The following is a 72,089-nucleotide window of genomic DNA, read 5'->3' as shown; positions in this document are numbered from 1 at the left end:
AAGAGAGGGAGGAGACTACTGAAAGGAATAAGGACAATCAAAACTTAAATGGACCGGAATGAGATGGACCCAAAGAAAACGATATAAGAGATGGAGGAATAGAGGAGGACGGAGAGGAGGAAGGAGAAGAGAGAGAGGAACCAGAAGAAGAGGAAGAAGAAAGAGAAGAAGGAGCTAGAGAGGAAGTGAATAAGTAATGAAGGAATTAAAAATATACTCCAATAATATTAATGGCTATAAAAGGAATAAAGTTTTTTACAGTTTAAAAAAGAAAAAGTGTCATATTATAGCATTACAAGAAACACACATAAAGAAAGAACATATAAAACACTTGGAAAATAAAGGTTTAGGTCAGTCTTTCATTGCCTCGGCACAAGAGAAAAAGAGAGGGGTGGTAACCTATGTTAATAAGGATATCCCAGCAGAATTAGCTTTTAAAGACGAACAGGGAAGATTTCTAGGAATAAATATAAAAGTTCCAGATCAGAAAATATTAATTTGTAACATATACGAGCCGAATGATTCTAAGATAAAATTTACAGAAAAATTAAGTAAAAAGATAGAAGACGAGGATTATGATCATTTAATAATTACGGGAGACTTCAATGGAGTCCTAGATAGAGACCTAGATAGGAGCAAAATAGATTATACTATAAAGAAAAATAAAGACAAAGGAAACCTTCCAAACGCAATGAGAAGGTGGATGGAAAAATTGCATTTGAGGGACATATGGAGGACAAAAAATGGGAAGAAAAAAGATTACACCTATTACTCTCCTAGATTCCAAAATTGGTCTAGGATTGACATGATGTGGCCATTCTCAATAATGATAGGAAAAGTAAAGAGCTTTAAGATTTTACCGAGGACTGATTCAGATCACTGTCCTTTGGAACTAAAGGTTGAGATAGGAGACAAAATAAGAAGATAGCGATTAGACAAAAATCTAATAAAAAGAGAAGAAGATATTGAGAGAAATAGAAAAAATCTAAAAGAATATTTCGAATTCAACGATAACAGGGAAATAATTACATCAAACCTATGGGAAGCAAGCAAGGCAGTAATGCGGGGCCACTTTATACAACAAAAATAACTAAAAATAAACAAAAAACAAAAAAGATGAATGAGATCATGGGAGAATTAGAAAAAGAGGAAGAAAAGCTTTAAAAAGGAAATTAGAATATCTACGTAAACAACTAGAATCCTTGGAATTGGAGGAGAAAGAAAAGCAATTAAAATATATAAGGCAAAATTATTTCATGTATGCAAATAAATCGGGGAAATGGCTATCATATAAATTGCGAAAGAAAAGAGAGAAATCCCACATAACTAGGATAAGAGATAGAAACAAGATATACACCCAGGAAAGAGATATTAGAAACCAATTTCATAATTTTTATAAGAAATTATATCAAGATGAGAAAATAGATAGGGAAAATATATATCAATACCTAGGGAAACAAAAAATACAAAAGATCACAGATACACAAAGAGAAATTTTAAACAAAGAAATATCAGAGCAAGAAATAAAAACGGCAATAAAAAATTTAAAACCAAATAAAGCACCAGGGCCAGATGGGTTGTCATCAGGCTATTTTAAAATATTTCAGCAGGAACCTACACCGTACTTGAAGAAAATAATGAATAATGTAAGAATAAATAAAGAAATCCCAAATTCCTGGAGACAGGCCAATATATCAGTAATTCACAAAGAAAATCTGGACCCAGATGAGGTAAAGAATTACCGACTGATTTTGCTACTTAATGTAGATTACAGAATTTTTAGTAGTATATTAGCAGAAAGATTAAAAAAATTCTTGAAATATATATAGAGGAAGACCAAGCGGGCTTCCTGCCCAATAGAAAACAAAAAGATAACGTTAGGACAGTAATAGACCTCATTGAGTATTATGAAATATATCGTCAAAAGAAAGTTATGTTCATGGCCGTCGATGCCGAGAAGGCATTCGATAATGTCAATTGGGATTTTTAAAAAATTTTGATGAGGGAGATTGATATGGGGTATTACTTTCAAAACGCGGTGGAGGCAATTTATGAAAAACAGGAGGCCAAAATTATAATGGATATGAAACAGAGATGATACAAATAGAAAAAGGCACTAGACAGGGATGCCCCCTTTCGCCCCTAATATTTATCCTATCATTGGAAGTGCTTCTAAAAAGAATAAGAGAAGAAAAAGCTCTGGAGGGAGCCAAAATACAAGGATTAGATTACAAATATAAGGCCTTTGCCGATGATATAATCTGCATTATAGAAAACCCAAAAGAAAAAACAGGATTATGGTTGGAGGAAATAAAAAAATATGGGGAAGTAGCAGGATTCAAAATAAACTTGGAAAAAACAAAAGCAATAATAAAAAATATTGGAGAAGAAGAAAAGAGCTAAATACAGGAAAAATGGAATATACAAATTGTCCCAAAAATAAAATATCTAGGGATCCAGGTAACAGCAAAAAATCTTCACCTTCTACAAAATAACTATATAAATAAATGGAAAGAAATTAAGAGAGATCTGGAAAGTTGGAAAAATGCAAATTTGTCACTATTAGGGAGGATTGCATCCATCAAGATGAAAATTTTGCCAAAGTTGATATTTCTATTTCAGAATTTGCCGATAATTAGGAATATGGAATTGATAAAAAGATGGAACAGAGATATCTCAAAATTCATTTGGAATAATAAAAAACCAAGAATACATTATAAAAATTTAATAGAGCAAAAAGAAAAAGGGGGTCTAGCAGCCCCGGACTTAAAAACATACTTTGAAGCTTGTGCCCTTATTTGGGCCAGAGATTGGACCATTCTAAAGAAAAAGAAACTATTAACTCTAGAGGGGATAGATCTGAGGGTGGGGTGGCATCAATATTTTGGTATAAAGGAAAAGAGAAGGAAAAGAACTTTGGCAATCATTTCACGAGATCTGCGATCCTAAAAGTTTGGGAAAAATACAAAACGAAAATGTATAGTAAAACACCGCTCTGGGTATCGCCCTTGGAAGCGACACAGAGGAGATGCTTAGGGTGGAACAAGTGGCCAGTATATAAAGAAATTTTAAAAGATAAATGAGGAGAGGTAATTGATAAAAAAATATCCTGGTTACAATACTGGCAAATCAAAGAGAAATTTAAATTGGATAAAAAATTAGGCTTTACACAAGGCAACGAATTCTGGGATAATATAATGGAAACAGACAAGAAATTGATAACCAAAATATACAAAAAATTGCTAGATTGGTATCTGGAACAAAGGGAAGAGAAAAACTATATGAGGAGATGGAATGAAAATATACAAAGAAACATTAGAAAAGAAGAATGGAAAGAAATTTGGATGAAAAGATTAAAATACTCTTATGCTGTAGATCTTAGAGAAAATTGGGTCAAGATATCACAAAGATGGTACATGACCCCTAAAAAATTAGGTAAAATCTATAACAACACGTCCACCACATGTTGGAAATGTAGGAGTAAAGAAGGGTCATTCTTCCACATGTGGTGGACGTGTGACAAAGCCAAAAAAATTTGGAGGATAATTCATAAAGAAACCCAAAACATGTTAAAAATACAGTTACCCCTGAAACCAGAGATATTTTTGCTAGGAATGTATGACAGAAACATAGATAAAGACAAAGACAAATTATTATTCCTGGCGCTCACAGCAGCAAGAATGTGTTACGCCAAGATGTGGAAACAAGAAGAGATCCCAGAGGAAGATGATTGGATTATAAAAATATTAGACATCAGGAATCTGGATAAATTAACCTTCCTGCTGTTGAAAAATAAAGAAATCAAAAGAAATGAAATGGACTGGAGTGAAGTCACGGAATACCTAAAAAAGAGAATATGAGTAAAAGAAATTAAGACTGGAGCACGATAAAAAGAGGGAAGGACGAAGAACAAGGAACCAGTATGAAATGATTCTTCCAAGAAGGTCTCTGGAAGATACCAGGAAGCATCCTTTTTAATTTTTTTAAAAAATTTTATTTCTCTTTATTATTGTTTCTATTTTGTGACTTGTTTTTGACTTTTCTTTCTTTCTTTCTTTCTTTTTCTCCACTGGTGAAGCTGGTGTCTTTGTATTCCTCTTTCTTTCTTTTCGCTTGTTTGTTTTTATGAAAACTTTAATAAAGATATTTATAAAAAAATAATAAAATAAAATCTAATGCAAATATACAGAAAAATAAGGTTCTAATAAAAGTTTTTTTAACTGAACAACACAGAAGAAACAGCCATTTCGACTATTTGGGACACCAGTAAGGTGGTGATCAGAGGCTTACCAATGCAACAAAAAGCATATAAGAATAAAATTAGAACTGAAAAATAAAATAAAATAATAGAAGTAACAGAGGATACTGAAAAACTATTTGAAAGAACCCCAGAAAATACAGAATGAAAACAAAGATTAAAATCACTAAGAAGCCAAAGAGATTTTCTAGAGACAAAAGAATCATTAAAAGAGTATTATTTCCAAAATGCTAATAAATCCAAGAAATGGCTTACCAGGAGACTAAGAAAGAAAATACAACAACAAAACGTTACAAGATTAGAAGAAAATGGGAAAAGTTATACATCAGATCAGGATATTTGCGCAGGAGCAGGGGAGCCTAGGGATGATTATTGTTGCTACCAATTTGAAAGGAACCAAATTTACCATCAAGTTAGAAGGGAGGCTGTTCAATCGCACCTCTTCCTTTATTAAGATAGTAATAACTTAGTAGTAATTATACTGTATGTATTGTAACGTGACTGGAGATTTATTATTTATTTATTTATTTATTTATTTATTTCTTGCATTTATTGACCGCCCCTCTCAGCCCGAGGGCGACTCGGGGCGGTGAACAGCAACAAAAAGACAGTGTACAATAAATCACGACAATACAAACCAGACAAATACAACATAACATATACTTATACTAAAAATCCGCTTCGTCAAGTCCTGGGGTCATAGCCAAAATTCATAGTTATAAGAATTCATAGAGATAAGAATGTAGATCTATTTGGTCACTTTACCCTGCGTTTCTGCCACCACATGAGGTAAGTTATAATATTGTGAGAAATGGCACACTGGACGCAAAATGGATGGAGATGAGGCAGTCTTCAAACAAAAGTTAACAAGTTTATTGAGCACAAAGCGTGTGGTTGCAAGTTGTAACTTTTCTTATAGAACTCAGAATAATGCTTGGTTAGTTGAATGTTACACTCTTTCAGGTTATACAGTATCTTCCTGAGGTGAAGCACTTATTACAAAACAAAGTTCCAATACAGGGATGTCTCCCTTATCTGATCCTCCCCTGATCAGATACTTAATAAGCTTATTCTTTAGCCTTTCTTTAGACTAACGGAATACTGGTTATGTTTCCCTTATCAGCCTCTCTAGCCTAAGAAACTTCCAGTAACTTAATCTGGCTTTCCAAAGCCTCGAAACTTTGCTTTACAATTCACTCTCTTTTAGCTATAACCTCCTAATCTTTCCTCTATCAATTCCTCACCCTCAAATCTTTACTCCTGACTGCTCACTCCTCTAAACCTAAAATCTAACTCCTGACTGCTCACTCCTCTAAACCTAAACCCTAACTCATGACTGTTCACTCCTCTAAACCTAAACCCTAACTGAACATTAACTGTCATTTTTCAAACTATCCCCTCTAAGCTCCTCCCACTTCTCTCTCTAGCCTACATCGTCTCCATGGCAACACACTCCTCTGACTTAGGCCGCTCCAGCATTACTGCAGCCAATCTAAACACAAATACAGTTAAAATCATACAATTTATAATCAACTTCTGTACACCTTCCCCCCCAGAAAAAGTAATTTTTGGGCCATTCTCATATTATTTTCATATTTTTATATTTATAATCAATTCAATAAATTTTACATGAAACTTTATACTAAAGAACAAACAAACAAGAGGACATAATAGGTTATTTGAGCAAGCAAAAATTAAATAAATTATCAGATGCACAAAGAGAATGATTAAATAAAGATATTACTGATGTGGAGATTAAAAGTGCTATTAAGAATTTGAACAATAGCAAGGCCCCAGGCCCCAATGGGTTTTCAGCTATTTATATAAAGAGTTAATGCATGAACTAACACAATATTTAAAAAGAATTATGGACCATATTCTGTTAACACAAAAAATCCCAAATAGTTGGATATCCGCAAATATCACTATGATACATAAGGAGAATTTGGACTCAACAGATGTTAAAAATCATAGGCCTATATCCCTCTTAAATCTGGGTTATAAAATATATACTAACATAGCAAATAGATTGAAGAATTTACTTAAGGACTGGATCTATGAAAACTAGGCGGGGTTCCTACCGAAAAGATCTATTAAAGATAATGTAAGAACAGTTTTAAATATAATCAAATATTATGAGAGAAATAATAATAAAAAGAATTGGCGCTTACTACCCTAGATGCAGAAAAATTCTAAATTGGGACTTTCTTCTTTCATTAATTATGGAATTAGACATGGGTTTCCTATTTACCAACAGAATTAAATTGATTTATAATAAACAGGAGGCAAAGATTACTGTAAATGGACAAACAACAAGATAAACAGAGGTACAAAACCAGGATGCCCACTCTCCCTGCTTTTATTAATTTTAGTGTTGGAAATATTGTTTAGGTCAATAAGGGAAGATGAAAACCTGAAGAAAACTAAGGTGGAAAAAAAAGCACTACAAGGTCAGGGCTTTTACATAATTGAGGATCCTTTGGGAAATATTTAAAAAATGGCTAGAAAAAAATGAGGAATGTGATAAACATTTGGGCTTTAAAATAAATAAGACCAAGACGATGATATTAACTAAAATTATGACAAAACTTAAACAAGAAATTTCAAAGGAAATTACAGTCTTACAAATTGTTAAGAAGATCCAATATTTAGGAATCCGTATTACGGCAACAAATATGCAACTCCTTAAAAATAATTATGAGAAGAAATGGAAAAATATTTTAAAAAATCTGGAGAATTAGAAATATTTACATTTATCGCTCTTAGGGAGAATAGCAACAATTAAAATGAATGTATTACCAAAACAACTTTACTTTTTCCAAAATCTTGTGATAATAAGAAATATGGCACTATTTTAAAAATGGAACATGAAACTAATAAAATTCATTTGGAGGGGGAAGAAAGCAAGAATAAAATTTACCAATTTGATAAATGATAAAAGCAGACGGGGGTTGTGGCTACCAGACTTTAAATTATATTATGAGGCCACTGCTATGGACTGGCTTAAAGTCTGGAAATACTTAAACAAAACCAGAATATTAACACTGGAAGGCATTGATCTCAGACTAGGGTGGTACGCGTATCTTTGGCATAATAAAAAGGAATCAGAGAAAAACTTCTGAAAACATTTTATTAGGGCTGCCCTAATTAAAATCTGGAAAAAAATATAAATAATTTTACACAACACCCCCCCCCCCCCCGGATTTCCCCTATGGAGGCCTGTCAAATAAGAGAATTGGAAGGAGAGAAGTGGCCCACCTATAAAGAAATTTTAACAAAAAAGATGGAAGTTATAATGAAAATACAAGAAGAATTGCATCACATAAATAATATCTCGTGGTACCAATACTTACAAATAAGGGAACAATTTAGAAAAGACAAAGAGTTGGGCTTTATGGGGAAAGATGCCTCTTAGGATAAATCTTTACAATTACAAAATAAATGTATTACAAGAATATGTAAGGAATTGTCCTCTAAAACTTTTATCTTTAAGTTTCTTTTCGTAGTCATAGAAAAAGGTCCAGTCTGTTCTCTTTAGCGATTTTCCAGTATTTCTTCTCATCAAAAAAGTTAGTTCGTCCATATCTCTTATTTCTTTAACTTTCTCCAACCATTCTTCAATGGTCGGTGTTTGGTCATTCTTCCAATATTTGGCAAAAACAATCCTTGCCGCTGTAGTGTAGTATGTAAATAATTTGTCTTCATTCTCATCCAGTTTAAAATCCAAATCTGTAAATCCCAATAAATAATACTCAGGTTTGTTTTTGAACTTCTTCTTCAACATCTTTTGTGTTTCCTCATGGACAGAGGCCCAAAACTTAGTTGTATCCTTACAGGTCCACCACATATGGTAGAATGTGCCTGTAGAGGACAAGAATAGATAAGTAAGTTGGAGAAGTAGAGTGAGAAGATCCTGAGGTTGGAGTGGAAGTCATTTTAGATTAGTTTAGGTGTTTTTTTGTTTTGTTGTGTTTTTGTTCTACCCTTCCTTCTTTTCTATCCTCTTGTTATTGTTCCCCCTCTTTCCCTGTGTTGATTTATAAAATGTTTAATAAAAATTATTTGAAAAAAAAAAGAATATGTAAGGAATTATTAGAATGGGAAACAGAATGGTAGGTTATATACCTGTGACCATCTTTCTTCGAGTGATGCTCTGTGAATTCACACATGTGGAGTGTCTGCGCCTGCAACGGAAACTTCTCTAGTTTAAACTTTTCAAGTTTTGGCGGTAACCCTGCCCAGTCCCCGGCAGGGCATAAAAGGCGCCCCACGTGCATGCTCCACAGTTCCTACGCCGCAAGGCAGCGAGAAAGGCGGAGGTTTGTTAGAGGCGAGGCTGGGTGGGTTTGTGTGAATTCACAGATTACCACTCGAAGAAAGATGGTCACAGGTATGTAACCTACCATTTTTCTTCGTGGTCTCTGTGAATGCACACATGTGGAAACTAGTAAGCTGAGGTCCCGGAGGCGGGAAGAACAAACCGACCCCTTTATGAAGGACCAAACAATTTTATTGAGGTATCAAAAAACAGTAGCACATGGGAAAGGACAGAACGTCTATAACACAGGAGTGCATGATTCTCCTTGGCCAAAGAAAGGCCGTTAACACAGTATAAACACACTCATTCAGGGCACAGATATAATGGTTGCATGAAAATGAAATGTTACAGTCAATTCATGGTAACAAGGCCACAATATGCCACAAGAGCAGCAACAATTCAGAGCGTAAAAAAAGCGAAAACACTGGGTATGCATATGAACACAAAGAGACACCATCCTGGTGTCAAAACCACATGTATTCCCCTGTGTCAGGAACCGGTTTCCAGGCCTTGAGTCTTGGCGCAAAAAACCAGGATCCTGACATGTGATGCTGATAAGAATGTGCAGCTGGTGGCCTTGGGGGGAAGCAGTTGGCATTTGGCGGGGAATATTGTGCGGGTCTCTCGGTTGGCGGGAAAGGGGAATTCAATTGTGAGGGAGGGTATATAAGGGTTGAACCGCGGCTGCCAGTCAATCCTGGCTTTCTTTGTGTATGAATGTCCAGCAGTAAAAGTTCCTGATTGATTACGGATTGGAGTCCTGTGTCGTTATTGGGAGCGGCTGCTGTGAGCTTACATTAAGCCAGGATTGCCCGGTACCCTCCCGCAGCTGCAGTGAGGTACCCTTATGGAACGAGAGGAAAATCCAGTGGCAGAGGGAGAGCCAGATTCCCCTTTCGAGAATGCGGAGGAGGAGCTGGAGAGAGTGGCTGCTTTGGCTTCATCAACTGCTTATGCCCGGCCCAACGGGGTGACCCAGAGGGGAGTGAAGGGGGCAGAGGTGGCAGCGAGAGAAAGCAGTGGGCTAGACTTTCCCTCTCCGCAGAGGATGGAGTATTTGGAGGAAAAGGTGGCAGCCATGGAAACCACCCTCGCAGTGATGTTGAGGGTGATGGAGCGGCTGGCCACCTTGGTAGAGGAACCACAACCCCGGGGGGAATCGGTGTGGAGTGCAGAGGAGAGGAGCGACCGGGGACCCGGAGCATGGCCTAAAACGCAGGCGAGTTGGAGAGCCGGGGCAGAGAGTGATGAGGAGGAAAGACAGCCGCGGGGCCTAACGCTAACGTCCCAGCAGACGCTTCTGGTGCCCCCGGCCGGAGCCGGGCGCAGCACAGGGCGATACGGATTGCCCCCGGAGCAGCATGGGCTCCAGGGAGGGCCACCGCGAGCAGAGAGCCGGGAGATGCAGCCCCTTCTTCACTACCAAAGAAGGGAGGAGCTGAGAGTCGAATTTGGAGGTGAAGCCGGGAGCCTCGATTATTTCCTAACCATGGTGAGGGGCTATCTAGAGGATAACGCACTCACCTTCAGATCGGAGGCAAGCAGAGCGCGGGCAGTGGGCGCAGTACTGAGGAGAGGAGCGGCAGAGTGGTATATCCAGCTCCATGCCAGGCATGACCCATGCTTGGGATCCACGAGGCGACTCCTAGCAGCGATGGAAGGACACTTCAGGGACCCACTTGAGAGAGTCCGAGCGAGAGAGAAGTTGCAGACAATAACCCAAGGCCAGCGTTCTGTGTCCGAATATGTGGAAGAATTCCAGTTGCGGGCAGAAAAGGTGCCTGAGTGGTCCGGTACCACTAAGGTCCAGATATTTAAGGAAGGCCTGCGGAAGGAAATCTTAGCTTGGGCACTTCATCGCGATGATCCGGAGGAGATAGGCGGATGGATTGAGCTGGCTGGCCGCATTGAGACGACCCTGGCTCAGGTCAGGAGACATCGAGGGGCGGTGCCGCAGCAGACGAGAGCCAAGGAGGAGAGTCGGAGGATGGAGAGAGGCTCGATCGGGAAAGGCCCAGCCGGAGGACCCAGAGCAGAAAGGCGGCTGTTTTGTGTGCGGCTGTTTGGGGCATCGGGCCGCCAATTGTTGGCAGAGAAAAGGGGGGGAATCCCCCTCAGCCAAAGTTTAAACCGGCCGCTGGGAAGAGAGCGGAAGAGAGCCTCCTTCACAGGGCCCCAGTGGGGGATCTGGTGAGTCACAACCCAGGAATGCTAGTGTTCCCGATAAGGCTAGAAGGGGAGGGGAAGTGGGCCAGTTGCAAAGCCCTCATGGATTGTGGCTGCTCCAGAAACATTATAACCCCTGAATTGGTAGACGAACTGAAAGGTGAGAAAGCCATCTTGCCAGCCCCTATAGCATTTTCACAGCTGGATGGATCAGTGGCAGCTGGAGCCCCAGCGTGATTCGAGGTGGGCGAAGTGCAGTGCAAGATAGGGAATTGGGAAGGCGGCATCACATTTGTGGTATCCCCTATGGCAACTTATAATGTGATATTGGGGATGCCGTGGTTGAGGGAGGCAAACCCACAGATTAATTGGAGGAAGGGCAGCCTGAGCTTCCAAGACGAAGAAAAGGGAGAGTGTTTTAAGGGGGAGGGATGCACAACAGACGGGGTGCAGGAGATCCCTCCTGAATATAGAGACTTTGAGGACGTGTTTGATGAGAAGGAAGCAGATCAGCTTTGTCCCCCAAGAAGGGTCGAAGTGAAAATCGAACTCAATAAAGATGCTAAGCTTCCTAGGAGTAGGCTATACCCCATGTCGGCGAAGGAGATGAACTGAGGAAGTACATTGATAAGAACTAAGCCCGAGGGTTCACAGTACCATCTGAATCCCCATTGGGGGCCCCAGTGCTATTTAGGCACAAAAAGGATGGCTCGTTGAGGTTGTGTGTGGACTATAGGGGGCTGAACGCAGTGAGCACGTCCAACAATTACCCATTGCCTCTAACTAAGGACTTACTGTCGAGATTGTCAGAGGCACGGGTGTTTACGAAAATCGACTTGATTGAGGCCTATCATAAGTTGCGGATACGGCCTGAAGACAGATGGAAAATGGCCTTCTCATATGCATTAGGGCATTTTGAATATTCCATGTGTCCCTTCGGACTAAAAGGCTCGGGAGGGGCATTTTTGCAGATGATTAATGAGGCGCTGCACCCGTTACTGTACCGGGGAGTGTACTGTTTTGTGGATGATGTAATAATATTCAGCCGTGATAGGCAATCCCATATTCAGTTGGTGAGGGAGGTGCTCCAGAAATTGAGGGAAGCAAAGCTGTTTGCAAAGCTGCCAAAGTGTGAATTTAATAAGGAACAAATAGATTTCCTCGGATACAGAATCTCCCAGGGAGGGGTGGCAATGGATCCTTCAAAAGTGGAGGATGTCAGGGAATGGGGACATCCTAAAACACGCAAGCAGTTACAGTCATTCTTAGGGTTTGCGAACTTTTATCGAGTGTTCATAAAGGACTTTGCTCAGGTGGCGCTGCCCCTCACTGAATTGCTGAAGACAAAGGGGAGGGGGAGACGGTAAAGGTGCAGTCCCCGGGGGCACAATTGAATTGGTCAGCAGAATGCCAGAGGGCTTTCGAGGAACTGAAATGCAGGTTCACAGAAGAACCTGTCCTAATCCACCCCGATCTGACTAAGCCGTTTGTAATCCATTGTGACGCATTGGATTGGGCCTATGGGGCAGCGTTGATGCAAAGGGATCCAGAGGGGAGGTTGAAGCCATGTGGGTTCATATCAAAAAAGTTCAGCGAAGCTGAGCAAAACTGGCCGGTGTGGGAGAAGGAAGCCCTATCAATCCTAAGAGCTCTTGAGACATGGAGGCATTTGTTAGAGGGAAGCGGCATACCCTTTGAGGTATGGACCGACCATAAAAACCTACAATATATCACTTCGCCCAGGAAATTGTCAGCGAAACAAATAAGATGGGGGCAGTTCTTCAGCAGATTCAATTTCCAGCTGAAGTTCCACAAGGGGAGACAAAATGTGGTGGCAGACACGTTGTCATGTATGCCGGAGGATGAAGGGAGGGGGCAAGACCAAAAGGGGAGTATTTTCTTGGAGTGGCAGTGGGGCATGGCGGTGCAGACCAGGGCACAAGCGGAACGCAGTCAAAGACTTGTGGGGGTAGAGAGCAAGGACGGGGGATGGGAGGAGGAGATAAGACAGGCATGCAAGGAGGATGAGTGGCTGGAGAGGAACAAGGAAAAGGTGGAATGGAAGGGTGGATTGGGGTTTGTAAACAAGAAGGTATACATCCCAGTCAGCCTGCGGGAAAAAATGATGATCAGATGCCATGACAATAAGGGGGCAGGACACTTGGGAGTTACAAAAACTCTGAAATTACTGGCACACCAATGTTGGTGGCCCGGGATGAGGGGTGACACAAAATCATATGTATCCCGATGTAACACATGTGCAAAGAACAAAGTACCCACACAAAAGCCAACAGGGTTGTTGCAGAGGGTAGCAGAGCCATCAAAGCCATGGAGTGTGATTGCTATGGATTTTGTAGGCGAACTCCCGAATAGCCGGGGTCAGCGCTACATATGGACAGTGATGGACTTATTCTCAAAACAGGCACATTTCATGGCGCTGCCTAAATTGCCATCTGCGGAAAGTTGGCTGAGCTGTTTATCAAACACATATATCGGACCAATTGCGATGGTTGACTGGGAAATAATATGGAAGAAAAAATTAAAGTACACCTATGCGATGGATCTAAAGGAAAATTGGTTAAAGATGTTTCATAGGTGGTACATAACTCCAGTAAAATTAAATTGCATGTATAAGAATGTATCAAAGAATTGTTGGAAATGTAATGAACATGAAGGGACCTTCTTTCACCTATGGTGGAGTTGCAAAAAATCTCAAAAATATTGGAGAGTTATACACGACGAAATTCAAAAAAATTTTAAAAAGAATTTTCCAAGAAAAGCAGAATATTATTTGCTGGGAATAGTAGATGAGGAGATTAAATTGGATTCTAATGAGGATATTCTGTTTGTATATTTAACAACAGCTGCAAGAATGGTTTTCGCCAAGATGTGGAAACAGGAAGACATTCCAGGAAAATCCCAATGGCAAAACAAAATAAATGAAATAAAAGATATGGACATACTGACTTTTCTTTTGAAAAAGAACACAGGAAAAGTAATAAAGGAGACGAATTGGTCAACGGTGGAAGAATATTTGGATAAATTAGTATAAAAGAACACGAGGTGTAACGGAGGACAGGAAGGGGAACCCCACTCTTTTCTTTTTTTTATGAGTGGGATTCCTGTAACCTATTTTTCTTTTAAATATACACATAAATATGACTAAAAGTTGACATCTGAGCAGAATCAGAAGGGAGTCCTCCTCCCTCTTTTTTTTTCGGACTTTTTTTGGACTTTTTTGGATTTTACTCGGGTTTTTTTTGTTGGTTTTTTTTTTGATATTATTCGGTTCCACTCCCCCCCTCTTTTTTTATCTCTTAATTCTTTACTTTCCTACTTTTCTATCTTCTTTTATTATTCCCCCACTTTCGATGTACTCTATAAAACTTAATAAAGATTTTTTTAAAAAACACATATATCGGTTGCATGGGTGTCCCGATCAGGTGATTAGCGATCGAGGGGTGCAGTTTACGGCACATTTCTGGGAAAGGTTCATGCAACTGATGGGGGTGGAAAGGACCCTGAGTTCAGCGTTCCCTCCCATGACCAATGGGGGGGGGGGGTCGAGCGCACTCAGCAGATGTTGGGATTATTCCTAAGGACATACACAAATCATTGCCAGAACGACTGGGCAAATCTCATCCCATATGCAGAAGTCACATATAATGGAGCCTGTCACGCATCCACAGGGAAATCCCCCTTTGAAATAGTCAACGGTATGGAGGTAGCCCCTTTGCCGAAACTGCCGAGTTGGGAGGAGGAGGAACCGTGGGGAAAGGAGGGGTGGCCAGACAAGGTGAGGGCGAGTTGGGAGGAGGTAGTGAAATCACTCAGAGAAGCCCAACTGAGGTATAAGTTATTTGCAGATAGAAAAAGGAGGGAAGGAGACAGATTGGAGGAAGGGGATTTGGTATGGTTGAGCACCAAAAATCTCAAGCTTAATACCCTGTCCAGGAAGTTATCTCCCAAATACATCAGACTGTTTAGAATCTCCAGTAAAATCAATGATGTCACATATACATTGCAACTACCGAAGGTTTTGGGGAAGATACATCCAACGTTTCACTTTAGCTTGTTGAAAAAGTATCAAGGTTCGCTGGATGAAGAAGGAATATAGTAGTGACATGTATTTCCATTCCAGGAAGAAGAGGAGGAGGAGGACATCATGTCAGGAACCGGTTTCCAGGCCTTGAGTCTTGGCGCAAAAAACCAGGATCCTGACATGTGATGCTGATAAGAATGTGCAGCTGGTGGCCTTGGGGGGAAGCAGTTGGCATTTGGCGGGGAATATTGCGCGGGTCTCTCGGTTGGCGGGAAAGGGGAATTCAATTGTGAGGGAGGGTATATAAGGGTTGAACCGCGGCTGCCAGCCAATCCTGGCTTTCTTCTTGTATGAATGTCCAGCAGTAAAAGTTCCTGATTGATTACGGATTGGCGTCCTGTGTCGTTATTGGGAGCGGCTGCTGTGAGCTTACACCCTGCTCAGCAGAGCAGCTTGCCGTCGTAATAAAACAATAAAGCATAACAGTAAAAAACAACACATAAGAATCGAAAACAGTTACAATATTGTTTTAGGCATTTGGAACCGACATCGGTATGGAGGTGCTTGGTATCGAGTTTAGGGGGGGCAAGAAGTTAAGATTGCCCTACCGAAAGCCATTTCAGACCTAAACCTAGTCTCCAATCTGTAATGCGAAACAAAAGTCAAAGGGTTCGCCCAAATGGCCGCTTTGCAAATCAAGTCCAAGGGAATCCCCTTTAAGAAGGTGGTCAATGTGGCCATTGCCCTGGCCGATCAAGCCCGAATGACCGGAGGGGGCTGACAGTGGGCCAGTTGGTAACACAGTTCAATGGTCAATGCAATCCAGCGGGACAAGCGCTGCAAGGGCACTGGTTGGCCCATCTTATCCTGGGCATAAGAAACAAAAAGTCTTTGAGTCTTTCAGGACTGAGAAGTTCTGTCCCTGTAAAATAACAAGGTCCTTCGCACATCGAGGAGGTATAGGCTTTTCTCCGTCAAAGTGGAGGGGGACTGAAAAAAGGAAGGCAAGACAATGTTCTCGTTAACATGGAGGGGGAAAACAATTTTTGGCAGAAACGAAATGTCCATGCGGAGAACCACCCTATCTGCATGGAAAAGCAAATACGGTTTGTCGACCCTCAATGCCGCCAACTCAGACAGTCTGCGGGCAGAGGTGATCGCCACCAGGAACGCCACTTTCCAGGAGAGCAGGCAAAGGTTGACTGTCACTAAGGGCTCGAACGGTGGTAACACCAGCCTGGAGAGCACAAGATCGAGATTCCAGCCAGGAGTCAGAGGGCGAACTGGGGGGTGAAGGTTGTTGTACCCTTTCAGGAAGGACCTCACGAAGGCGTCACGGAAAAGAGATGTGCCTCCTGTCTGCTGGACATACCACGAAATAGCAGTAAGGTGTGATTTCAACGATGAGAGCGATAGGCCCCACTCAGTTAGGGGAAAAAATTAAGGAATGCTGGTATTGAGGGTGGGAACTCTCGAATTCCCTTCTCCCAAAGAAAACGCTCGAATCGGGAGAAACAAGCTGCATACGATCTCATTGTAGACGGTTTGTGGGCAGCAGTGAGAATGGATCGCACTTCTGGACACAGTAATCTCAGAACTGGATCCTCCATGCTGAGAGATGGAGGGACGGCAGGTCAGGATGGAAATGTAGGCCTTCTTCCCTCGACAGAAGGTTTTGGCGGGGCAGGAGCTGCCGATAACAACTGCCGGAGAGCTGCAGGAGAACCAGGTACCAAGCCTGTCGCAGCCATGCAGGAGCTATCACGATGCAATTGGTCTATGCCACCTGAATCTTCTTGATCACCCTGGAGATGAGTGGAAAGGGTGAGAAGATGTAGAGGAGACCCTTCGACCAGTCGAGAATGAATGCATCACCGAGGCACCCCAGGACTGCATCCGGTGGGAAACGAGCACCAAAAAGAGGAAGTTGAGCATTTACAGGAGACGCAAAGAGATCGACGTGTGGCCATCCCCAGTTCTTGAAGAGGAGGGCCAACTCTTTCGGGTCTAGCCTCCATTTGTGGGACGATGATTGTGTGTGGCTAAGACAGTCCGCCTTTACATTTAGAGAGCCTGGGAGATGCAGAGCTGAGAGTGATATCAACCGGGCTACGCACCAGTCCCAGTGAGAGGGCCAGCAGCTTCCGGGACCCCGTTCCGCTCTGTTCGTGCACATAGTACATGACTACCATGTTGTCCGTGAGGATCTGAACATTCTTGCCCGTAACTAGAGGGACAAAGGTTTTCAGGGATTTGAAGATCACCAGGAGCTCCAGATAGTTGATGTGGCATAACCTCTCCTCGGCCGACCAAAAGTCCTGAACGGAGAGTTCTCCTGTATGGCATCTCGAGGTGAACATCAATGCATCCATTGTGAGGGTGATCGATGGAGGATCGGGATGGAAGGGAATACCCTTGCAGACATGCTGTCGAGTTGTCCACCATCTCAGGGACTTCCTTACAGCCAACGGGACGGTGAGACGCTTCGCACTGTGATCTGTAATTGGGTCGAGGAACCATCTTTGTAGAGGCCAAAACTGCAGCCTTGCCAGCAGAGTTACCATCACCGTCAACACCATGTGGCCCAGCAGGACCTGAACATGCTTGGCCGTTACTGTGCGGGCTTGTATGCAATGGAGCGATTCAAGACGAAGCACTCAAAATCTTGCTTCAGGAAGGTCACCGACTGGGTCTGCGAATCGAACATAGCACCGATGAATTTTATGCATGTCGTTGGAGTCAAGTGTGACTTTTGTTTGTTCAGTTGAAGACTGAGGTCCTCGAGGAGAGAAAGAGTCTTTTGGATCTGAGTACTTAGAAGTACTGGCGAGTGGGCCATCAGCAATCCAAACATCTAAATATGGAAAGATTCAGATCTTTTTCCTTCTGGGGTATGCAGCCACTACCGACATACATTTTGTGAAGGTTCTTGGAGCTGTAACCGGACTGAAAGGAGAGCTCGTTATCGATGATTCGTCCCGTTGGGAGAAGCTTGTCAAACTCTAATGCTTAGCCTTCCTCTACAATCTTTAGCACCCACGCATCTGAGGTGATGAGTCGCCATGCGTTGATGAAATGCACGAGCCAGTTGCCGAAAGGTGGCTGTCGAGCCCGTGCTGGAAGGCAGGAGCTGTGGGAATGGGCATGGTAGTGACATCTGTAATGAACGACAAGACGGTATCGTCCAGAGAGGCGTCAAACTCGGCGTCTGGGGTGGTTGCCGCCTCAAGCTTGGCAAGCTCTGGGGCGCTGCTGTTGTTGTTCGGACTGTCGATGCTGGGGCTGTTGATGTTGTTGGGTCTGCTGCTGCGGGCCTGGTAATGGACGAAGAGTGTGACGGTACAGGTACTGTCGATATGGGACATCATTTCAACATCTGGTGTACTGGAACCACCTTGTTCTCTGAGCTTGGGACTGACTTTCAATCCCACACTTGGCTGCCAGGATCTTGAAATCTTGGTTGGCTTTCAGTTTGTCATCGGTGCCTGTGTTGAAGAGGCCCAGGGCATCAAAGGGAAGGTCTTTGATAACTTGCCTCGAAGAGATTGATAGGCCTCAAAGAGATTGATAGGCATGTCTCCTGATGGCGACCGCATGGGCGATCATCTTTCCCGCTGTATCACGCATATGCTTGGCCATCTGCATCTGGTGATATGCCAGTGAGTTTGCTTCTTGAGCGAGGGTGGTCAGTACTGTACGATCTTCTTCTGACATAAGTTTGGAAGAAGGGATGGGCTTTCTCCCAGATGATTTGTTGGTATGCACCCATGCAAGCGCTGTAGTTTGCCATCCTGGCCAGGAGGAGGGCACCCGAGTATAATTTTCGACCGACGGCATCAAATCATTTTCCCTCTCGGTCAGATAGGGTTGAGGATTGCCTTCTGAACGATTGTGCCACTTTCGCCACCACCGAGTTCGGATCAGGGTGGTGCTTGAGCCATTCCAAGCCCTCATCGTCTGTATGGTACCAGGCCTCGATTTTCTTGGAAGTGGGGGAAAAAGATATGGAGTCTTCCACGAAGCCTGAATGACGTCGAGGAGGTATGGCAGAAAAGGCAGCAGTAGGGGTTGGTGGCGTTTCGGCTTGGACCCGCTTGAAGACTGAGTCAGTTACCGCCTTGGAGGTGTGTTTAATCTCCAGGCCTAGAGTGTCAGCCATGCGAGCCATCTGGTTTGCGAAGGCCCTGATGTTATCCAACGGTGACAGAGGATCTGCCTCGTAGGCATCGTGTGTTGGGGATCTGTCAATACCCAGACAGTACCAAACCGGAATGCACCGAGCCGGCGAGTTTTCCATCTTCTTCCTCTTCAGCCTCAGATGGTGGAGGTGAGGAGGAGGAGGGACGTTGCAGCGGAGGTGGCGGGAGTCAAGGAAAGGATGGAGTTGGGGGTTGATTGGAGGACGAGGACTGAGCTGCACAGGCCAGCCTGGCAGTTTGTCTCCCTCTCTCCGGCGTAGCAGTGCGTGGAAAGTGCTCTTGTCTGGCAGTAAGTCCAGTTGGTGGAGGTGGGTTTGGCACCTCGATCACGGTGTCTACCGATATCACCGGTGACTCCGGACATTCCTCCACAGTTTCAGGCGGCAGCTGTTCCTCCAATGGGGATTGAGGAGGAGGGGAAGACTGAGCCAACTGGATCGGCGAAGACCTTGCTGACAAGGTGGCCAATGAGGCAGTCATTGTTCTCTTCGATGATGAAGAATAAGGAGGTTGGGGCACTGTCTTTTTCTTTTTCGCCTGCAGCTGAGACGCAAGTCCTTTTGACATCGTGTTCCCAGGAGTAGGGGGAACAGATGAGGAGGAGGTAGCAGCTCAACGCGACTCATGTGCCCGTAGTAGAAGATGGCAGTGTTACAGTTGTCGACCTCGTGGAGCGGTCTGACTGTACCGAAGCCACGGAATTTGTCGACAAATGGTGAATTCATATGGTTTTGGTGGTCACTGTACATGTCTTTTTAGCCTGAATGGCTGACCTCAAAGCCTTCGACGTGGTGGACATCGTCGAGCCAGGCTTCTTCTGTGGGGCCTTGGCCGCCTTAGTTGAGTGGGCCGAGGGCTGGGCCGCCGAAGTGGATGAAACCACCGGTGCCGATGTCGATGCCGCTGTTTAAGTCGATGGTCAAGAAGTCGATGTCACCGGTGCTGGTGCCAATGATTACTGGTATAACATATACCGCTGTCAATGCACTCGGTTCTTCCGAGACTGGGCCATCAAGGCCTGGCAATGTCGGCAAGAAGCAGCAATGTGGGCCTCACCGAGGCAGAGGAGACACAGAGAGTGCTTGTCGGAGTCCAGTATCTTTCTCTAACACTGTGTACAGTGTTTAAATCGAGTTATGGACATCGCTAGAAGTTCCGAAATGAGCCTTGCGGCAGAAAAACAGGAACTGCGGAGCATGCGCGCAGGGCATCTTTTGGTGGGGTTACTGCCAAAACTTGAAAAGTTGAAACTAGAGAAGTTTCCGTTGGTGCCCGTGCAGGCGCAGATACTCCGCATGTGTGCATTCACAGAAACCACGAAGAAGAAGAAAAAATTATGAAAGATTATATGGCAAAATGGGCAGCAAATATAGGCCACACTATTAGATTGGAGAATTGCGAAACAACATGGACCAGAAAAATTAAATTTACATGCCCATATGATATCCAGGAAAATTGGTATAAGATCTTCTATCAATGGTATATTACCCCGGTAAAACTTTCAAAATGCTATAAAGACCTTAATGTTAAATATTGTAAGTGTGATAAAAAAGAGGCACATTCCACCACAAGTGGTTGAGCTGTGAGAAAGCCAGTAAATATTTGAAAGAAATATATAGAGCAACCCAAGAGATTCTTCAAATTAAATTTAAATTTAAACCAGAGTACTTCTTACTAAGAATTATAGATTTTAATTTGGATAGAAGTAAGGATACATTATTTAACTATATAATTTCCGCAGCTAGAATAGTCTTTGCCTGACATTAAAGGGGAAAAGAAACCCCAAATTTAAGAGAATGGTTAATTAAGATATTGGAAGTTAGAAGCATGGACAACTTGACACAACAATTTAGATATAAACAAAATAAATCAACAACCGACTGGAGTTTACTAATGAAGTTTATGGAACAAGAAAAAATGGAAATACTGATAAAAACATTATGAGGGAAAGGGAGAGAGAAAAAAAAGACAGATCTCAGAAATGAGAAGATGTGAAGTCAGCCAAGCTAATTGAAAAATCAATCAAGATATCTTAAAAAGAAAAAAAAGATGGATGGATGGATGGGAGGGTAGATGGATGAATAGATGGATAGATAGATAGGCAGACAGATGGACAGAAAGATGAGAGAGAAGCCTCCAGAGCGCAATGGGTTATATCCTTGTGCCCTGCAGGACTATTGACTGAAAGGTTGGTGGTTTGAACACGGGTGAACTCCTGTCTGTCAGACTCAGCTTCCCATGTGGGGACATGAGCGTAGCCCTCCATAAGATGGTAACATATCCGGGCAATGTTCACTGGGCATTGTCCCTGTAGACGACTAATTCTCTCACACCAGAAGTGACTTGCAGTTTCTCAAGTTGCTCCTGACATGGAAAAGAAATGAAAGCACTCCCTCCACTGACATTGCAGGTTATAGTGAGCACAACATCCCAGTGCTCCTTTCTCTCTCCATTTGTGTGTAATTTGCATGACCCCACCCACTGCCTACCCTGAACCCTTTCCTACCCTTTTCTATGGTGCAAAGCAACCAGAGTGGAACAGATCATTAACTAAACATACTGGAGGATTGACTCAACAGGAACAAAGTTGTAGTTCACCCCGCATCAAGACACAGCACTGTGACCCCCACCGACAATGTCAGATGTCGACCAAGTTTGGCACACAGACAGAACATGGCCCACTGTGCATACAGGCAGGGTTTGGAGTGATTGAGCTTGGAATTTGGGAGTTGTAGTTCACCCTTATCCAGACAGCACTGAACTCAGCCGACGTTGGATCTGGACCAAACTTGGCACACAGATCCAACATGGCCTACTTTGAATACCAGTGGGGTTTGGGTTGATCAGCCAAAGATTTTGGGAATTGCAGTTCACCCACATCCTTATGCATTTACTAATGGGAGCATTAAAATGACAGGAAAGACTGCCTTTTTTCTAATATGTAGCATTACACATTACTAAACGGATATCACCAAACTTTGCAAAACAAACAGTGCCTTTCTCAGATAACCCAGGCACTGCCGGGTCTCCAAGCTAGTAAATAAATCAATGTAAATCAACAAAAAAGAGGCTAATCCTCAGGCTGGGCCAGTGGTGGTTTCGCGGGTGGAGGTGTGTAATGAACCCTTACCTTTAGCAGTTAGGATGTGGGCCTAACAAAGCCCTGGTAGCCATTTTAGATTAGGAAAACAGGGAGATGCCATCTTAGAATAGGTTTTCCTAGAGGGGGCGTGTCCTAGTCCAGGAAGCCAAGAGTGGATGGTCAGGATTGGTTAAGAATAGGGGGCAGAGCCTAACATTCAGATAAGGGAAAAAGGAGACTTTTTGAATTCAAGGCTTGAGTTTGGCAGTTGAGAATTGGCAGTTAGGTAGTCAGTTGGTTTAACAGTTTGGTTGGAGTTAGGAGAACTGGGTTGATCTTTTGTGGTATTCAAGAGCTATAGAAATAGATAGCAAGAATACAGAGAGTGGAACAGGACCCTGTGTGTGTGGTCTGTTCCTTATCCCTGAGGAAGGCTAGAACAAAAAGTTATTGGCTAGATTCCAGAAAAGGGGAGAATTTTGTTTGGAATTATTATCAGCGATTAATTTCCTGAGATAATCTGTTTTGTTAACATCAAGATTTGAACCCAGAACCCATCTAAGAATTCTACATCCAACGTAACCAGAAGCTTATGTACCAGTAACTTATGGAAACCACTACGCATTTGTACCAGAAGAAGTTTAAGCTTGTTAAATAAACCTTTTATTATAATTAACACTTTACAACAGCCTGTGTGTGAACGTCATTGGTAATTTAAACCCTCTGAAGGAAAAAACACTATTGTAACACAAAAGGTTGTTACTAAGTATCCTCTCCACATACAACTCAGCTGGGATATTAATAAGGTGGCAGAGTACCCAATTGAAGAGGCCTTTTAAAAACCTCTCAGTTCAGACATAATTCAAACATATATATACACAATTATATCTTTCCTATTCTTATCAACCTCCCTCATGTGACATTCATTATAATTGTTGGCAGCTTGTGGGATTCACTATTTCAGAATTCCCTGTTCTTTCTCCCTGCAAAAAGTAGTTCCTTGGTGTGAGGGTTCCTAAGGTGCAACTTGCCTGTTAATCCCATGGATCCATCGCTGAAACGCCTTCATTCATCTTTTGCAACAAAATGATCAGTACAATCCTATGTATTGTGGATTAAAACGATAGGTTGCCCTAGAGAGAATAATGTTAAGCCATCAATAGGTTTCTGCTGTATCGATAGCACAGTGAAAGACTGATATGTATGCCATGAACATGGATATACCGTAAATTATATATATATATGAGAGATAAATATAATCGACAAGGCCATCTGGTCCAGCCCTGTTCTTAAGTGTGAGTCATTTGTAAGTAGGATGTGTGTAACCCAGGGATGACCTGTGTATGTGTGTGTGTGTGTGTGTATGAATGAGATAGGTATAGTATCACAGATTTGGAAAGGGCCCCTAAAGGCCATCCAGTCCAGCCCCATTTTTCACTTGGAGTTGTTTGCAAGTTAGGTGTTTGTAACCAAGGGGTGGGTTGTGTATGTATATGTGTGTGTATATATGTGATAGATAGTATCCTAGATTTGGAAGGAGCCCCCAAAGGCCATCCAGTCCAGCCCCCTTCTTAACTGTGAGCTGTTTGCAAGTCAGATGTTTCTACCTCAGGGACGGCCTGTATATATACATATACAGATATACATTAGGGCTGGGCGGTTTCGTTTCGTTAATTCGTAATTCGTTAATAATTCGTTAATTACAAAACGATAACGAACTATTCTGGAGCAATTATTAAAAATAACGAATTTTCAAAAACGTTTTGTAAATGCTTCGTATTTCGATATTGTATTCGTTTCGTTATTGTTTTGAGGTCGTTTCGTTATTATTTCCGCATGTCTGGGCCAGTTTTATGGTTTAATTAGTGAAAAAAATTTATAATATCACACCAACAGTCAACAACAGAGGGAGAGGGAAGCTTCAGAAGGTTTTGGAGGTTTTTTAGCGTATTTCGCGGTCGCGTCCGCCATTAACTAATCGATTCGTTATTGTTTCGGAAATCGATTCGTTAATTTTTTATCATTTACGAAATTTCGTAAATATCGAACTTTTTAAAAGGAAAATTTTGTAATTATTTTAAATATCGAAACAAAAAAACCCCCCAAATACAAATCGATTTTAGAAACAAATTTTTCCGTTGTTACCCAGGCCTAATATACATATGTATATCTGTATATGGTGGTGGGGAAGGGGAGATGCGGGAAAAGGAGACAATTAATTCGGCCTAGGGATCATGTAAGTAGTAATTCCAAACCGGTCTCCTGATATGGTAAACTGGTGTAACCAGGATGGCGGTCCCTCTGGATTGAAGGTGGTGCTGTTGAATGCCAGATCTGTCAATGGAAAAACAACTTTCATCCAGGACTTAATCCTGGATGAGCAGGCAGATCTGGTGTGCATTACGGAGACCTGGTTGGACAAAGCGGGAGGCGTGAATTTGACCCAGCTTTGCCCACCAGGTTTTTCCGTGCAGCACCAGCCAAGATCCGAAGGGCGGGGAGGCGGGGTCACAGTGGTCTATAGAGATTCCATCCCTCTGACCAGGGTTCCCATCCCACAGTCAACAAATTTTGAATGCGTCCACTTGAAGTTGGATGACCGGGACAGAATAAGGATTCTGTTAATGTACCGTCCACCTCGCTGCACTACAGTCTCCTTATCTGAGCTAGCGGGGGTGGTCTCGAGCCTGGCATTGGAGTCCCAGCGGCTCCTTGTGCTGGGGGACTTCAATGTCCATGCCGAGGCGGCCCTTTCAGGAGCAGCTCAGGACTTCATGTCTGCCATGGCAACCATGAGGCTGTTCCAGCAAGTATCTGGCCCCACTCATAGTGCAGGACATACATTGGACTTGGTTTTTTGCCAGGGATGGGAGGAAGATGGCGGGGTCGAGGAGCTGACCATCTCTCCGTTGCCATGGACTGACCACTACCTGGTCAGATTTAGGCTCACTGCGCCCCCTAACCTCTGCAGAGGTGGAGGACCCATTAAGTTGGTCTGCCCCAGGAGGCTTATGGATCCGGATGGATTCCTGATGGCACTTGGGGAGTTTCCCGCCGCCTCGGTAGGTGATCCTGTCGAGGCCCTGGTCGCTCCCTGGAATGGGGAGATGACTAGGGCAATTGACATGATTGCTCCGGAATGTCCCCTCTCAAGTAGCCGAGCTAAACCAGCTCCCTGGTTCACCGAGGAGCTGGCAGCGATGAAGCGAAGGAAGAGGGAACTAGAGAGTGTGTGGCGTTCGGATCTGAGTGAGCCAAATCGAACACAGTTTGTGTCCTTTTTAAGCCACAAAGAAGGCCTTCTTTGCGGCCACTATTGCATCTGCAAAGAACCGTCCGGCTGAGCGGTTCCAAATTATCAGAGGCCTTTTAAATCCCACCGGTCAAGGTGGGAAACGACTTCTCGCTGTGAAGCTTTTGCTCAGTTCTTTGCAGACAAAGTTACTTTGATCCGTTCTGGTCTGGATACCATGTTAATGGCAATCTCTGAGGATGTAACACAAGCACCTGCTTGTCCAGTTTTGATGGATTCATTTCAATTGGTGAAACCCGAGGATATGGACAAGATACTTGGAGGAATGAGGCCAACCACATGCATCCTGGACCCCTGCCCATCCTGCCTTCTAAAGGAGACCAGAGAGGGATTGGCTGAGTGGGTTAAGGTGGTCGCTAATGCTTCCCTTCGGGAAGGCAAGATTCCAGCGAGCTTAAAACAAGCTATAATAAAACCGCTGTTGAAAAAACCATCACTGGACCCCACTAAATTCGACAACTATCGGCCAGTTTCCAATCTCCCCTTCTTGGACAAAGTCTTGGAATGTGTGGTGGCCTAACAACTCCAGGTATTCTTGGTAGACACGGATTATCTATACCCGGCACAGTCTGGCTTTAAGCCGGGACATGGTACCAAGACAGCCTTGGTCACCTTAGTGGATGATCTGCGCCGGGAGCTCGACAGGGGGAGTGTGTCCCTGTTGGTGCTGCTGGACCTCTCAGCGGTCTTCGATACCGTCGACCACGGTATCCTTCTGGGACGCCTTGCGGGGATGGGTCTTGGAGGTACTGTTCTGCAGTGGCTTCGGTCATTCCTAGAGGGTCGAGCTCAGAAGATGTTGTTGGGAGACACCTACTCAACACCACATTGTCTTATGGGGTTCCTCAGGGCTCAATATTGTCTCCCATGTTGTTTAACATCTACATGAAGCTGCTGGGGGAGATCATCCGAAGTTTCGGGGTACGGTGTCATCTGTACGCGGATGATGTCCAACTCTGTCACTCCTTTCCACCTGCTACTAAGGAGGCTGTCCAGGTCCTGAACCGGTGCTTGGTCTGGATGAGGGCGAACAAATTGAAATTGAATCCAGACAAGACAGAGGTACTCCTGGTCAGTTGCAAGGCCAAACAGGGCATAGGGTTACAGCCTGTGTTGGATGGGGTCGCACTCCCCCTGAAAACGGAGGTTTGCAGCTTGGGTGTGACCCTGGACTCATCGCTGAGCCTGGAACCCCAGGTTTCGGCGGTGACCAGGGGAGCATTTGCACAGCTAAAGCTTGTGCGCCAGCTGCGCCCGTACCTTGGGAAGTCTGACTTCGCCACGGTAGTCCACGCTCTGGTTACATCCCATTTAGACTACTGCAACGCTCTCTACGTGGAGTTGCCTTTGAAGACAGCTCGGAAGCTCCAACTAGTCCAATGCTCGGCAGCCATGATTTTAACAGGAGCAGGGAGCATACAACCCCCCTGTTGCGCCAACTCCACTGGCTACTGATCTGCTACCGGGCTCAATTCAAAGTGCTACCGTTGGCCTTTAAAGCCCTAAACGATTCCGGCCCAAGCTACCTATCTGACCGCATCTCTGCCTATGAACCCACCAGGACTTTGAGATCTTCCGGGGAGGCCCTGCTCTCGATCCCGCCTGCTTCTCAAGCACGGCTGGTGGGGATGAGAGATAGGGCCTTCTCGGTGGTGGCTCCTCAGCTGTGGAATGCCCTTCCTACGGACATTAGACTAGCACCATCTCTAATGCTATTCCGCAAAAAAGTGAAGACCTTTCTGTTTGAACAGGCATTCGAATAATTAGTGCAATGATTGGTTAATGAACACTGGAATGGAACAATGGATGACGAATCTGGAACATGTTTTTGATGATGAGACAACTGAATGGGTATTGTAGTAACTGTTTATTAATTGTGTAATGTGTTAGGTTGTTAACTGTTTTTATACTGTAGCACTGAATTTTTGCTGTTCGTATTTGTTGTGAACCGCTGTGAGTTGCCTTCGGGCTGAGAACAACGGTATATAAGTAAGGTAAATGAATATATTATTACTACTAGATGAGATAGATACCATATAATATAATATAATCCAAATAAACAGTTCAGGGGAAGATCTCACATGTCTTTACTCCAATGCACCGAGCATGGGAAATAAACAAGATGAAATCCAACTTTTAGCACAACACCACAATTATGATATCATAGGCATCACTGAAACCTGGTGGGATGACTCCTATCACTGGAATGTAGACATATTTCACAGAAACAGAACAAATGGGAGGGGAGGGGGAGTAGCCTTATATGTGAAGAACAGTTACGTCACAGAAGAGATGCAAGACTGCCATCTGGGAAACCAGCTTGAAGGCATCTGAATAAAAATCAAGGGAACCAGGACCCAAATAGGCACAAAGAAGAGATATAGTAGTCATGGGTGATTTCAACTATCCCGACATTTGCTGGAAAATAAACTCAGCCAAGAGTACAAAATCCAGCAAATCCCTCATTTGCCTTGCAGACAATTTCATGGTCCAGAAGGTAGAAGATGTAACAAGGGGATCGGCTACTCTTGATCTCATCGTAACAAATGCAGAGGACCTGATCAATGCAGTCAAAGTGGTCAGATCCTTAGGGGCAAGTGACCATGTACTTCTACAGTTTACGATATGAAGGAAGGCAAAAACTAAAACAAGTCACACCCGCATTCTGGAATTTAGGAGAGCTGACTTTCAAAAACTGAAGGAAATACTGAGCGGCATTCTGTGGACACAGATACTAAAAGACAAGGGAGTTACGGACGGATGGGAGTTTTTCAAGAGTGAAATGCTGAAGGCGCAATTGCAAACAGTGCCAACAAAGAATAAAAACAGGACAAGTGCAAAGAAGCCAGAATGATGTCTAAAGAACTTCTATCTGTTCTAAGACTCAAAAGAGACATGCACAAGAAATGGGAAAAGGGAGAAATCACTAAAGAAGAATTCAAAAGAATAACCAAGTCCTATAGGGAAAAGGTTTGCAATGCTAAAGCACAAAATGAGCTCAGGCATGGCAGGGACATTAAAAACAGTAGAAAAAGGAAGGAGGCAATAGGGCCTTTGTGAGAAGAAGAAGGGACAATGCTGACAGGGGATAGGGAAAAGGCAGAACTACTTAATGCCTTCTTTGTCGCAGTCTTCTCACAAAAATGAAAGTCATCCTCAACCTCAGTAAGATGGAGTGGATGAGGGATTAGAGGACATCCAAACCCAAATAAGGAAGCGAGTTGTCCAGGAATACCTGGTTGCTCTAAACGAGTTCAATTCCCCAGGGCCAGATCAACTACTTCCAAAAGTATTGAAGGAACAAACAAGTCATATTGGAACCATTGACAATCATCTTCCAGAGTTCTTGGAGAACGTGAGAAATTCCAGCAGATTGGAGGAGGGCAAAAATGGTCCCTATCTTCAAGAAGGGAAAAAAGGATGACCCAAACATTTACTGTCCAGTCCGCCTCACATCGAAACCAGGCAAGATTATGGAAAAGATCGTTAAGGAAGTGGTCTGCAAACACTTAGAAACAAATGCGGTCAATGCTAATAGTCAACATGTATTTATCAAAAACAAGTGGATGTAGTGTATCTGGATTTCAGTAAGAACTTCGACAAGATCCCCCATGACCTTCTGGTAAACAAGCAAGTCAAATGTGGGCTAGACAAAACTACGGTTAGGTGGATCTGTAATTGGCTAAATGAATGAACCCCAAGGGTGATTCTCCCCAATGCTTCCTCTTCATCCTGGAAAGCAGAGTGCCACAAGCAGGGTTCCATCCTGGACTCGGTCCTGTTCAGGATCTTGATTAATGACTTAGATGAAGAATTAGAAGGCATGATCATCAAGTTTGCAAGCGACACCAAATTGGGATAGCCAATACTCCAGAAGACAAGAACAGAATTCAAAACAATCTGAACAGATTAGAGAAATGGGCCAAAACTTTATTTATTTATTTACAGCATTTTTACCCGCCCTTCTCAACCCCCTGGGGGACGACGACGATGACGACTCAGAGCAGCTAACATAGGCAGCAGTTCGATGCCACAATATCAATAACACCAGTATAAACCATAAATAAATAAAAAGTTTAAAACAGTAACAATTAATTATATCGTCACATAATCACATAATCGCATATCCATTTCCAATTATCGTAACAGTCATCAGGTCCATTCCATGTTCAAAGTGCTACTGCATCCACTAGCTGAAGGCCTGGTACCAAAACCACAATTTTAGTTTTTTCCTGAAGGAAAGGAGGGAGGATGCCAATCTAATCTCGCTGGGGAACGTATTCCACAAGCGGGGGGTCACCACCAAGAAGGCTCTGTCTCTCATCCCCACCAGACGTGTTTGTGAAGCTGGTGGGACCAATAGCAGGTCTCCTCAGCAGATCTTACACTACGAGGCTGAACATAGAGGGATAAACATTTGGATAAGTAAGCTGGGCTGGAACCCCATAGGGTTTTATAAGCCAAGACCAGCACCTTGTTTGTGTTGGGAAGTGGACCAGCAGCCAGTGGAGCTGACATAACAAGGGGGTGGTGTGCTCCCTGTATGGTGCTCCGGTGAGTAATCTGGCTGCTGCCCATTGGACTAGTTGGAGTTTCCGAACAGTCTTCAAACGCAACCCTAAGTAGAATGCGTTGCAGTAATCTATTTGAGATGTAACCAGAGTGTGGACCACTATGGCCAGATCAGACTTCCCAGGGTACGGGAGCAGCTGGTGCACAAGCTTTAACTGTGCAAAAACTCCCCTGTGTTCCAAGTTTGGTCTTGGCAGTTGTAATGGTCTCAGGAAGGGAGTGCAGGTATTGCAAGTCTCATCGTCCATGGCGCATCCTTGTCCAAACCGAACCAGGATGTAAAGTGCGTCATGGAGACTCAGTGTGCCAAGTTTAGTCTTTATTGGTAATTGGATGAGGGTTGCAGTGGTCCCAGGAATTGAGGAAAGGTACTACAAGTCCCATAATCCAGGGTCCATCCCCAGCCAAACCACACCAGGGCGTAAAGTGGGCCATGAGAGGTCTACATTGGAAGAAGAGGGAAGGTGGCTACCACTTTTGGGGCCTAGCTGGGAGAAGGCAACCTAGAAGGCCTGCAAGGATTTGGCAGAAGGGTCAAAGGAGGCTGGGACGAGGGTGCTTTGGGGGCCAGAAATGTTCAGAAGCATAAAAAGGCATAATTAAAAATATAAGAATTGTTTTTCTCTTCTTTCATTGGAATAATGTAGTGCCTTACCTTTTAGAAGGACAATGCTTTTTCAGATCATCCAGTCAGAAGCTGCCTTCTTTGACACAATGTAGAAGAGGGAAGATGGCTGCCTCTTTTGGGGCCTAGCTGGGAGAAGGCAACCTAGAAGGCCTGCAAGGACTTAGCAGAAGGCCAATCAGAAACTATATGCAAATTTCCTTCTCTCATGTCCCCACTTCTTTCATTGACCCTCTTCACCACCAGGGACTCCGGTTGAGGCTAGCCAATCAGAAAGCATATGTAAATTTCCTTTCCTCTCTCAGCCACTTGAGGACATTGGAGTTTTCAGGCTGTCCAATCAGAGACCATATGTAAATAGCACCACAGTGGCAGCCAATCAGAAAGCTGCCACAAACCCCTCTGCCCTACGTCCTCCTTCCTCTGTCTGTCCGCCACATACAAACTTTGACTTTTATTATATACCAGCTTGGGGACCTGGTGCTGAGTTATTTGAGAAAGGAATTGCATCTCAAGGTTGGTCTTTATCAGTTATATGGCTCGCAGTGGTCTCAGGAAGTTAGTGAAGGTACTGCGAGTCCCATCATTTGTGGTCCTTCCTCCTCCAAATTGAACCAGAATGGAGAGTGGGTTGTGGGGGTTCTGTGTGCCAAGTTTTGTCTTGATCAATCATTGGATGAGGGTCACAGTGGTCTCAGAAAGTGAGTTTAGATACTGCAAGTCCCATCATCCATAGTCTCTTCTCCTCCAAACCTCACCAGAATGTTGACTTGGCCAAGGGGGTTCTCTGTACCAAATTTGGTCTTTCTTGGAATTTGGATAAGTGTCACTGTGGTTTCAGGAAGTGAGTGATGGTACTGCAAGTTCCAACCTCTATCGTCCATCCTCCTCCAAACAGCATCGGGATGTAGAGTGGGTCATGGGGGCTCTGTGTGCCAAGTTTGGTCATGATCAGACATTAGATGAGGGTTGCAGCCATCTTGGGAAAGGAGTGGAGGTACTTTGATCCCTTGAGTCTGCTGTAGTAATTCTTTGTTTGTGATTTCCTCTGGTTTGTCTCTTCCTCCATCTCATGCTGTTGCCATTGTGTCTTTAAATTTATGGTTCCTTCCCTGGCTTCTTCCCTGGGATGAGCAATCAGCGAGATTCTCAACAGATCCTGTGTCCTGTGCTCTTTCCCAGCTTCTGTCGGAGGGCCAAGGACGTAAGCAATTATTAATTTGATTTTTGCTTGGCCCTTCCTCTCTGTTTGGGTTGGTTTTTACTACCTTGTTTCATAAAGCTTTGTTTCCTACCATTGTCAAATTCTTCCAAACCACACCAGGATGTAGAGTGGGTCATGTGGGTTCTCTGTGTAAATTGTGGTCCTGGTCCATCATTGTTGGCAGTTGTAATGGTCTTAGGAACTGCACCAGGATGTAGAGTGCATCATGGAGATTCAGTGTGTCAAATTTGGTCCTTATTGGTAATTGGATGAGGGTTGCAGCAGTCTTGGGGAGTGGAGGTACTTGAAGTCCCATCATCCATCGTACATCCTCCAAACAGCACTGGGAAGTAGAGTGGCCCATGGGGGCTCTGTGTGCCAACCGTGGTCTTGATCGGTCATTAGATGAGGGTTGCAGCAGTCTTGGGAAGTGAGTGGAGGTGTGGCAGCAAGTAGAAGAAAATAATAATTATAAAAATGTATTTTGAAATGATTAGAAAAGCTTTCAACTTAGGTGCTGACGAGAGATTTCTACAGCAAAGGGAAATTCAATAGAGGGTTGGAATAGCTTCTTCCGTAAGTAATTGGAACAGTAGATGTTGACTTTAGATTAGGTTAAGTACCAAGTGAACAAGTACAAAGGAACATGTCATCTGGGAACAATGAAGTAGAATTATATGACGTGGGTGAATGTTCGTCATCATGACCTTGCCAAGTGAATGTTCTTGGCAACAATACATAAAGGGTACTGTGTAAATGTCAAGACATTTCTGCGCATGTCTGCATCAGTGGATTCTGCTATAAATATTGTAGCCTGTCTGACTTCCAGTGCGTGTCAGATATTGCTTCTGTACGTCCTATCAACCTTTATATTAAAACGCCTGAAAATCAATTGCTGTTTCCGTCTCCTTTCCTCTCTGATTGTGCTCTAATGTTCTCGGGTAACGTATGTTCCGCAACAAATGGGGGCTCGTCCGGGATCTGAGCCAACAGAGAAGGAACAGAAACGAAGCCTCTTGAGGGCTTGATTGCCTCCACTCAGCAGGTCAGGTAAGACGACGATCAGAAGGGGCGACAAATGGGTACCCACTGAAAGAAACGGCCCGGCTGATCCTCGCCTTCCCTGCCTCCAGACTGGGGTACATTGAGAATTAACAGCTTTGATTCCATGGCACAGGTAAGGGAAAAGACCTTAAAGGGAAAAGGTACATGAGAAGTACCTGGGGAATATTTCACTGTGAGATTACTGCAAAAATCAAGTGAAACCCCGAGTGATGTTTTTCGCCACAGAAAATCGCACTCACAGGTTGGAGGAATACCCTTTCAGGGGGAAAGTGATAAGTCTGTTTTGTGTTTTGTGTTTGCCTTGGTTTATACTGTGCCTCTTTGCTTCTTTGCTTCTGTATTTTTCCCTTCTTTATGCTTTCTGTGCTTGCCTTTTTGCTTTAAAAATATATATCTATTATGTGTATATGCTTGTGGGCATAAAAGAAAAATAGAAAATGGGTGGTATACCAAGTAAGAAGTCTTCAACTCCTCTTGAATGCATGATGAAGAATTTCTCAAAATTTAGGGAGTTAACTCAAACACCGGGATGCAATAGTCCCCAGAGATTGAGATCTTTTTGTGAGATAGACTGGGTGCAATTCAATACAGGATGGCCAAGTGAAGGAAGTTATGACTTAAAAGCTATCAGACCAATTGTAAGAATAACAGCAGAGGTTCATCCGGATCAGTTCCCTTATGCTGAGGCATGGGAAAATGCCGTAATTACACAGCTTTCATGGCTAAAGAAATGTCAGTGAAGAATCTGCTATTTTTGTAGCCCAAACTAATCCAGAGAAATCTCAGGCAAATAAGAAGAAAAAGAAGTTTGCAATTTTTCCCTGTCCTGAGGAAGAATTAAGTAACCCTCCTCCTCATGTTCCTATATATCCACATTTAAAAGCCATTGACAAAGGAGGGTCAACCCTGGCTTCCCAGTCAAAACTTTTAACCACACCAAAATCTTTTGATACCTCTCCTGGGGAGTCTTCACTTACAAGATCACCTTTAATGGATCTAGCATCTGCAAGCAGATGGCTTCAAAATATAACAGAAGAGTTTTTGCGAGATAGTCCCATAGCTGGAAGAACTAGAAGTCATAGTAATCCCAATCCAAATATTACTTTTCAATTGCCTTTGAGAACAATGGTTCAATATGTACAAGAACCAGATAGCAAAGGAGAATTAACCATGACTCCAAAAACTACTTATCAGCATGTACCTTTTACTACTTCCGATTTGTTAAATTGGAAGTCTAACAATCCTCCCTATACTGAAAACCCTCAGCCACTTATAAATTTGTGTGAAACAATAATGGCTAGCCACCAGCCAGATTGGCCAGATTGCCAACAGCTATTACAGGCTCTCTTTACGTCTGAAGAGCGAAGAAGAATCCTTAATCAAGGAACCCTAATAGCACAGGCATATGCTGCCAAGAACACAAGTTATGATCCCACTGAATGGGCTGCAGGGGCATTTCCTTTGACAAATCCAAACTGGGATCCTAATATCAAACGAGAGACTACATAGTCCGATACAGGGAATGTTTAATTGAAGCTTTGAAAAAAAGACCCCCAAAGGTGGTCAACCTCAAGAAGATACAAGATGTAATACAAGGAAAAGATGAAAGCCCCGGTGCTTATTTAGAGAGATTGTTAGAAGCTTATCGAAAATATAGTCCATATGATCCTGAATCTAAAGATGGATCTGCATTATTAAATACTTCATTTGTTACTCAATCTGCACCAGACATTCGTAAAAAATTGCAGAAACAAGATGGGTTTGCAGGGATGAATTTGTCCCAATTAATTGAAATAGCCACCAAAGTATTCATCCATAGGGATGAAGCAGAAAAGAGAGAGAGAAAGAAAATAAGAGAGGAAGATCTTAAGACTCTTTTGAATATATTGGATGAAAGAGATAAAAAGAAAGAATTTGGAAGTGAAAATAGAGGGAGAAGAGGAATGTGGAAAAAGGGAAGAGGAGGAAGAAGAGGGATGCCCCTGGGAAGACGCCAGTGTGCCATTTGTCGTCAAGAAGGCCATTGGAAGAATGAGTGCCCATCTGCTCAAGGAGCAGTAGGAATACAAAGGAGAGTGCCATCCCAGAGAGGATATTGGAGAGGAAGAGGCCGGGGAAGAGGCCACCACGGGGGATATGCTACCCCGGTTCCTGTGGCTAGATATGGAGGAAAAACAGAAGAATTTGTTGGCATGGCTGGATTAGGAGAAGATTGGACAGAATAGGACAGACCGGCCTCCTTATGCCTAGGCCCGGGGGAGCCACTGGTCAAAATGAAAATTGAGGGCCAGGAAATGACTTTTTTTAGTAGATACGGGAGCTGAACACTCTGTGGTAAAAAAGCCAGTGGCCCCTAAAAATGGACAAGAACTTCAAGTGGTTGGTGCCACCGGGCAAAGAAGAAGTTACCCTATGTTACAAAGTAGAAAATGTGATTTAGCAAGACAACAAGTGATGCATGAATTCTTATATATCCCCGAATGCCCAATCCCTTTATTAGGAAGAGATTTGCTTTGTAAAATGAGAGCAATATTGGCATTTGAAGCAAATGGAGAAATGGAAATGACTGTTAGAAAGGGACCCTATACTTTGATTTGCCCTATGTCAGAAGAATGGAGAATATTTACTGTTTGCCAGAAAAGTACAGAAGAATGGAAGAGCAATGGAGTTCCAGGAGTATGGGCGGAAGACAATCCACCTGGTTTAGCCCGGTGTATTCCACCTGTACAGGTAGAGGTAAAACCAAGGATGGGACCTGTGGCTATTCGACAGTATCCAATACCTTGAAAAGCTGTAGAAGGGATCCATTCACATCTGATCCGGTTACTAAAATATGGGATCCTAAGAGAATGTAGGTCTCCTTGGAATACCCCTCTTTTACCATTACAAAAGCCAGGGACACAAGATTTTCGTCCAGTGCAAGATTTAAGAGCTGTAAATCAAGCTACAGTAACCATACACCCTGTTGTTCCTAATCCATATGTACTTTTGAGTTTAATACCGGCAGTGGCTACTCATTTTACAGTTTTGGATTTAAAAGATGCATTTTTTTGTGTACTACTTGAAATCGATAGTCAGCCCATTTTTGCATTTCAATGGGGAAACCCCACAACTGGAACTAAAGTCCAGTATACTTGGAATCGTTTGCCTCAAGGGTTTAAGAACAGTCCAACTATATTTGGAACTGCATTGGCTCAGGACTTACAAGGGTTCCCATCAGACCCTAAAAATAGGGTGCTTTTACAATATGTGGATGATCTTCTTTTGGCAGCCACGTTGCAAGAAGAATGTTACAGAGCAACTAAAGAACTATTACATTTACTCTATGAAAAGGGATATAAGGTTTCTAAAAAGAAGGCCCAGCTGTGTCAAACTAGTGTCAAGTATTTATGTTTTCGTGTGACACAGGGAAAGAGACAATTAGAAATTGAAAGAAAACAAAAAATTTGCGCTATCCCCACCCCCACCAGTAGGCATCAAGTGCGAGAATTTTTGGGGAGTGCGGGTTTTTGCAGACTCTGGATACCTAACTTTGCTATAATGGCAAGGCCTCTTTATGAAGCTACAAAGGGGTGTGAAAAGGAACCATTTAATTGGACCCCCCAATGTGCCCAAGCATTTGCCCAGTTAAAACAAGCTCTGGTGCATGCACCTGCCTTGGGCCTGCCTGATTTGGAGAAGCCATTCACACTTTATGTTGGTGAACGAGGTGGAATAGCAGTGGGGGTGCTTACCCAGCTATTAGGAGACCAGTAGCTTACTTGTCTAAGCAAATTGACCATGTAGCAAAAGGATGGCCAACTTGTCTACGTGCTGTAGCTGCTACGGCCCTGCTGACTCAAGAAGCTGATAAATTAACTTTGGGACAAGAGTTGATAGTTAAAGTCCCTCATTCAGTAATGGCTATCATGGACTATAAAGGCCATCATTGGTTCACAAATAGCCGTATGCTAAAATATCAGACTTTATTATGTGAAAACCCTCGAATCAAGTTACAGATTTGCGGTACATTAATTCCTGCTTCACTCCTGCCTGTTGATGGAGAAATGCTTCAACATGATTGTTTAGAAACTATGGATGAGATATATTCCAGTAGGCCTGATCTAAAAGATCAACCATGGCCTGAGGTGGATGCCATTCTTTTTACAGATGGAAGCTGTTTTGTTGAAAATGGACAAAGATATGCTGGATATGCAGTAGTAACTGCAACTACTGTGTGGGAAGCAGAACCACTTCCTCTAAATACCTCAGCTCAAAAGGCAGAACTGATAGCACTAATTAGAGCTCTGGAGTTATCAGAAGGAAAAGTAGTCAACATTTATACAGATTCTAAATATGCATTCACTACTTTACATGGACATGGAGCATTATATAAAGAAAAGGGACTACTAAATTCTGCTGGGAAAGAAATATAACATAGTGAGACCATTCTGAGATTGTTAGATGCTGTCTGGATTCCTGCAAAAGTAGCAGTGATGCATTGCAGAGGACATCAATATGGCGAGGATCCTGTGACCTATGGAAACCGGTATGCTGATACCACCGCAAAGGCCGCAGCCCGAAAGGGACGAGGAAAAGAGCCGGTCATGGCCCCTTTGCAGGTAAGAGACTGGATACAAAATGATGACTTGCTATATACTCCAGAAGAAGAACAATGGGCCCAGCGTGAGAAAGCTGTAAAGAAAAATGGATGGCTGGTGTTGCCTGACCAGAGACTGTTTGTACCCAGGCAAATAGCTTGGGAAATGATTAAGGAGGCACACCAAGAGACACATATGGGCAAAACAGCTTTAGCCTCACTGATGGGACGGCAACTTTACATAAATGGACTCGCTGCTCTAACAGGAATAGCCGATGTCAGATTTGTGCTAAAAATAACCCCAGAACAGGGCCGATGCCACCTCCAGGGGTTCAATAACAAGGAAATACGCCTTTTGAATCTCTAGTAGTAGATTTCACTGAAATGCCTAAATGTGGGCCTCATAAATATTTGCTTGTTTTCGTATGCACTCACTCTGGATGGCCTGAAACATATCCAACTAAAACTGAGAAGGCAGCTGAAGTGTCAAAGGCACTTCTTAGAGACATTATCCCAAGATATGGGATTCCTTTACACATTTATTCAGATAATGGTCCTGCTTTTGTATCAGAGGTATTACAGTCCTTAGTCCAACTATTGGGAACAAAATGGAAGTTACACTGTGCATACCGACCTCAAAGCTCAGGAAAAGTAGAAAGGATGAATTAAATACTAAAAGGAAAATTATCAAAGATGTGTCAAGAGACTTGCTTGCCATGGACTAGGTTATTACCTATGGCCTTGTTACATATTAGATGTACTCCTACTAAGTTTTTGGGCCTGTCACCTTTTGAACTCATGTATGGAAGACCTCCACTTGGATTGAGGCATCTTCAAGGGGACCTCGGTCAATTGGGACAACAAACATTAAAAAAAGATATCCAAGCATTAAGACAGACTATAGCTCAACTCCAACAATATACTGAAGAATTGAGGCCGCCCTGGCCAGCTACTCCTTTACACTCTTTTCGCTATAAATATTGTAGCCTGTCTGACTTCCAGTGCATGTCAGATATTGCTTCTGTACGCCCTATCAACCTTGATAGTAAAACACCTGAAAATCAATTGCTGTCTCCGTCTCCTTTCCTCACTGATTGTGCTCTAATGATCTCGGGTAACGTATGTTCCACAACAGAGGTACTTCAAGTCCCATCATCCACGGTCCATCATGCTTGAAACAACATCAGGATGTAGAATGGGTTATGGGGCTCTGTGTGCCGACTTTGGTCTTGATCAGTCATTGGATGAGGTTTGCAGTGGTCTCACAATGTGAGTGAAGGTACTGAAAGTCCTATAATCCATGGTCCATCCTCCTCCACACAGGATGTAGAGTGGGCCATGAGGGCTCCACATGTCAACTTTGGACTTGATTGGTCATTAGATGAGGGTTGGAACAGACTTGGGAATTGAGTGGAGGTACTTCAAGTCCTATCATCCATGGTCGATAATGCTGTAAACTGCACCAGGATGTAGAGTGGGTCATGCGGGCTCTCAGTGTGAATTGTGGTCCTGATCCATCATTGTTGGCAGTTTTATTGGTTTTAAGAAAGGAGGGCAGGTATTGCAAGTCCCATCATCTATGGTGCACCCTCCTCCAAACCACACCAGGATGTAGAGTGCGTCTTGGAGACTCAGTGTGCCAAGTTTGTTCTTTTTCCCATAATCCATGGTCCATCCCTAGCCAAACAACACCAGGATGTAAAGTGGGTCATGAGAGGTCTATGTGCCAAGTTTGGCCTTGATCAGTCATTAGATGAGATTCACAGCGGTCTCAAAATGTGAGTGATGATACTGCAAGTCCCAACATCCAAGGTTCATCCTCCTCCAAACTGCAGTAGGATGTCGAGTGGGTCATGGGCGCTCTGTGTGCCAAGTTTCGTCTGTATTGGTAATTTTCTAAAACAGCCTCTGGCCTTTCCCTTTATTTTCTTTGTCATCTCGGAATCTTGGAATTGAAACTGGCCAATCAGAGACCATCTGCAAATTTCCTTCTCTCATGTCTCCATTTTGGTCATGAACCCTTTTCTCTACTAGGGGCTCCTGTTGAAGCTGACGAATCAGAGACCATATGCAAATAGCACCACAGTGGCAGCCAATCAGAATCTTGGAACTTTCAGGCTGGCTAATGAGAGACCATATGCAAATAGCACCACACTGGCAGCCCATCAGAATGCTGGCACATACACCGCAACACCTCTGTGCGCCGCATACAAACTTTGACTTTATTATATACTAGCTTGGGGACCTGGCGCTGCCCGGGTTATTTGAGAAAGGAATTGTGTATCAAGATTGGTCTTTATAGGTTATGGCTTGCAGTGGACTTAGGAAGTTAGTGAAGGTACTGCAAGTCCCAGCATCTGTGGTCCATTTTCCTCCAAAGTGCTCCAGGATGAAGATTGGGTCATGAGGGCTCTGTGTGCCACGTTTGATCTTGATCGGACATTAGATGAGTGTCGCAGCAGTCTTGGGAAGTGAGTGGAGGTACTTGAAGTCCCATCATCCATAGTCTGTTCTCCCCCAAACCTCACCAGAATATTGAGTTGGCCATGGGGGCTCTCTGTGCCAAGTTTGGTCTTTATTGGTATTTGAATGAGTGTCGCTGTGGTTTCCGGAAGAGAGTGAAGGTACTGGCAGTCCCATCATCCATTGTCTGTCCTCTTCCATATAGCATCGGGATGTAGAGTAGGTCATGGGGGTTCTGTGTGCCAAGTTTGGTCTTGATGGGACATTAGATGAGGGTTGCAGCCGTCTTGGGAAAGGGAGTGGAGGTACTTGTCCTATCATCCATGGTCTGTTCTCCTTGAAAGTGCACCAGGATGTAGAGTGGGTCATGGGGACTCTGTGTTCCAAGTTTGGTCTTGATCAGTCATTGGTGAGTGTCTCAGGGGCCTCAGGAAGTGACTGCAAGTCCCATCATCCATTGCCAAATTCTTACAAACCACACCAGGATGTAAAGTGGGTAATGCGGACTCTCTGTGTAAATTATGGTCTTGATCCATTGTTGGCAGTTGTAATGGTCTTAGGAAGGGAGTGCAGGTATCGTAAGTCCCATTGTCCATGGTGCATCCTCCTACAAATGGCACCAGAATGTAGAGTGCATCATGGAGACTAAATGTGCCAAGTTTTATCTTTATCGGTCATTGGATGAGGGTTGCAGTGGTCTCAAGAATTGAGCAAAGGTACTGCAAGTCCCATAATCCAGATTCCATCCCTGGCCAAACCACACAAAGATGTAAAATGGGGCATTAGATGTCTATTTGCCAAGTTTGGTCCCGATCAGTCATTGAATGAGTTTAACAGCGGTCTCAGAAAGTGAGTGATGGTACTGCAAGTCCCATCATCCATGGTTCATCCTCCTTGAAACTGCAGTAGGATGTAGAGTGGGACATGGGGGCTCTGTGTTCCAAGTTTGGTCTGTATTGGTAATTTTCTGACAGAGCCCCTGGCCTTTTCCTTTCCTCTCTTTGTCATCTCAGAATCTTGGAATTGAGGCTGGCCAATCAGAGACCATATGCAAATTTCCTTCTCTCATGTCTCCATTTCTGTCATGAACCCCTTTTTCCACCAGGGGCTCCTCTTGAAGCTGTCCAATCACAGACCATATGCAAATAGCACCACAGTGGCAGGCAATCGGAATCTCGGAACTTTCAGGCTGGCCAATCAAGAGACCATATGCAAATAACACCACAGTGGCAGACAATCAGAATACTGGCACATACACCGCCACACCGCCACACCTCTGTCTGCAGCATAAAAACTTTGACTTTTATTATATAGTAGCTTGTGGACCCGGCGCTGCCCGGATTATGAGAGAAAATGGGTAATGGTGGTTCTGTATGCCAAGTTTGGTCTTTATTGGTCATTGGATAATTGCTGCATTGTTTTCAGGAAGAGAGTGAAGGTACTTGAAGTGCCATCATCCATGGTCCACCCTCCTCCAAACAGCAACAGGATATAGAGTGAGTCATGGGGGCTCTGTGTGCCAAGTTTGGTCTTTATCAGCAATTGGATGAGGGTGGTAGTGGTTTCTGTAAGTGAGTGAACGTACTGCAAGTCCCATCATCCATGGTCAACCCCCTGCCAAAACTGCAGCAGGATGTAGAGTGGGTCATGGGGGCTCTGTGTGCCAAGTTTGGTCTAGATTGGTCATTAGATGAGGGTTGCAGCAATCTTGGGAAGGGAGTGGAGGTACTTGAAGTCCCATCATCCATGGCCTGTCCTCCTCCAAACAGCACCAAGATGTAGAGTTGGTCCATGGGGGCACTGTGTGCTAAGTTTGCTCTTGATCAGACATTGCATTAGGGTTGCAGTGTTTTCAGTAAGTGAGTAAACGTACTGCAAGTCCCATAATCCATTGTCAACCCTCCTCCAAAACTGCAGCAGGATATAGAGTGCCAAGTTTGGTCTAGATTGGTCATTAGATGAGGGTTGCAGCTATCTTGGGAAGGGAGTGGAGGTACTTGAAGTCCCATCATCCATGGTCTGTCCTTCTCCAAACTGCACCATGATGTAGAGTGGGTCATTGGGGCTCTGTGTGCCAAGTTTGTTCTTGATTAGTCATTGGCAATGGTCGCAGTGGTCTCAGAAAGTGAGTGAAGTTACTGCAAGTCCAATCATCCATCTCCAAAGTTTTCCAAATGACACCAGGATGTAACGTGGATCTTGAGAGGTCTATGTGGCAAGTTTGGTCTTGCTCAGTCATTGGATGAGTTTTTCAGAGGTCTGAGAATGTGAGTGGAAGTACAGAAAGTCGCATCATCTATGGTCAACCCTCCTCCAAAACTGCAGCAGTATATAGAGTGGGTCACGGGGGCTCTGCGTGCCAAGTTTGGTTTTGATCGGACATTAGATGAGTGTTGAAGCAGTCTTGGGAAGGGAGTGGAGGTACTTGAAGTCCCATCATCCATGGTCTGTCCTCCTCGAAAGTGCACCAGGATGTAGAGTGTGTCATGGGGACTCTGTGTGCCCGGGCCAACACTGTCATGCCTCGTTTAGAGATGAGACACCCGCTCGGGCTTCTCTCCCCTCCTTCACGTTGCGGCATATGGGATAGCGTATCCGCTAAAACATTTTCCTTCCCCTTGAAGAATTTGAGCTTGAAATCGAACCTACTGAAATATTGTTCCCACCTTATCTGTTTAGCTGACAACTTCCGGGGTGAAGTGATGTATTGTAAGTTTTTATGGTCGGTCCACACCTCGAAAGGCACACCGCTCCCCTCCAATAGGTGCCTCCAACACTCTAAGGCCTTTAATATTGCCAGCACCTCCTTCTCCCAAATTGGCCAATTTCTCTCTGTTTTGTTGAATTTTTTTAAACAAGAGCCCACATGGCTTCAACGTGCCCCCCCCCCCGAATCCCTCTGCATCAGTACTGCCCCGTACACCCAGTCCAAGGCATCGCAGTGGAGTATGAATCATTTGGCCATATCAGGATGGGTCAGGATTGGCTCTTCTATGAATCTACGCTTCAGTTTCTCAAAAGTCTCTTGGCATTCTGCCAACCAGGCCAACCTTGCCCCTGGGGACCGCACCTTGGCCGTCTCCCCCCTCCCCTTGGTCTTCAACAACTCTGTGAGGGGTAGAGTGAGTTAGACAAAGTATTTGATGAACGATCTATAAAAGTTTGCAAATCCCAGGAAGGATTGCAACTGCTTGCACATTGTTGGGGGTTCCCAATTTTTCACATCATCTACTTTTGTAGGGTCCATCGAGATGCCCTTATGTGAAATCCTATATCCTAGGAAATCTATCTGTTCCTTGTTGAATTCACACTTGGGTAGTTTGGCAAACAGTTTTGCCTCCCTCAACCTCTGGAGCACCTCCCTCACCAGTTTGATGTGGTCGGACATATTTCGGCTGAATATGATCACATCATCTACAAAGCAATACACCCCACGATACAATAACGGATGCAGCACCTCATTGATCATCTGCATAAATGCCCCCCGGCCCCCCTTAATCCGTATGGGCACACACATCAGTTGTATAACCCCAGGACGCAGGAGAAAGCAGTCTTCCATCTGTCCTCTGGTTTAATCCACAATTTGTGGTAGGCCTCGACTAGGTCCAGTTTCGTAAACACCCTCCCTTCTAAAAGTCTCGATAGCAAATCTTTGGTCAGGGGTAAAGGGTAACTGGTGGTCGTGCTCACTGCATTTAGCCCCCTATAGTCTATACACAGCCTCAGGGAGCTGTCCTTCTTTCGTCTGAACAGTACAGAGGCTCCCAAGGGGGATTCGGAGGGTTCTATAAACCCCCGGGCTAAGTTCTTGTCTATGTATTTTTTTAACTCATCCATCTCTCTGGCTGACATAGGGTATAGTTTGCTCTTGGGGAGGCTAGCGTTTTTATTAAGTTCGATTTTCACCTCTACCCTTCTCTGGTGGGGAGGCAAGAAGGTAAGAGTTCTACATCAGCCTTCCTGTGCCTGCCTTCTGGACTACAAAACCACCAAGGACTGCTACTGAGCAAGCCTTTACAAACTGGGTGAGGCTCCCTGCACCTGCTGTGACTACCACTTGAGGGCAGTTGCTGTTGAGGGTGGGTCATTGGACCCTTTAAAAGCTGCCTGCTCTCAGCAGCAGAAACAGGCCAGAAGCTGAGAACTGTTACATGTGGATTAGGTTGTATGTTGTTACATGCATGTTGCTCTATGTGTGGTTAATGAATAGCCATCCTCCGTCCCACACTGCCCTCTCTGGTGAAAACAGACTGTGTAAATAACACTAGCTCCACAGCTGCGAAAGCTCACTGGCAATTGGTGACTGCAATATCAACAACTGTCTTCACTGCACGAGCTATATCACTTCGTGAGCATTACCGCGCCTTTTCCTTGGATGGTCAAGAAGAATCCAGGGGGTTTGGCCAGTGGATGCTGGCTTGTACTCCACGGATCCAGGAAGCCGGACGCCTTGTGTCTAATTGGCCCCTTTGATTGGGTGAGGCTTTAACTTGTGAAGACATTAACCTTGAATTGTTCCAGCACTGTGTCACTGTGTCACTTTAGCCTAGAGCACTTTAGCCTAGAGCACTTTATTAGATCGTCCTATTATCCTATTTGTGAAGCTGCTCCTTTAGTTGTGAAGCTTCTCCTTAATATCTTGTTAATATCTGTTAAAATCTGTATCCAACTATCAGTCATCAGCTGACATCATATATCCTCGGCTTGCCAAGGATCAGTCGTCCTTTCATCCATCCAATAGGAAATTTATGTGGCTAGGGAATTAGATCTATTTGACTCACTTGATTAATTTCAGTATTATTTCTGCATTTTAATTTGGTAGTGGATTTAATACGGTATATCGTATTGTATGCTGGGGCGGTTCTGAAAGATTACCAACAGCTGCAGTTTGACTGAAGGTCATTAGTAGAGGAATGGTTGTTTTCCCTGGGACTCAAGGTCAAGCTGCTAGTACTTCCCAAACCATTCTGTTTTTACAAATTGCACCTCCACTTCCCCTTGTCCTTATCGTGTGTGGATTTAGTACTGTTAATTGCCAATTCTTTGCCAATACTACTGCACTGTAAATGAAGGCCTTTGTAATTTAACTCCTCTTCATGCTATTGCGATAGACGACGGGTTAGCACTTTAACTAACGGAGGAATATCTGTTGAGTATCAATTTCAGCGTTGCTCTTGGACTGTCATTTTAAGCTTGCATTTGCACTTTATAATCTTCTCCAATAATGGTCGAATGGTGGGGGAGAATTGGAGATTGTTTTATGAAGCAGAGGAGGGGAATTATAAGAACGATGAAATCGATGTATTGACAACGGGCTGGGTTAATGATATGCCATATAACAGTGCAATACTAGATCGTCAGGATATGAATGAAGAATGGGGGTGGTAGGGGAGAATTCCAGGCCTCAGGGCCCCCCCCATAGAGGTGATGATGGGGAGGGGGAGATATGGGAAAGGGAGAGTTAAGAAACCAATTCGGACAATTCGTGAACAAACTCTGAGGAAAATTCCAAAATGTTCTCCTGACTTGGTAAACTTGGGTTCCAAGGTGGACGGTCCTCCTGGATTGAAGGTGGTGCTGTTGAACGCCAGGTCTGTCAATGGCAAAACATCAACCATTCAGGATTTAATACTTGATGAAAAGGCAGATCTGGCGTGCATCACGGAGACCTGGTTGGACGAGGCTGGAGGGGTTAATCTCACCCAGCTTTGCCCACCATGTTATGCCGTGCAGCACCAACCGAGATCCGGGGGGTGGGGAGGCAGAGTTGCAATAAAGATTCCATCTCCTTGATCAGGTGCCCGACCTTACAGTCAACCTTGTTTGAATGTGTCCACCTGAGGTTAGGAGACCAGGACAGAATATGGCTGTTGTTGGTGTACCGACCACCTTGCTGCACCATGGCCACCCTACATGAGCTTGCAGAGTTGGTTTCGGGCCTGGCATTGGAGTCCCAGCAGCTCATAGTGCTGGGGGACTTTCTCCTCCAAGTCTGCATGAAGATACACAGTATTCACATCAAAATGTTTGACTTTTAAATTCCTATTACTGGCAATTGCAAGGGTTATTTTTAGTGCTTCCCCAGACACCGTGGGGCTAAATATCTCATTAAATGTTTCTCCATATATCTGTTCAAAACCTCTAGCAACTAACCTGGCTTTGTACAAAAAACCACCATCCTTCGTATGTTTACGTCTATAAACCCAACGACAACTTAGAACCTTTACATTGTCAACTGTTTTAGACTTCTCCATGACTTGCAAATCTTTCAAAGAATCAAATTCACTTTGCATTGCTTTCAACCAAAGATTTCTCTCAGTCTCATCTCTTTTCAACATCTCTTTATAACTTTGAGGTTCAGACCAGTCATGCTCCTGTATTTTCACAACTTCACAATGGTATCTCTTTGGAGGAATACCCTTAGTTGTCCTAGAACTACGCCTAGGAATGGTCCTAGTACTATCTCCTCCATCAGTCTCATCAGTCTCTGAATTACTAGAGCTAGTACTTTCTGAACTAGAAGGTTCAGCTTCAGCTTTTCACTTCTGAGGTTCTGTCCTTTTAATTACAGGACTACTGCCTTGTAACTGACTAACAACAGATTCTTGCTTCACTTGCACTTGTGTTCCAAAACTGTGTATCTTGAGATGTGCTTGGTTTTATATTTTGCTGTGCAGTCTGTTGTGAAACTGATTGCACTTGTGTAGCAGGCCGCTGTGAAACTTGCTGTGTAGTTGGCTGTGTGGTTAGTGGTGTGTGCATTTGAGTATTGAAAGGCAGAAACACTTCCTTATTTGAATGAATTCTTTCCCAACTACTGTGTTGTTGGAACTTCACATTTTTAGAAACTAACACCTGATTATTACCACACCAAAATCTCCAACCTTTTGACTCAGAAGCAGGGCCTAGATATTTCAATTTCTTCCAAATAGAATCCTTTTTATGTCTTTGTTGAGAAGGAATTAAGACATATGAGTCACTTCCAAAAACTCTGATTGAACTTAAATCAGGAGTTTTTCCAAAAAACAACACATAAGGAATACTATTGACACTTCTGCAAAAAGAACGATTGAGCACATAGGTGGCGTTTGCCACAGCTTCAGCCTGATATCCATCAGATAAACTAGCATCTCTTAACATTTTTCTAGCTACAACCTTTACAACACCTATCCACCTTTCTGCAACCCCATTTTCACTGGGTGAGTAAGGATTTGTTAACCTGTGAACTATACCAAATTTTTCAAGCAAATTTTGCATTTGTTTGGACATAAACTCAGCACCACAATCACTCTGAAAAGCTTGCACTGGGTACCCAGGAAACTGTGTTTGCATTAGCTTCAGCCAAGCAGAAATTTTTTGAAAAACTTCACCTTTAGTTCTTAGAAAGTGAACTTCAGCCTTGAAAAATCATCTACCAAAATCAAAAAATATTTTGACCCGCCTACAGAAGTAGGATGGGGACCAGATACATCAATATGAACAAGCTCTAAGATCCTTTTTGAAACTCTAGCACTGTATTTTGCTATAGGAGCTTTCTTAAGATTTTCTGATGCACAAATTTCACAATCTAGAAAATTCTTACATCCTTGAATAGGAATCTCACACAACTCAGCTGTCTGTCTTAGATACTGCCATGACAAATGACCCATTTTCCTGTGAAATTCATGAATACATTTGTCATGTAATGGCCTAGGATTATCAGGTATCTGCTTAATGCAAGCAGACACATCAGTAGAAGACTTTAAAACAAAAAATCCCTTTTCTTGTCTCAGTTGCACTTCATTACCTTGAAAATCAATTAGCATAGACTTTTCTTTCTTTAAAGACACCTCAAAACCTTCATCCAAAAGTTTGTTGACACTGAGAATATTACACATCATTTCTGGTACATAGTACACATTCTCAAGAGTACATTTCAGACTTTCAATATAAAGATCACCACAAGAAAATACTTTAACTTTTCTATCATCTGCCAAAGAAATAAAGTTTATATCAGAGTTTCTCACATTTGTCAACAGTTCTATAGTTTTTACCAAATGTTGAGAACAGCCTGAGTCAATAATGAAAGAGTTCGCTGTATCCTTCTTAGAGGTCACCAGGAAAGCATGCTGTAAGTTCTTTGAAGAACTAGGTCTCTCCACTTGCTTGTTTCTCCATTGTCCTGGATTCTGTTTGCAATTCTTAGCATAATGCCCTTTCTTTTTACATTTATAGCACACAATTTGTGACTTTGGCTTAGCAACACAAGCAGTGTCATTAGAAGCAGTCCCAAAACTTGAACCCTTCTGCATAGGAGCAAAACTTCTCAACTTGCATTGAGCTTCAAATTCCATAATTTTCCCCGAAATAAAAGGTATTGTAAGATCCCTGTCTGGAATTCCATGAAGAAAGTCCATAAACGCATAAAAAGGGTGAGATAGAGATCCCATCAAGATTAACGCTTGTTGCTCAGGGGAAAAAATAATGTCTCTTGCTCTCAATTCTGAAAAAAAAGCCACAACTTTTGTAACATGAGTTTGAACTGGAGTGCCCTCCTCTTGTTTGAGGTTAAACAGCTGTCACATAAGAATTATCTTGAGCCACTTGATTGTATTTGAACATGTCTTTAAACAGATTCCACGCAGTTTGTGCATGAGGAATATTATGAAGGTGAACCAACAAAGAATCTGACACAGACAATTGAAGAAGCGCCAAAGCTCTTTCATCTTTTTGTTGATCCTCAGGAGTTAGTTGGGCTGGCAAATTCTCAATTATTTCCCATAAATTCTGGGAAACAAGATAGGCTTTAAATCTGATGCTCCAACTGGGCCAATTGTTATCAGATAGTTTATCAAAAGGGAGTGAACCAACTTGAAGAGGTGGCAAAGTCATTTTGGTATTTCACTTTAAAGTCCCAAAGTTCCAAAAACAAAATACTCACTGCACCAAAAAAGAAAGGACCCCCAGTATACCAGGGTTTCAGCCCAGCCAATTTATATTCACTTCTTCAAGTAAAATTGGCTTCTAGCAATCCAATATCTTTCAAAACTTTGCTGTTATTCTCTGGAATTCCAAACAGGGTCTGACTCACAAACTGTTTGCTTCTCCTTTCGGCTTCAGAAACATTTGCTGAAAAAACCTTTTGTGGAAGACAGGACAGGAAAGCAACAAAGTTGGCCCTTGCTGCACAGGCACATAGAAGGCAAATTCTCCAACATAGCAAGCCATAAATCTTCTTGATTACTCTGAGATTCCACCCCTCTGACCAGGGGCCCCATCCCGCAGTCAACAAATTTTGAATGCGTCCACCTGAGGGTGGGTGACTGGGACAGAATAGGGATTTTGTTAGTGTACCGTCCACCTCGCTGCACTACAGTCTCCTTACCTGAGCTAGCAGGGGTGGTCTCGAGTCTGGCATTGGAATCTCAACAGCTCCTTGTGTTGGGAGACTTCAATGTCCACGCCCGGTGACCCTCTCAGGAGTGGCTCAGGACTTCATGTCTGCCATGGCAACCATGGGGCTGTCCCAACAAGTATCTGGCCCCACCCACTGTGCTGGACATACATTGGACTTGGTTTTCTGTCAGGGATGGGAAGAAGGTGGCGGTGTGGAGGAGTTGACCATCTCTCCGTTGCCATGGACCGACCACTACTTGGTCAGATTTAGGCTCACTGCGCCCCCTAACCTCTGCAGAGGTGGAGGACCCATTAAGCTGGTCCGCCCGAGGAGGCTTATGGATCCGGATGGTTTCCTGATGGCTCTTGGGGATTTTCCCACCACCTCAGTAGGTGATTCTGTTGATGCCCTGGTCGCTCTCTGGAATGGGGAGATGACTAGGGCAATTGACATGATCGCTCCGGAACGTCCCCTCTCAAGTAGCCGAGCTAAACTAGCCCCTTGGTTCACTGAGGAGCTGGCAGCGATGAAGTGAAAGAAGAGGGAACTGGAGAGCGTGTGGCGATCGGATCCGAGCGAGCCAAATGGAACACGGTTTGTGTCCTTTTTAAGGGCATATGCCGTGGCAATAAAAGCCGCTAAGAAAACTTTCTTTGCGGCCACTATTGCGTCTGCAAAGAACCGTCTGGCTGAGTTGTTTCAGATTGTCAGAGGCCTTTTAAATCCTGCCACTTTAGGCGGGAGCCCTGACAATTCGGCTTCTCGCTGCGAAGCTTTTGCTCGGTTCTTTGCAGACAAAGTAGCTTTGATCCGTTCTGGTCTGGACACCATTTTAAGGGCAGTATCTGAGGATGTAACACGAGCACCTGCTTGTCCTATTTTGATGGATTCATTTCAATTGGTGAAACCCGAGGATGTGGACAAGATGCTTGGAGGAGTGAGGCCTACCACGTCCATCCTAGACCCCTGCCCATCCTGGCTTCTAAAGGAGGCCAGAGGGGGATTGGCTGAGTGGGTGGAGGTGGTGGTTAACGCCTCCCTTCGGGAAGGCAGAATTCCAGCGAGCTTAAAACAAGCTATAATAAAACTGCTGTTGAAAAAACCATCACTGGACCCCACTAAATTCGACAACTTTCAGCCAGTTTCCAATCTTCCCTTTTTGGGCAAAGTCCTGGAACGTGTGGTGGCCTCACAACTCCAGGTATTCTTGGGAGACACGGATTTTCTGGATCCGCCATAGTCTGGTTCAGACCGGGACGTGGAACCGAGACAGTCTTGGTCGCCTTAGTGGATGATCTGCGCCGGGAGCTCGACAGGGGGAATGTGTCCCTGTTGGTGCTGCTGGACCTCTCAGCGGCCTTCGATACCGTCGACCACGGTATCCTGGAACGTCTTGCAGGGATGGGTCTCGGGGGCACTGTTTTACAGTGGCTTCGGTCATTCCTGGAGGGTCGCTCCCAGAAGGTGTTATTGGGGGACACCTGTTCAACCCCATAACCCTTGTCGTGTGGGGTTCCTCAGGGCTCTATACTGTCCCCGATGCTGTTTAATATCTACATGAAGCCGCTGGGGGAGATCATCCGGAGTTTCGGGGTATGGTGTCATCTGTACGCAGATGATGTCCAACTCTGTCACTCCTTTCCACCTGCTACTAAGGAGGCTGTCAAGGTCCTGAACTGGTGCCTGGCCGCTGTAACGGTCTGGATGAGGGCGAACAAATTGAAATTGAATCCAGACAAGACACAGGTACTCCTGGTCAGTCGCAAGGCCGAACAGGGTATAGGGTTACAGCCTGTGCTGGATGGGGTCGCACTCCCCTTGAAGGCGCAGGTTCGCAGCTTGGGTGTGACCCTGGATTCATCGCTGAGCCTGGAGCCCCAGGTCTCAGCGGTGACCAGGGGAGCATTTGCACAGCTTAGGCTCGTGCGCCAGCTGCGCCCGTATCTTGGGAAGTCTGACTTGGCCATGGTAGTCCACGCTCTGGTTACATCCCGTTTAGACTACTGCAACGCTCTCTACGTGGGGTTGCCCTTGAAGACGGCTCAGAAGCTCCAATTGGTCCAACGTGCGGCAGCCATGATACTAACAGGAGCGGGGCGCAGGGAGCATACAACCCCCCTGCTGTACCAGCTCCACTCGCTGCCGATCTGCTACCGGACTCAATTCAAGGTGCTGGCATTGGCCTATAAAGCCCGAAACGGTTCTGGCCCAAGATACCTTACTGACCGCCTCTCGGCCTATGAGCCCACGAGGACTTTGAGATCTTCCGGGGAGGCCCTGCTCTCGATTCCGCCTGCATCACAGGCACGGCTGGTGGGGACGAGAGATAGGGCCTTCTCGGTGGTGGCTCCTTGGCTGTGGAACACCCTTCCCGTAGACATCAGGCTAGCCCCCTCCCTGTTGATATTCTACAGAAAGTTAAAGACCTGGTTGTTTGAGAAGGCATTTGGATAGTAGTGCAATGACGGGTAACTCGACCATAGGAATGGAACAACGAAAATGGTATTGGATTGTGAACTTGACGATGAGACGACTCGGAATGGCTTGTAGTTATATTGATGTTTTTGATGAGATGTTTTGATAATGATGTACTGTGGATTATTTTTGTATGTTGTATTTTGCACCTGTTTTTCTATGTTGTACACCGCAATGAGTAGCCATTAGGCTAATAATTGCGGTATATAAGCGAAGTAATAAATAAATAAATAAGCAACCCTCCTAAGGTTTAGTGTTCAGCAGCAAGCTATCACTTTAAACCTTGCTGCTCACCAAAGCAACCAGGAGCAGAAAACTCAAAAATGCCTTCAAAAAACTTCTTAATGTTCCAAACCACATATTTCAAAAACAAACATCACCTCAGACACATGGATTATGTAGTGTCTGGGCCCATAACCTGTCAGCAGAGTTATAATATCAAATAAAAATAACAATACTACAGCAGAAGCTTACTTTATTACAGCTTCATAGTGGAAACAAAAAGAAAACTTCAGAGACCAGACCAGACTAGACCAAAGACTGCAGGCAGATGCAAACCATTATAACAGCAGTAATGAGCTCCACCTGCACCCAATTGACCAAACCCAACCACAAGCATTCCAACAATAAAAGGCACAAACCCACAAACATAACCAAATACATTCAATGAACAATATAATTTTGCACATTTTACAATACTTCCAACAGTTATGCCGTGCAGCACCAACCGAGATCCCGGGGGGGGGGGCGGGGAGGCGGAGTTGCAATAGTCTATAAAGATTCCATCTCCTTGATCAGGTGCCCGACCTTACAATCAACCTTGTTCGAATGTGTCCACCTGTGGTTAGGAGACTGGGACAGACTAGGGCTGTTGTTGGTGTACCAACCACCCCGCTGCACCATGGCCGCCCTACATGAGCTTGCAGAGTTGGTCTCAGGCCTGGCATTGGAGTCCCAGAGGCTCATAGTGCTGGGGGACTTCAATGTCCATGCAGAGACCACTCTTTCAGGAGCGGCTCAGGACTTCATGGCCGCCATGGCAACTATGGGGCTGTCCCAGCTAGTATCTGGCCCCACCCACTGTGCTGGACACACACTTGATTTGGTCTTCTGTCAGGGCTGGGAAGAAGGTGGCGGTGTGGAGGAGTTGTAAATCTCTCCTTTGTCGTGGACTAATCACCACCTGATCAGGTTTAGACCCTCTGCAATTTCTTACCTTCGCAGGGGTGGTGGACCCATTAAGATGGTCCGCCCCAGGAGGCTTATGGATCCAGAAGGACTTCTTATGGCTCTTGGGGATATTTCAGTTGCCTTGGATGGTGATTCTGTCGATGCCCTGGTCACTCACTGGAATAGTGAGCTAAATAGGGCAATAGGCACGATTGCTCCGGAGCGCCCCTCTTAAGTCGCCAGGCTAAACCATCTCCTTGGTTTAACGAGGAGTTGGTGGAGTTGAAGCGAACAAGTGGCTAGAGAACGTGTGGCGGAAAGAGCCCAGCGAGCCAAATCGAACATGCCTATGCCTTTACCTAAGGGCATATGGCGCGGCAATAGAGGCCCCTCAAAATGCTTTCTACTCGGCCAATATTGCATCTGCAAGGAACCGTCCAGCAGAGCTGTTTTGAGTAGTCAGAGGGTTGTTGAATCCCACCTCTCAGGATGGGTGCCCTGATGACTTGGCAGCTCGCTGTGAAGCCTTTGCTCAGTACTTTGCGGACAAAGTCGCTTTGATCCATTCGGGCTTTGAGACCACATTACCGGCAGTCTCTGAGGATGTAACACAAGCATCTGCTTGTCCAGTTTTGTTGGATTCATTTCGATCTGTTCAACTCGACAAGGTCATCAGGGTTCTTGGGGAGGCGAGGTCCACCACATGCATCCTAGACCCCTGTCCTTCCTGGCTGGTAAAAGAAGCCAGAGGGGGTTTGGCAGAGCGGGTAAAGGTGGTGGTTAATGCCTCCCTTCGGGAAGGCAATATTCCAGCCAGCTTAAAACAAGCTGTTATTAAGCTTGAAAAAACCATCACTGGACCCCACTCAATTTGTCAACTTTCAGCCAGTTTCCAATCTCCCCTATTTGGGTAATGTCCTGGAACGTGTGGTGGCCTCGCAACTCCAGGAGTTCCTGGTAGACACGGATTATCTAGATCCGGCACAGTCTGGATTTAGGCCGGGACATGGTACTGAGACAGCCTTGGTCGCCTTAGTGGATGATCTTCGCCGGGAACTGGACAGGGGGAGTGTGTCCCTGTTGGTTCTGCTGGACCTCTCTTCGGCCTTCGAAACTGTCGACCACGGTATCCTTCTGGGACGCCTCGCAGGAATGGGTATTGGGGGTACTGTTTTGGGGTACTGTTTTGCAGTGGCTCTGGTCCTTCCTCGAGGGTCGCTCCCAGGTGTCACTAGGGGACTCCTGCTCAACTCCTCGGCCATTGTACTGTGGAGTCCTGCAGGGTGCAGTACTGTCCCCTATGTTGTTTAACATATACATGAAGCCGTTGGGAGAGATCATCCGGAGTTTCGGGGTACGGTGTCATCTGTACGCAGATGATGTCCAACTCTGTCACTCCTTTCCACCTGCTACTAAGGAGGCTGTCCAAGTCCTGAACCGGTGCTTGGCCGCTGTGATGGACTGGATGAGGGACAACAGATTGAAACTAAATCCAGACAAGACAGAGGTACTCTTGGTCAGTCGAAAGGCCGAACAGGGTATAGGGTTACAGCCTGTGCTGGACGGGGTTACACTCCCCCTGAAGGCACAGGTTCGCAGTTTGGGAGTTCTCCTAGATTCATCGCTGAGCCTGGAGCCCCAGGTTTCGGCGGTGGTCAGGGGAGCTTTCGCACAATTAAAACTTGTGCGCCAGCTGCGCCCGTACCTTGGGAAGTCTGACTTGGCCACGGTGGTCCACGCTTTGGTTACATCCCGTTTATACTACTGCAACGCTCTCTACGTGGGGCTGCCTCTGAAGACTGCCCGGAAGCTGCAGCTAATCCAACGCTCGGCAGCCAGACTACTAACTGGTGCTGGGTACAGGGAGCACACCACTCCACTGTTACACCAGCTCCACCGGCTGCCAATTAGCTTCCGAGCACAATTCAAAATGCTGGTATTAACCTATAAATCCCTAAGCGACTCCTGCCCTGTTTACCTCTCTGAACGTATTCTCCCCTATGAACCATCAAGATTATTAAGATCGTCTGCAGAGGTCCTGCTCTCAGTCCCACCGGCCTCACAAGCGCGTCTGGTGGGGACGAGGAACAGGGCCTTCTCGGTGGTGGCCCCTCGACTCTGGAACTCTCTCCCACTGGAGATCAGAACCGCCCCTTCTATCCTGACATTTAGGAAACAGGTGAAGACTTGGTTATGGAGACAGACATTCGACGAGTGAGCCAACACCTTGAGATATGGATGGAGGATGAAGAGCAACGATTTTAGTGTGACGACTGACCATTATAGTTATTGATTGTAATTACTGTTTTAATGTTTTACTGTATGACGTTTTATTGATTGTATGTGATATTATGGTTGGAAACTGGTCTGAGTCCCTCAAGAGAGGTGAGAAGGTCAGTATACAAAACCTTTAAATAAATAAATAAATAAATAAACTTATCAGCTTCCTTTTTGTCAAATACGTCTGCAAAGTCTTGGTACTCTGGGGAGATGTCCCATACCCAGTCTGGTGGCGTACTTTCCTCCCCTCGGCTGCATTTCCCTTTTGGGGGCCCTCGGAAACGTAGGCTCCCTTCCCTCCAATCTACTTGTGGGTTTGCCTCCCTCAGCCACGGCATGCCCAAGATTATATTGTACGTTGCCATTTGGGACATGATGAAAGTTACTCCGCCTTCCCAGGTACCTACCTTGCACCTCACTCTCTCAACTTCGAACCTTGCCGGGACCCCTGACACCACCGACCCATCCAACTGAGAGAATGCTATGGGGGCCTGCAGGGCTGTTTTCTTGCATTTCAGTTCGTCTGCCAACTCAGGGGTCATTATGTTCCTGGAGCACCCACAGTCTATGAATGCTTTACAGCTGGCCCATCTGTCCTCCCCCTCTAGCTTGATAGGGAATACTAGCATTCCTGGGTTGTGACTCACCAGACTCTCTATTGGGGCCTCAGGGGGGATGCTTTCCTCCGCTCTCTTCCCAACAGCTTGATTTGCTTTGGCCTGAGGAGCCCTTCCCCTCTTCCACTGCCAACATTCGGCCACTCTGTGATATAGACGGCCACAAACAAAACACCCGCTCAGACATTCCTTGGATCCACCTTTTGGCTCCCTCCCGGCTGGTTCTTTCTCTGGTTTTCGGCTCTCCTCCCTCTGCCGGGCGGTATGCGGCGTTGATCCCCGAAGTCTCCTGACCTGGGCCAGCATTGTCTCAATGCGTCCCGTTAGCTGTATCCATCTGCGGACGTCTCCGGATCGTCGCGATGTAGCGCCCAGGAGAGTATTTCCTTCCTCAGGCCTTCCTTAAAGATTTCGACTTTAGTGATGGCTGACCACTCGGGCACTTTTTCAGCCAGCGATTGAAACTCCTCCACATATTCTGACACTGTTTTCTGGCCTTGCGATATGGTCTTCAGTCTATCTCTCGCTCTGACTCGCTCAAGTGGATCTCGGAAGCGTGCCTCCAGGGCGGCCAGGAATGCTCTCACCGACCCCAAGCATGGGTCGTGCCTGGCATGGAGTTGGACATACCAGCTCGCTGTGCCTCTCCTCAGTGCTGTGCCCATAGCCCGCACCCGACTGGCTTCCGATCTGAAGGTAGGGGCGTTATCTTCCAAGTAACCCCTCACCATAGACAGGAAGAAATCAAGATCCCCGGCTTCTCCTCTGAATTCCACCCGCAGCTCTTCCCTCCTCTGCTGGGGAATGGGTGGTTGCACCTCCCAGGCGCCCGCACACGTTGGCCCACCCTGGAGCTCCTGCCGCTCTGGGGGCAATCCTTGTAGCCCTGTGCCACGCCCAGCCCGGCCGGGGGCACCAGGGATGTAGTTTGGTGGGCAACTGTGGCTCCCCACGGCCCTCCTCCTTCCTCGTCGCTCTCTGCCCCTCGGCCCCAGCTTGTCCGGGCCTTGGGGCACGTTCCATGGTCCCGGTTGCTCCTTTCACCCATGCTCCATAGCGACGCCGCTTGGGGCTGTGGTTCCTCCACCAGAGGGGCTAGGTGCTCCATCAGCCTCGACATCATAGCAAGGGTGGTCTCCATAACCGCTACCCTCTCTTCCAGATATTCCATCCTCTGGGGGGAGGGGATCTCCAGGTCGCTGCTTCCTCTTGCGGTCTCCCCCGGGCCTTTCACTCGCCTCTGGGTCTCTCCGTTGGACCGGGCGTAAGCAGTCGACGCTGCTAAGACCGTCACTCTTTCCAGCTATGCCTCTGCCTCCCCGAAAGGCGAGTTCTGCATACCTCCCACCGCCCCGAGGAGGGGGTTCTCCTCCTCAGGTGGGATTTCATCTTCATCCGTAGTAGCACCTCACCACGAACGTGGGATGGTGCAATGAATCTCAGCTTAAATGTCAGCTCACAGCAGCTGTTCCCAAAGATGACACAGGACCTCCATCCATTATCAGCAAAGAACTTCACTACTGGACACATGAACATACAGAAAGCCGAGATTGACCAGCAGTGGCTGGTCACTCCTTATATATACACACACACACATTTGAAATAAGAGTTCCCGCCAAGCCAAAACCCCGTGCAATGTTCCCGCCAACAGCCAACCGTCTCCTTCCAAGGTCACCAGCTGCAGACTCCTTATCAGGGCCTGACGTCAGGACCCTAGTTTTCAGCACCAAAGCCAAGCGCCTGGAAACAGGATCCTGACAATATTATATCATATATTTATATAATATAGTACGAATAGTACAACACTTCACAACATTCATACTTACACAATAATGCAGATGTACCATCCCCAGCCCTAGACCAGGTGCAACAGGAACACATATAGGAGAACGATAGGCTCTTGGACGAATCTCAATGGATTGTTCTTAATGAATGCACCAGGGATGTTGAGGAGGAGAACAATACTTTATACCCACACAATTCATATCAACAGGATCATTTTCTGGGGACCTACACACTACATTGCACAAAAGGGACCCTGTCTATCCTGAAGGTAAACAGATCTTGGTAGTGGGCAACTCCCTCCTTAGAGCAACGGAAGTTGTCATTTCCAGATGAGATGGGATGACTCGAGAAATATGCTGCCTACTGGGGGCAAAAATACACCATATCACTCAGAGGCACACCATGCTTCTCAAGCCCCATCATCGTCCACCCATCATGTTGATCATGTAGGAACCAATGATACTGCTAGGCATACTTCTCAAAAGATCATAAATTATTTTTGAACACTTGGAAAAAAAGCTAAAACAATATAATGTACAGGTGGTCTGTTCATCCATCCTCCCAGACATGGTCCTACAAGGGCCAGAAAAATAGTACAGGTCAATGACTGGCTTAGAAAATGGTGTCAGGAGGAACGCTTTGGCTTCCTCGACCATGGCCTGCTTTTCCAGGAGGATGGCCTACTGTCAGGGATGGGGTGCATCTCACACAAGTAGGAAAACACCTTTTTGCTCACAGATTCGCAAATCTCATTAGGCGCGCTTTAAATTAGGTCCACCGGGGGAGGGGGACAACAGCCTTGTGAACACTACTTTAACCACAATGTCAGGGAACCACCAGAAGGCAAAACGGAGGGCTGCACAAACACAATGAGGACCAAGTACCAAAAGCAAAATAATCCCAATTAAACAGCTCAGGGGAAGATCTCAGGGGTTCACATGTCTTTTCACTAATGCATATAGTGAAATTTTTACTCTATGTTAAAGTTTTGGTGTATAGCTCTATGTTTACATATGGCAGATAGAGAAGAACAGGTACAGAGTAGCAACAGCAGAGATAGGATTCATTTGCATATGTGAAGCCGACTGGTCATATGCGGATTAGCGTCGGCCCAGGATTTGAAAAGGCTGCTAGGCCCAAAATGACAGTTGGAGAGAGAAAGCTGAACGTTCCAAAGGGGCAGAGCCAATTTTCTGAAAGAGGCCGTTAGAGTGAGAAAGTTTGAAAATGACAGTTAAGAATCTGTGTGTGAAGAGGAGAGTTGAGGGCTAGTGTTGCCTGAGTCAGAATATAATTCAGCCAAGAGTGTGTAAAGCAAGTAACATGTTTGTGAATGTGAAACATTGAAAGTAAGCCAAGTAAATGATACTGACTGTAAGCCTCAAGATTGCAACAAAACACAAGTGTAACCACAAGCGTTGGAGCCAGAAGTTATAAATAAACTGTGTTACTTTGTTATATACAAAAGTGTTTCATTACCTGTGACATAAAGCACAAAGGGTTAACGGCACACAGTAAGTCCCAGCCAATATAAAAGAAGAAACTGAATCAGTATAAGGCAGCAAAGAGGTTTTTAATAAGGAAATAGTCTCTCTCTTTCGCCACAATAAAAATGGTGGCAGCTGTGGGATATGTGTAAGAGGCCTAATCTGGTGCCTAAAAAATTGGCGGGATGCATATAAGAAGCCTAATATAGTACCTAGAAGAAGCTGTGGGCTGTGGCTAAGGTGATCCAGTGCTTTAAAAGGTATTGTGATAAAAGTTAACCAGTAAAAACTGTGGTTTAAAACACCAGGTCTGATATATAAGATTCAGAGACTTCAAAAGAAAAAATTACCTCACAGAAAAAAGTAAGAGAAATGGCTTCTCCTAAAAGTAAGAAAGCTGGAGCTGAAGGAGAGGTGGCAGAGGAGGGAGCACAGGAACGTGAGGAGAGTCAGGAACAAGTAGATACCTCAGCGGAACTGCAAAGATTAAAAATTCAGCTTGAAATGAGAAGAATTGAATCCCAGTTACAGTTAGCTAAGATGGAGACTGAAGAGAGAGAAAAAACCAGAGAAGCTGAAGAAAGACAGAGAGAAATAGAGAGGTGGAGGAGAGAGTGAGAGAGAGAAAGCCAGGGAACATGAAAGAATGATGATGCAGTTAAGAATGCAGGAACGAGATAGAAATAGCGAAAGTATTAGTGTACATAGTTACAATGACTTCTCTGCCAGAGTAAAGAGATTTGCTCAGTACCAAAATGGAGATGATGTGGAAGCATTTCTGCTGGCATTCGAGAGAACCTGCTTAGAACTAGAGATTTCAGAAGAAAGTAAAATGTCATATCTAAAGCCTTTAATCTCTGGCGAGCTAAATCAGATATTGGCTGATATGAGGAATGATGAGATAAATGATTATGGACTGTTCAAGGCAAGAGTTAAAGTTAGGTTTGGGATCACTCCTGAACAGTGCAGGAAGAACTTTAGAGATATAAAAAAGAAGAAATGGCGAAACTTATGTTCAGCTGGGAGCTCGATTAGACCAGTGGATAGAGGGAAGTCGGGTTCGCACATTCCAACAGCTAAAACACCTGGTAGCATTGGAGCAGTTTTATAAACTGGTGCCCCTGAACATGTGTTGGTATGTGAAAGATAAGAAAATTGAGAGTGTGTCTCAAGTGGCTGTTGTTCTTGATGAACTGGAGACATTACAAAATGAAAAACTTGGGCATTGCGTATAAGAGATCGTATGAAGAAAAAGGAAACAAATATGTGTTCAAAAATGCTACAAGTCCCTCACAGCCATTATGGAGAAATAAAAACCAAGATGGGAGGGACAAGGCAGACCAACAATATGGGAGACAGAGTAATTACTATAATAATGAAATGACAAAACCTGGTGATGTGAAGATCACATGCTACCATTGCCAAGAGCCAGGGCATATAAGAGCTAGGTGCCCTAGGTTGAGGAATGAGAAAAGTATTACTTCACTTCCGAGAAACATTTGGTTGGTATAGAAAAATAAAGAGACTAGTCACTACACAGAGGAGATTAAGAGTGAAATGAAACTGCCAGCTGAGACCAGTAAGGTGTTCAGAGTATGGAAAGTGAGAGAGGTTGAAGAGCATGACTATAGAGAGGAGATAGTAGTAAATGGAAAGAAGATATTAGGATTAAGAGACTCAGGAGCTCAGGTATCTCTAATCCAAAGTCAACTAATAAACCCAGACCAGATAGTGCCTGATGAGAAATATTTGTTGAAAGGGATTTATGGGCCAGCATTCGAGACATCGGTAGCAGAAATCCCTGTAACTTATAAAAAGTACAAAGGAATTTGGCAAGAAGGAGTGATGAAGGAATTGGAAGTTCCATTCATTATAGGAAATGACTTATATGAAGAATGCCAAAGAGTTAACGTAGTTACTAGAAAGTCAGAAGCAGAGGAAGTGGATGGTGGCTCTGCTAAAGCAGGTACTTCCTGAGACAGAGAAGAGTGTGGTGAACTTATGCAAATGAAATTATCAGATAAGCAAACTGAGATCTTCTTAATGGAACAAAAGAAAGATAACTCTTTAGGAGAATTATGGAAACAAGCCAGAAGTGAGACTGGCGAACTATTATCTGAGAAATCTAGTTCATTCAAAGTTATGAATGATAGATAGTATAGCGTTGTCAAAAGAAGAAAGAATGACAATCTTGCTGAAGTGAACAAACAACTAATAGTTCCAGAAAAGTACAGACTAAGACTATTGAAGATTGCACATGATACCTCATTTGGAAGACATCTGGGGATTAAAAAGACAAAGGCAAGAATTCAAGAAAAAAATTATTAGCCTAATATGGGAAAAGAAATCAAAGCATATTGCCAGTCATGTCAAGTGTGCCAGCTGACTAGAAAGCCGAATGATAAGGCCAAGGGTCTTATATAACTATTGCCTGTAGTGACAACACTATTTGATAAAATGGGAATTGACATCATAGGTCCCATCTCCAAAGCAACAAAGGACGGAAGTAAATACGTCTTGACAGCCATAGACTATGCTACGAGGTATCCAGAGGCAATACCCTTAAAAGACCTACAAGCTAAAAGAGTAGCTGACGGACTACTTACTATTTTCGCCAGAGTTGAATTTCCCAAGGAAATTGCGACAATCTAGAAACTTATTTTATGTCCAAGCTGATCAAAGAGTTATTTAAAGGCTGTGGCATTGTACATCGCAACACAACGGCGTATCATCCGCAAAGCAATGGATTAATTGAAAACTTTAATAAGACATTAAAACATATGATAAAGACATATGTTTACAAAAACCCCAATGACTGGGATAAACAGTTACATCTTTTATTTGCGTACAGAGAAGTCCCACAAGAGAGCCCTTTTGAACTTCTGTTTGGCAGAAAAGTGAGAGGACCTATAGATCTCATAAGTGCAAGTTGGGCTGGTGACGAGGAGGTCCAGGAGGAAGATGTTATGGACTATATAGAGAGACTAAAGGGTCATATAGACATTGTACATGGTGAGGCATCGAGAAATCTGGAGTCAGCTCAACAAAAACAGAAAGAAAGTTGAGATGTGAAGGCCAAACATTGGAACTTTTAAAAAAAAGGAGACAGAGTGCTGTTACTCAAGCCTAAATCCCATAGGAAAATAAACATGGCATGGGAAGGTCCCTATGTAATATTTAAGAAACTGTCTGATGTGAACTATTTGGTAATGAAAGTAGGGGAAGAAGGAAAATATAAGTGTGTGCATGTTAATAGGATAAAACCCTATTATGTGAGAACAAATTTGATTTTTAGAGTAGTAGCAAAGAAGACAAAAGCATATTCGGTAACAGAATGGGGAGAATTAAGGGAACAAAGTATCATACCTGATGTGACTAATAGGCCTGTCGGTTTTAGTTCGTTAATTCGTTATTTCGTAATTTAATCGTTATTTTTACCATATCCGACGCGATTTCAAAACATATTTTCAAACCCGGAAGGGTTTAAAAATATCGAAACAGCAGCCCCATTTTTTTTACGAGCTTCAGCTCGTCTCGTTAATGGCATGGAGGCTGCTGTGCTGCTGGTGCCTGGGAGCCAATCCGGCGCTCCCAAGCACCCCAGCAGTAAATGGGGCGGGCGGGGCGAAGGGGCGGCGCGAGCAACACAGCTGGGAGGAGGAGGAGGAGGAGGAGGGCGCAGCAGCCGGAGCCGATTGGATGGCGCGCGCGCTCCTGCGCCCTCCTCCTCCTCCTGGCACTTCCTGCAACACAGCTGGGAGGAGGAGGAGGAGGGCGCAGGAGCGCGCGCCATCCAATCGGCTCCGGCTGCTGCGCCCTCCTCCTCCTCCTCCTCCCAGCTGTGTTGCAGGAAGTGTCAGGAGGAGGAGGAGGAGGAGGAGGGCGCAGCAGCCGGAGCCGATTGGATGGCGCGCGCGCTCCTGCGCCCTCCTCCTCCTCCTCCTGGCACTTCCTGCAACACAGCTGGGAGGAGGAGGAGGAGGAGGAGGGCGCAGGAGCGCGCGCGCCATCCAATCGGCTCCGGCTGCTGCGCCCTCCTCCTCCTCCTCCTCCTCCCAGCTGTGTTGCAGGAAGTGTCAGGAGGAGGAGGAGGAGGGCGCAACAGCCGGAGCCGATTGGATGGCGCGCGCTCTCCTGCGCCCTCCTCCTCCTCCTCCTCCTCCTGGCACTTCCTGCAAAACAGCTGGGAGGAGGAGGAGGAGGAGGAGGGCGCAGGAGCCGGATCCGATCGGATGGCGCTCTTGCTGTGAGTTTTCAGGCTCTTTTGCTGTGAGTTTTCAGGGCTGTATGTATGACCATGTTCCAGAAGCATTCTCTCCTGACATTTTGCCCACATCTATGGCAGGCATCCTCAGAGGTCTGTTGGAAACTAGGCAAATGGAGTTTCAGTTTATCTATGGAATGTCCAGGGTGGGAGAAATGAAAGCCATTCAATGCTAATCAAGGTGACCATTACTGCAACATTCACACTTACTAGGCCTGTTTGATCAAGAAAAAATTTGTTTCTAAAATGTTTTGTAAATATTTACGAAATTTCGTAAATAACAAAACATTTTTTTGGAAAGTTTTGTAAATATTTTAAATATCGAAACAAAAAAACACCCCAATTACAAATCGATTTTAGAAACAAATTTTTTCTTGATCAAACAGGCCTAGTGACTAAGTGTTTAGGATTGTCAGAAGAGCAAAGATGTCAACTGAAAGATGTACTGGTACAGCATCAGGATGTATTTAGGGATGTGCCAGGAAAAACGGAGCTGGTAACTCATAAGATCAATACGGGTGATACAAAACCCATAACTTCCCATCCGTATAAAGCAACAGGAGAACAAGCTCAAATCATCTCAAAAGAAATTAAAGAAATGTTAGAGTTAGGATTGATAGTACCATCAGAAAGTCCATGGTCATCTCCTGTAATGTTAGTACCAAAACAGGATGGCACCATGAGATTCTGTGTGGACTATCGAAAGGTAAATACAGTGACTGTGTCTGACATATATCCAATGCCAAAATTGATGAATTATTGGAGACAATTGTTGTTCATTCGTTCAGTCGTCTCCGACTCTTCGTGACCTCATGGACCAGCCCACGCCAGAGCTCCCTGTCGGCCGTTACCACCCCCAGCTCCCTCAAGGTCGGTCCAGTCACTTCAAGGATGCCATCCATCCATCTTGCCCTTGGTCGCCCCCTCTTCCTTTTGCCTTCCACTTTCCCCAGCATAATTGTCTTCTCTAGGCTTTCCTGTCTCCTCATGATGTGGCCAAAGTACTTCAACTTTGTCTCTAGTATCTTTCCCTCCAGTGAGCAGTCGGGCTTTATTTCCTGGAGGATGGACTGGTTGGATCTTCTCGCAGTCCAAGGCACTCTCAGCACTTTCCTCCAACACCACAGTTCAAAAGCATCGATCTTCCTTCGCTCAGCCTTCCCTAAGGTCCAGCTCTCACATCCGTAGGTTACTACAGGGAATACCATGGCTTTGACTAGGCGGATCTTTGTTGCCAGTCTGATGTCTCTACTCTTTACTATTTTATCGAGATTGGACATTGCTCTCCTCCCAAGAAGTAAGCGTCTTCTGATTTCCTGGCCACAGTCTGCATCTGCAGTAATCTTTGCACCTAGAAATACAAAGTCTGTCACGGCCTCCACGGTTTCTCCCTCTATTTTCCAGTTGTCAATCATTCTTGTTGCCATAATCTTGGTTTTTTTGACGTTTAGCTGCAACCCAGCTTTTGCACTTTCTTCTTTCACCTTGACTAGAAGGCTCCTCAGCTCCTCCTCGCTTTCGGCCATCAGAGTGGTGTCATCTGCATATCTGAGGTTGTTAATGTTTCTTCCAGCAATTTTCACCCCAGCTTTGCATTCATCCAGCCCCGCACATCGCATGATGTGTTCTGCATACAAGTTTAAAAGGTTGGGTGAGAGTATGCAGCCTTGCCGGACGCCTTTCCCAATCTTGAACCAGTCTGTTGTTCCGTGGTCAATTCTGACTGTTGCTACTTGGTCCTTGTACAGATTCCTCAGGAGAGAGACAAGGTGGCTTGGGATGCCCATCCCACTAAGAACTTGCCACAATTTATTATGATCCACACAGTCAAAGGCTTTAGAATAGTCAATGAAGCAGAAGTAGATGTTTTTCTGAAACTCCCTGCTTTTCTCCATTATCCAGCGGATATTGGCAATTTGGTCTCTCGTTCCTCTACCTTTTCTAAACCCAGCCTGAACATCTGGCAACTCTCGTTCCATGTATTGCTGGAGTCTTCCTTGCAGGATCTTGAGCATTACCTTACTGGCATGAGAAATAAGGGCCACTGTACGGAAGTTGGAGCAGTCTTTTGCATTTCCCTTTTTTGGTATGGGGATATAAGTTGATTTTTTCCAGTCTGATGGCCATTCTTGTGTTTTCCATATTTGCTGGCATATGGCATGCATCACCTTGACAGCATCATCTTTTAAGATTTTAAACAGTTCAGCTGGAATCCCGTCATCTCCTGCTGCCTTGTTGTTAGCAATGCTTCTTAAGGCCCATTCCACCTCACTCCTCAGGATGTCTGGTTCTAATTCATTCACAACACCGTCAAAACTATCCTCAATATTATTATCCTTCCTATACAGATCTTCTGTATAGTCTCGCCACCTTCTCTTGATCTCTTCAGCTTCTGTTAGGTCCCTGCCATCTTTGTTTCTTATCATAGCAATTTTTGCCTGAAATTTACCTCCAATGTTTCTAATTTTCTGGAAGAGGTCTCTTGTCCTTCCTATTCTGTTGTCTTCTTCCACTTCCATGCATTGCTTATTTAAAAATAGTTCCTTATCTCTTCTGGCGAACCTCTGGAATTGCGCATTTAACTGGGCATATCTCCCCTTATCCCTGTTTCCTTTTGCTTTCCTCCTTTCTTGGGCTACTTCCAGTGTCTCAGCAGACAACCATTTTGCCTTCTTGGTTTTCTTTTTCTTTGGGACGTACTTTGTTGCCGCCTCCTGAACAATGTCTCGGACTTCTGTCCATAGTTCTTCTGGGACTCTGTTTACTAAATCTAGTCCTTCAAATCTGTTCTTCACTTCCACTGTATATTCGCTAGGAATGTTAGTGAGATCATATCTAACTGGTCTGCGTATTTTTCCTGATCTCTTTAGTTTTATTCTAAATTGGGCAATAAGAAGTTCGTGGTCTGAGCTACAGTCAGCCCCAGGTCTTGTTTTCACCGACTGGATGGATGTCCGCCACCTTTGGCTGCAAAGGATGTAGTCAATCTGATTTCGGTGCTGACCATCTGGTGAAGTCCATGTATAAAGCCGTCTTTTAGGTTGTTGGAAGAGAGTGTTTGTTATACACAGCAAGTTTCCTGGCAAAATTCTATCAGCCTGCGTCCCGCTTCATTTTGTTCTCCCAGACCATGCTTGCCTGTGATCCCAGTTGTCATTTGACTTCCCACCTTGGCATTCCAGTCTCCTGTAATGAAAATAATGTCTCTTTTTGGTGTATTATCCAGTAGGTCCTGCAGATCCTCATAGAACTGATCTGCTTCTGCTTCTTCAGCAGCTGTGGTTGGGGCGTATATTTGGATCACTGTAATGTTGAAAGGCTTTCCTTGCACTCGAATTGAGATCATTCTGTCATTTTTTGGGTTGTATCCAAGCACCGCTTTAGCGAATTTCTTATTAATTATGAAGGCTACTCCATTTCTTCGATGTTCCTCTTGTCCGCAGTAGTAGATCTGGTGGTCATCTGATGTGAAGTGGCCCATTCCAGTCCATTTCAGTTCGCTGACCCCCAGAATGTTTATCTTTAGTCTTGACATCTCACCAATAACAACATCCAATTTGCCCTGGCTCAGATCTTACATTCCAGGTTCCTATGGTGTGTTGATCTTTAGAGCATCGGATTCGTCGTTCACCTCCAGTACCGTCGGCCGCTAGCCTTCCTTTCGGCTTTGAGCTAGCTGCGTCATCACATCTGGGGCTAGTTGAACTTATCCTCTGCTCCTCCCCAGTAGCATTTTGGCCATCTTCCGACCTGGGAGTCCCATCTTCCAATGGCATACCGACATATCTCTGGTTGTACTGGTCCATTTAGTTTTCTTGGCAAGGATACTGGAGTGGTTTGCCATTGCCTTCCCCAGGGATCACGCTTGGTCTGACCTCTCTGCCACAACCGTCCCGTCTTGGGTGTCTCTTCACGGTTTCGCTCATGACATCATTGAGGTGCTCAAGCTCCAGCGCCCCGACAAGGCGGTGATCCTTTGCTGGAGGGAGACAATTGGGGCAGCTAAATTTGTGACAACTTTAGATTTTACAAAGGGATATTGGAAATTTAAAATAGATTCTGGACAGCCATGTAAGAAATATGAAAGGTAGAGAGAACACTTGAGTAAACACGAACTACATAGTAGATGCACTATACAGAATTCCAGGGAAGGATGAGAAACAGGAGGCAGGAGAGTACCCGGGTGTAAGAGATTACTATTGGTAATGTATATTGGTAAAGTATATAATATATGTGTTTATGTAAAATCGTATTAATAGAATTATTGTATAGTTATCATTATTAAATAATGTTTTCAAATAATGTATGATAGAAATATGAGTATTTAAATATATGGTTTAAATGTGAATTGAATATAAAATTATTAGATAAAGGTGTAAGTAAACAATATTGCTTTCGATGAGGTTAAAACACTCACCTCCAGCAATATTTTTAAAGGGAAGGGGCGTATGTAGTGAAATTGCTACTCTATGTTAAAGTTTTGGTGTATATCTCGATGTTTACATATGGTAGATAGAGAAGAATAGGTACAGACAGGGTAGCAACAGCAGAGATAGGATTCATTTGCAGTTGTGTAGCCGATTGGTCATATGCAGATTAGCGTAGGCCCAAGATTTGAAAAGGCTGCTAGGCACAAAATGACAGTTGGAGAGAGAGACCTGAACATTCCAAAGGGGCAGAGCCAAGGTTCTGAAAGAGGCAGTTAGAGACTTTGAAAATGACAGTTAGGAATCTGTGTATGAAGAGGATAGTTGTTTTTTGAGTGCCTGTTAGAAAATGTAGGTTGCTTACCTGTAAACATAGTTTCCCGAGTGGTCACCTGTGAACTTGCACATATGGTAATAATCCTGTGCTCGTGCAGGCAGTAACGGAAAGATCTCGAGACTATTTGACAGTTAGAGCAGCCCCGCCCGCCCCTCTCCCCTCTATAAATAGCTCTCAGAAGGGGCTGCGCTCAGTTCTTCTGCCGTTAAAACGCAGTCAGAAGACCTGGGGCATGACAACTAGATTTAGAGGGGAGGATGGGGGGGTTGTGCAAATTCACAGGTGACCACTCGGGAAACTATGTTTACAGGTAAGCAACCTACATTTTCCCCTCGTGGTCACTGTGATTTGCACATGTGGTAGACTTGCGAGCTGCTAACCTTGGATGAAGGGCGTCAAGCCACAGCTGTGAAAAGCACTGCCCTGCTGAAGGCTGTGTCTTTCTTTGACATCACATCCAGTTTGTAATTCTGCACAAAGGTCGTTGGTCTGGATCAAGTAGCTGCTCTGCAGATTGCATCAAGTGGGACACCCTTCATAAACGCCGTTGAAGTGGCTACAGCTCTTGTGGAGTGTGCTTTAACCTGTGAAGGTAAGTTTCCCACACAACCGGTAAGCAAGTCTTATTGTCGAAACAATCCATGAGGAGAATCTCTGTGAAGATACAGGAAGGCCCATGTAATCCTTCCTGTACTTCAGGAATAGTTTTGTTGATTTTCTGTAATCTTTAGTCCTATCAATATAATAAACGAGTGCCCTACGCATATCTAATAAATGCAGCTTCTTTTCTAAAGAAGTGATTGGATCCTGAAAAAATGCTGGTAATATTATTTCTTGGTGACGTATGGAAGGAAAGATATGTCAGTTCTTAGAATTACCTTATCCTTATGAATCCTCATGTAGGGTTCATCACATCTTAGGGCACATTATTTATTTATTTATTTATTTATTTATTTATTTACTGCGCTTATATACCGCAATTCTCAGCCTTAGGGCGACTCATTGCAGTGTACAATATAGAGAAACAGGAGCAAAATACAAAACATAGTGTAAAATAATCCACAATTCAACATTATCAGAAAACATCTCATTAAAACATCAACATTACTACAAAACCATTCCGAGTCGTCTCATCGTCAAACCCAAAATCCGATATCATTTCCATTGTACCATTCCTATGGTCAAATTACCAGTCATTGCACTTCTTGATCAAATGCCTTCTTAAATAGCCAGGTCTTTAACTTCCTGCGGAATATCACATAATTCTCCTGCTCTACGGGCCGAAGTAATAGCAACTAAAAATGCTGTCTTCCAAGACAAATAGGCCATGTCCACTGTCACCAGTGGTTCAAAGGGAGGCTTGGTCAAAACCGTGAACACTAGTTCCAAACTCTAAGGCGGGGCGATTGGTGTTACCGGTGGTTTCAGATTCTTTAATCCCTTCATAAAAAGGGATACCAATGGGTCACTAAAACATGATGGCAAATCCGCTTTTCTTCTAAACCAAGACAGGGCTGCTAAGTAACACTTTAAGGAGGACCAGGACAAGCCCAAGTCCACTCAGTGTGCTAAGAAATCTAAAATTAGGGAAATCGGGGCTTTTCAGAGATCCACACCTTTTACTAAAGCAAATTTTGAAAACCTTGACCATTTGTAAATATAGGATCTTTATGTGGATTTTCTCTGGGCTGTTTCTATTATTATTCTTACTGGACTGGAAACAAGTGCCATGCCATCAACCTTAACTTTTGGACATCGGGTATAGAACCCGACCGTCCTGTTCCGACAGTAGGTCCTCTTTCTGCGGTAGTGGTTTGAATATTCCCCTGGACACCTGAAGAACCAGGGAAACCTATGGCTGCCTTGGCCATAATGGAGTGATCAGGATTCCCTGTGCAAGATCTTGGACTAACTTCGACACCACCCGATGTGTGAGAGGGAACGGGGGGAATGCATAGATCCTCCGCTTCCCCCAGTGTAACAGAAATGCGTCGCCCAGGCAATTGGGTATCGAATTCCGGTACTCCCGGGTGCAGAACAGTTGACATTGTTTGTTCTGAGCCGAAGCAAAAAGGTCTATCTCCGGTTCTCCCCAAGCCTGAAAAAGTAGAGTTGTAACCTGTCTGTTCAAAGTCCATTCGTGGTGAGTGAGAGGATTCCTACTCAAAAAGTCTGCTAGTACATTCAGTGCTTTTCCTACTGCCAGTAATTCTAATAGATTTATATGGTATGTGGCTTCTTTAGCTATCCATGTACCTTGGGTTGTCAACCCATCCACATGTGCTTCCCACCCCATGAGTGAGGAGTTTGTGGTCAGGATCTTGGAAGGTCTGGGCTGATGAAATGGCAGGCCAATACAAACATTGTGGCGTTCCGACCACCACATTAGGTGTTTGCGTTGTTCCACAGGCAAAGACAGGCGCATATTGGATCTCTGTAACAACGGGTTGAAAACTGACAGGAACCAAGATTGTGGGGGTCTGAAATGTAGTCTCGCATGTGGAGTTACTGCAGTTGTTGACGCCATGTGTTCTAATATTATTTGGTATAGAGTAGTGTAATACTTCTCATATAGATATTCTATTTATCCACTTTTCACAAAGTATACTCATAACATATTAAGTAGTATAACTCACATAATTTTACTCCAAACTTGTGAAGATTCTCAAGTATAACTAAGGCTTCCATCTAGGTTAATAATGCATACTTCACATAAAGTTGTACATATAGGTAACACTTATTCTAGCAGTACAATAGTAGCAGTATAGGTTCTGTAATACAACCATGTTCAAAAACAGTCTATTGCCATCTTGAATCTGTTCTTAAGTCTTCATGGAGTCAACAAACAAATAAATGCACATATAAATGTTCAAATTCTTCATGCAAGTGAAGTTGACGTGGATTTACTCTTGGGTAAGTCCTTTGCCACAAAATTATAGTTTCAGTCCTTTATAATAGTTGTTGTTCCCTCTTTCCTGTCTACTGCATATTATAGACATCTGTGTGTTTAGCTAATATTATTTGGACCTGCCTGGCTCTTATGACGTCTTGTCTTGTTGCCCACAGTATTAGGTTCTGCAACTTTACGAAGCGGTCATCGGGTAGGTATGCCTTCTGCGTCTCTGAGTCCAAAAGTGCTCCAAGATACTAGAGACAAAGTTGAAGTACTTTGGCCACATCATGAGGAGACAGGAAAGCCTAGAGAAGACAATTATGCTGGGGAAAGTGGAAGGCAAAAGGAAGAGGGGCCGACCAAGGGCAAGATGGATGGATGGCATCCTTGAAGTGACCGGACTGACCTTGAGGGAGCTGGGGGTGGTAACAGCTGACAGGGAGCTCTGGCGTGGGCTGGTCCATGAGGTCACGAAGAGTCGGAGACGACTGAACGAATGAACAACAACAACAAAATTTGTTTACCCCCTGTAAATCCAGTATTGGGCGTACTCCACCTCCTTTTTAGATACTAAAAAGTACCTAGAGAAAAAACATTGTCCATATGCTGATGGTTGTACTGGACATATTACTCCTTTGGAGAGTAAGATCTTAATCTCCTCTAAAAGTGTGGGAGAAGATGTGACTCTTACATGGCCCACTGGTGGCAAACTGTCAAATTCAATCAAATAACCTTTCTTAACAATTTGAAGCACCCAGGTGTCAGTAGTAATACCTGACCATACATCATAAAAGGAGCCAAACGTGCTCCAAAATAAGGTAACTCTGAATTAACAATGTTTAAATTTCCATAAACAGCAAAAGTACAATCTTGTATTGAAACAGAAGGAACTGAATCAGGCAACTCATTTTTGTTGAAAATGTTCCATTGCCTGTTGGGAGAATGTCAAAAATGCTGTTTATTTCCCCCTGAGCGGTTGGGTTTACTCTGATACGGCTGGAATCTATTCCTTGGCCTGTAAGATTGCTTTCGTGGAACATATGGCTTATTATTCTGAGGCACACGTTGACATTGTTGGCCTCCATAAAAATT

At 44.4% G+C, this 72,089-nt stretch overlaps 1 pseudogene; it reads left to right on the top strand.

Annotated features, from left to right (window-relative positions):
• Positions 1-34,014: 34,014 nt before the first annotated feature.
• On the top strand, positions 34,015-53,142 carry LOC137095610 (uncharacterized; annotated as a pseudogene).
• The last annotated feature ends 18,947 nt before the right edge of the window (positions 53,143-72,089 follow it).

The sequence above is a fragment of the Anolis sagrei genome, chromosome Y (assembly GCF_037176765.1).
Source record: "Anolis sagrei isolate rAnoSag1 chromosome Y, rAnoSag1.mat, whole genome shotgun sequence".
In the NCBI taxonomy this organism is placed as follows: domain Eukaryota; kingdom Metazoa; phylum Chordata; class Lepidosauria; order Squamata; family Dactyloidae; genus Anolis; species Anolis sagrei.
Note: the sequence above shows the minus strand (reverse complement) of the source record. Positions and strands in the feature narration are given on the sequence as shown.